General features: G+C 45.6%; 1 protein-coding gene across 1 annotated transcript; it reads right to left on the reverse strand.

The window, feature by feature from the left end:
• Positions 1–10012: 10012 nt before the first annotated feature.
• On the reverse strand, positions 10013–34849 carry CBX4 (chromobox 4). The gene is made up of 5 exons (XM_078654041.1): positions 34598–34849; positions 33938–33981; positions 33053–33118; positions 21584–21650; positions 10013–12898 (listed from the first exon to the last, which is right to left on the reverse strand). Exons 1-5 carry the CDS (start codon positions 34664–34666, stop codon positions 11552–11554), a joined length of 1593 nt encoding a protein of 530 aa, XP_078510167.1. The 5' UTR covers positions 34667–34849; the 3' UTR covers positions 10013–11551.
• Between the last annotated feature and the right edge of the window lie 37240 nt (positions 34850–72089).

Below are 72089 nucleotides of genomic sequence, written 5' to 3' on the forward strand. Positions count from 1 at the left end.
TGCAGGCATTCAGATGCAGAGCTAGATAGAAGGGTACAAAGAGTTATGGCCATTCTTGAAACAGGTGGGTAGACCTAGGCATGGTTTGTGCAGATAAGCAAAGGGGATATGTAAATAGGCCACAGAACAAAGTGAACTGGGAGGTATTACAAGCAAAAAGCGCATTCACGACCACCAATGGGAATAAATGACCAACTAGGAAGATCAACAGTTGTTCACTCACACACTGCAAAAACCACTTATTCACTTTGAGATCAAAACCCAAAATAATAGACTCAGTTCCAGTATGGTACTTACAGCTAACGAATAGCAAGGCAGGGGCCGGCATCGGACACACCGCATCTATGGCGGTCGTGCCGAACCCCGATGACGCCACAGGAAGGCAGGCCCGTCGTGTGCAGCAGTGATGCTTTGGACGCGCCTCACTCTCGATTGGTCCACCAGCGTGTGCCCCGGAAGTGATAGTGATCACTTCCGGAGCGCGCGTCGGCCAAATGCAGGGGGCCGGTTAGAACCGGCTCCTGGCTGAGTAACGCCAATAAAAGGCTGGGGGAGCGGCGGAAACGGCCTCTTGGTCCGCCGCCTACACGACAAGATCTGTAGCAGCCTCGCTAAGAGGCTGCACTTAATTTAGCTTTTTTTTTTATTGCTGGTAGCTTTTTCGGGAGTTTGTGGTCACCAGGAATGATCCAGCGGGAGCGGAGTGCAGTTACCAGGCAGAAGCATAGGGTTTAATCCGCGCTGCGGCGGTATCTGGGTCGGGTCGTCAGGTAGCTGTGTTTGTGGTCGTCAGGGGGGACACGGTGGGAGCGGAGTGCGGTTACCCGGCATCGGAGTATCGGGGCTAATCCGCTCTGTGGAGGTACAGCTGAGTGGGGCTGTGTAGCGGTTGTTCGGAGTTTGCAGACTAGCCCCAATTTGTTCCCCAGGTGTAGCGGGGAAGCAGGGATAGTTTTTTGGCAATTTATGTGGGAGGCATTAAGGTATAGCCATCGGCTGTAGCAAAGGGCATAACCTGGCAGGAGTGCAGGGGGAGGCTGCCTCGTTGGGTGACTGTGGTGGGAGTTTGTTAATGGCTGGCCTTTGATTATCGGGGACATTACAATCGGTTGGGTGCCTTCGGCAGGAAAAAGGGGCTTACCAGGTGGAAGCACTACCTCATTGGGTGGCAGTGTCGGGTGAGTGCTGTTAGACTGGAGTATAGAAGCCATCTCAGCCTTGTTAGGAGGCTTCACCAGACTTTCTCCTATTGTCTTGCAGGGTGGAGCCTTGGCAGGAATAAGGGCCATTGCGATTTAAAGTGGCAGAAACAGCGGGAGGGGGCAGTAGCACCAGCATTGGGTGGCCAGGTGCAGCGTAGGCAGCTGCCTCTGTCGCAGCAGGCATAGAAGGTTCCTCAGCCTCGCTTGGAGGCTTCACTTGATCTCCTTTTGTATTTTTTAGGGCAGCAGTCAGCAGGTGAGGCAGCACCAAACAGGAACATCTCTCCCTTGGATGGTCGCTGACAGGAACAGCTGGTGTACTGGGGCTAGTTATCGATCAATGGCTTTTTCTGGGGACACCAGCACTAGGGCGGCCTTGGAAGGGGACACGGACAGGCTGCATTCCAGCGCTTCCGGGAGCCACGCGGGTTTGAGAATCTCACCTGACCCACTGGATTAGCTGGTGGGCGTGGCTCTGGTTGCGTGGGTGCTCGTGGCCGGTTGTGTACCCCCTACGATTTGGAAGGTAAGGGTCAGGGCAGTGTCCCAGGCTTCGGTTTGCTGTGGGGTGTGTTAGTGTAGTCTGCTCCAAAGGTGCCTTAGGCTCGTGCGGAGGCACAGTTAATTTGGGGTAGTTGGTCATCCCAGCACAGGTGTTTTTTGTCTGTGTTAGGTGTAATGGCACACAAGGCAAAGTGGAGCGAGCAGCGCTCTTGCATGGAGAGTTTGATGTAAACAATGATGCATAAAATGGTGGATAAGGAGGATAGATTGAAGAAGGTTGATGAAATGTGGCAGGCCATTGCGGATTTTAAGATATAAAGTGGACGGGTACGAGGAGGTTCCAGCCAGGCCAAGACAGACCGATGTTGCTCCCAAGGCAGCATTCCCTCCCCTCCCCAAGAAGAGTAGATCTTAGAAAGGAGGGGCACTGGGGGGGAGGGTGAGGGAGCGAATGGACCCATTGAGCCAGTGGCCCCTGTGCCAGTCTCACGGGCATTCAGGGCAGTGGAGAAGCCAGGGCCATCGGGGGGAAGTATTCCACCAGGCAGTGGAGGGGTGATACTCCAACATGTATAGGAGGGCAACCAGGAGCTGCAGTGGGTAGCCCGCAGCCCCCAGTTGCTCCGTGTCTGGCAGCGGGGAGGATTTGCTTGGTAAAGCCAAGCAGATAGTGGCTCAGTTGGACGGGGCATTGGGAGATGAGCCAGGCGAAGGGCAGGGTCCCACAACTCCTGTCACTCCAGTGGGTGGGGCAATACCTACTGGGGCCAGCAAAAAATTTCCAGCAGGCAGCAAAGGCGTGGACCCAGCGAAGGAGAAGCCAGCAGAGCCAGCAGGGCAGCCGCATCAGGTAAGCGGCTGACATTGCCTGTGTTAGGGGTGGGGGGAGCGCGCACCCCCAGGGAAAAGCTGGCAAGACAGGTCACGCAAGAAGTGAAAGATTTTTTTTTAGAAGGGCAGTTATATCAATATGTTCTCTTTGTTGCTTGATGAAAATGAAAGGGAGGTGAAAAAAAAGGATTGGATGCTCCCGAGGGAGTGGGCAAGTGAATTGCAGAAGTGTAGGATTGAGGAATCTTTGATTAATTGGGTGAGGGGCTTCTCAGTCTGCATGGAAGAACGATTCCCAGGTTTGGCGGCAGAAATGGCATGCTACCAGAGCAGGATCACTGGGGCACATGACAAGTATGTTGGGGTAGGATGGGAGGAATATGATAAACATTTCAGAAGAGCTAAGGCTTCTGTCCTGCCTCACATGGGATCAAATCGATATGATTTCATGGCTAGACCAATTTGGTGTTTCACACAAGACAGTGCCAAGAGCCAGTCGTTTCGGTCATTTCCCTCTGCTAGTTCCAGCAGTGGGGGAGGTAAAAAAGGGGCGTGTTGGGATTTTTACAGGCGTACATGGACCACGTGTAAGTTCAAGCACTCAAGCTCTTTCTGTGGCAATATATTACACCCGAATCCAAGTGTTTTAACCCGTTGGCTGCTGCCGTCGGCCATTGGCCGACGGCAGCACTAGCTCACTGGTGCTGCCGTCGGCCAATGGCCGACGCGACCGCGCCCGTTTTTTAAAACGGACGCACTGCCGCAAAAAAGCAGAAGCAGCCAACGGGTTAATAAATCAAATGATAAAGGAAGAAAGAAGCAGGACTGATGTTATTTCTCTGACTAAAGCACGTTTGCCCATAATAACAGATGCATTGATCCCATGGTTAAATAGGTATAATTGTCCTTAATATGCCAAGTTGTTACTAGAAGGATTCAGTTATGGTTTTAGGATTCCTGCTCCAGATTATGTAGGGTTACCAGAGTACAAGAACCAGCTCTCAGTGAGGGCCAACCCTGGGGTGGCTGCAGCAAAAATAGAGAAGGAGCTGCGCCTGGGCAGTTGCAGGCCTTTTCGACAGCGTCCCAGTAAAAAATGTTGTCTGTTCTCCTCTGGAGGTGGTCCCTAAAAAATAATCTGGGGAGTTTAGGTTGATTCATAACCTTTCTGCACCTAGGGGGCAGTCCTTGAATGATGCTATACATGATGAGATGTGCACTGTCAAGTACTCATCCTTGGATCAGGCTGTTGAGATGCTCAGGGGTTTGGGCCCTGGCGCGTTGCTGGCAAAGTCAGACATCGAGTCAGCGTTCCGTTTGTTGCCTGGCCATCCTTTAGATTTTCCTCTTCTGTGTTCCCAATTCCAAGGCAAGTTATACATTGATAATGCATGCCTATGGGTTGCTCGGTCTCCTGTGCGTACTTTGAGAAATTCAGTTCATTTTTGGAATGGGTTTTTAGACAGGTCACGGGCACCAGCATGCCTTGCACTACCTTGATGACTTCCTTTTTCTCCGGGCACCAGGCTCCCAGGAGTGTGGGGGGCACTGCACGAGTTTTGCACGCTCATGCAGAATTTTGGGGTCCCATTGGCTCAAGGGAAGATGGTCGGGCCATCCACAATGATTGAGTTCTTGGGCATAGAGTTGGATTAGGCTCAGGGTTGCTCTCGGCTACCCAAGGAGAAGATTGCTAAGTTCAGATCAGCATTGCAGCAGTGCTTGGCAAAAGAAAAGGTTACCCTGCATCAGCTGCAGCAGACGGTGGGTCAGTTGAACTTTGCATTGCGTGTCATCCCTATGGCACGTTATTCTCTCGAACAATCTCACAAGCCATGTCTGGTCTCAAAGAGAAACACCATCACACCAGGCTGTCTGGCGAGGTTAAGCAGGACATGCGGATTTGGATGGAATTCCTGAATGACTTCAACTGCACAAAAATATGGCGCTGTCCGTTCACATCTTCTGCAGAAATAGGTTTAATGACTGACTCTGCGGGTAGTGAAAGATTTGGAGCTATACTGGGTACTGAGTGGGTGGCACAGCGGTGGCCGGCATGGTGGGTGCAAAACGGTTTGACAGGCAACATTGGGTTTTTAGGGTTGTTCCCCATCTTTGTGGCATTGTCGGTGTGGCCTGAGCAATTAAGGAACCAATCCTTGGTTTTCTGATCAGACATGACAGAAGTGGAACACATCAATCAGCAAGCAGCAAGGTGTAAGATGATCCTTCGTCTGTTGAAATAAATAATTTTGTTATGCATGAAACTAAATATGCTATTTAGGGCTAAGCATGTCCCAGGGGTGTTGAATCATGCTTCTGATGCACTCTCTGGCTTCAAGATGCAGGTATTCAGGGCACATTTCCCAGCAGCGGCAGAGAACACGACACCCTTCCCAGAACGACTTTGGCAGATTGGTGCCCCCAACTACCGGACCTCATGGCAGCTAGCCTAGCACCCAGGACCAGGAGGGCATACGAAGGGGCGTTTTGGGCATTCTGTAATTTTTGGGGGGAAGAAATGGGAGGAGAGGTGGCATGGCAAGGAGGCTGTTCTCTCTTATTCGGGAGCATTGAAAGAGGAGGGGCGCTCAGTGGCAGCAGCAAGATGGCATGTAGCAGCGATCTCTTTTTTCACGCAAGCACGGGGCAGAGGGGACCCTACTAATATTTTCAGTCAGGAAAGCCTTGAAGGGGTGGCAGCGCCTCCAAGGGTTGCAACCAGGCCCAAGGCGGCCTATAGAGGTTAAGATCCTGGCATCAATACTTGGGCTCTTAACCAGGTTTGCAACACAGAGACAGAAGTTCTTGTTCAGTGCCGCTTTTTCACTGGCATTCTACGGCGCCTTTAGGATTGGGGAACTGGTGTCAAAAAAGAAACAAGATAAGCAGGGTGGATTGCAGTTTAGTCAGGTCAGGATCCTAGGCGACTCCTTGGGCATATCAATCCAGAGATCTAAGACTGATCAGGAGGCCCGCGGGGAAGGGGTGGTGCGTCGGGCATAGGGGAACCTTTGCTGGCCTATTACCAATCTAGAGGCTTTTCTGAAGCACAGGCCCAGGGGTACAGGGTGGCCATTGTTAATTCATGCTGATGGTACCCCACTCATGAGGTTTAAATTTCAAAGAGTCATGGATATGGCAGTGCAGAAGGCTGGCCTGGATCCCAGCCGTTTTGGTACACATTCATTCAGGATAGGGGCTGCCACTGAGGTAGCAGCAAGAGGCTTCAACAAGAACGAGGTGCAGGAGTGGCAGGTGGTCCTATAGTTGCTATAAGCACTATGTGCTGCTGCATATGGTATAAGAATTGCACAGACGGTTTTCTGATGCTGGGTTCTTTTTCTGTTCATTTTATAGTTTCTCAAGCCGGTCACACAGGGGGGAAACTGGCGGCAGAGATGCAGCAATCTGGATCGACGCGAGAACGGGTACACACGCAGGACCAGGGAACAAACGTTGTGTGGGTTATTGGTCATTCATATGCGAGACACTTAAGTACATTTTTTTTCCTGGCAATTATGAGACAAGAGTAAGGCAGGCCGGTTTTAACTTATCATTCCATGGGCAGGGTGGACTGCAATTTGACCATTTCAGGGGACTGGTGTTAGATCTGATAGAGAGGGAAAGGACTCACCCCAGGGTTATTATCCTTCACTTGGGAGGGAACGATCGGGTACATCTGGGTAGAAGGGGCCTGGTGGAAACACTGATCACTGAAGTGGGTTGGTTGGCACGGCTATGTCCAGAGTCCATCCTAGTTTGGTCACAGATGGTCCAGAGATTCCAATAGCATGGGGGGGGGGGGGGGGGGGGGGAGTCTGTGAGAGCTTTGAACCACTCGGTGACAAGGATTAACAACAAAATGGAAAGGTTGTTCAGGGCTCCACATTTAGAGACGATTGCCCATGGGTGCATCGGGGGGAGCCGTGTTTCTTAAAAGACGGCGTCCATTTGTCCAAACTAGGTAACAAAATCTTTATGGAAAACCTTCTGGCTTGGTTAGTTGGGTTCAGAGACAGGACATGACCTTTCATGGAGCATTGTGGGGGGTAGGGGGTTGATAGTTGGGCAACTATGCAGGCCTGTGGCAGTAAGGCCATGATTGGTGAGCTTTAAATGTAAGGTCCTTAGAGGGCGGCGCCATTCTTGAATGGGGTCGCCCAAGGGGGAGGGAGAAGTGGTCTCTCATGGAAATCCAGGGGCAGTTACAGCCGGTTGGCTGGAAGGGTACGGGGGAGGGGAGCTACGCTTTCCAGTAGGCTGGTTGGCCACCCCACATGTGCACAAGGGCGCAAGTAAACTGCGCATAATTGCAAGGGCCCCTTATGGATATAATCTGCAGGGTGTAGGGGATGCTCGGGGGAGAAGAACCATCCCAGTGAATGTGCCCCTCCTGCGCATGCGCACTCCGGTTGATCTGCGGGCATAGTCTGATCAAGATCTGGCGCCAGTCATTGACCTTGCCGTAGGCTCAAAATAGGGATACACAGAAAAATAAACGTTATTTGATTAAGGAATGTCCATGTATTAGAGATATGTTAAGGTTAGCAATATGACATGTACCTATCAATTTAATCAATATAATACAATGGACTTTCTGCGTATCGTGTTTATTATGTATATAAAAATGTTTTGATTATTAGTTTGTAAAAAATACGGCCGGGGTTTTAACGACCCCTACTCCAAAAGAAAAAACCCTTGTGATAAATGATTTGCCCCCTTAGGGGTCAATGGGAGGCGGGTAATTTTATGGCACCAGTAAAAGGGGCCATGCGGTTGTAGTCTTAGGAAGAGGGGGTCTAGGCCGTACCTGGCCATAGTGCATTTATAAAGCACAGGTTTACCAAAAATGGTATCTTGCCACTGAAAGAACAGATGTTCACTGTTACCAAACTCAATGATAGCAATTTAATCGATCTCCAATGGAAGAAGGGGCAAGTGGACCCTCTAAGATTGAAACCGGTTACCATGAGATCATACACAGACCCCTGCCTGCCGTGAATGCATTTGCCACCAGACCAAGCCACTAGTCTCATTCCATTATTATGACTACATTGGATAAATTCCTAGCAGTGGATTACAACCATGGGTACCAAGTATTTTCCAGAAATATCAGATGAGGCAGAATCTCGAATTGGTTTTAACCGCATGCGTGCGGGCGGAATTCCGCCCGTACGCTGGGTTTTGCGAAACCGCACTTTACGTGACGAGCTGGGCTCGTCATGAGCGTGCGAGGAGGCTACGCCATGACGAGCCCAGCTCGTCATGAGCGTCGAAGGGGTTAAGATACATGGGGTCAAGAAAGAACACGTCTTTGTCCTTTGCCAGAATGTTAGCTCAAGTTCGAACACTGATATGTTTCTTATCATAATCCTTTGTAGCATCATTAAAAAAAATACAGACTGACGAACAAAACAATATCTAGTAACCGTCTGAATCTCTTTCGTAATTCTGTTGCTTTGGTTAATCTGATAGAGACTTCTAGCTGCCGATTCCTTACCTTTGAACTTCCCAGGTGTCAGGTAAGCAATCTGCAGCTAGACAGATTCTCTACCAGATAATGCGTTACCAAAGGCAACTAACTTGTTGTTTAGCGATTTCCAGACTTCTAGCAAGGCTGTTAAGTGATTTTCAATGAGATTTGTTTGCAGTATTCATATACCTCTGCATACAGCTTGCAAGGTTACAAAGCGCTCGGATTTGCATTAGGGTCTTTGCTTCCCATCAGAGCACAAGACTGAAGGTGTATTTGACCTACATTTCAGTTTTACCAGTTCCCAGGGGTTTGAGGACACATGGGCGTTATACTGAGTGTGGGGGCAAATGCAGCTGTGAATGCAGTAATTACCATCTTTTGGGAGGGTAGAATCATATGTAGAACCCGTTGCTGATTTTGATCAGCGTGTTTATCATGGTGTGTGCAGCTTGCTCAGTTGCACCCATAAGCGCCAAGATCTGTGGGGTATAGGGACTTGGGCTCCAGAAATATTTCAGCTCCGACTTTGCATTAGGATCGTGTGTGCTGAAGGGGCAGGGAGCAGGGTGAGGGAGGGCAGTGAATAAGCTGAGTGGCCAAGGTGCAGTGTGCGAGTGGAAAAGGTCAGAACCTAAATAGGGTAGTGGGTGAGCAGAGGTTGTAAGAGTTTTTAAGCACAGTGGGCAGTATATGTGCAAGGGCGTGCACACGGTGTGTGAGCAGCAGCAGGGAGTGTAGTGTGAGACCTGAGACGTTAAGGCGCTAAGGGAGCAGGCTGCTGGAAGGAGCGTGTGAGCACAAGGGACAAGATGCACACAAAGCAGTCCGAACAAAACGGACAGGGAGCAGAAAAGGCCGAGCGCATGCAGAAGGGACAGGGTCCTGAGGGGGCAGCATGTAGAGAAGGAGCAGAGAGTGCGGTGTGAGGAAGAGGGACAGTGAGCAGAGATGTCACTGTCTGAGTTGAGAAGATCGAAGACAGAGGGGGAAAATTGTGTGACAGGCAGGGAGCACAAAGGATGCGGTTTGAGCAGAAGTGGCAGAGACTTCTGTGTCTGGGCAAGACTGCAGCGAGGGCAGAGTGTAAGCAAGAAGAATGGGCAGGTAGCCGAGAGGGGTGTGTGTGAACAGAGTGTGAGCAAAGTGAGCAGGATGCAAAGGGAGCAGTGTGTGAGTAGAGGGGGCAGGGTGCAGAGGGGGCGTGCATAAGGTGGAAGGCAGGGGCAGTGAATGTGCAGAAGGGTCACAGAAGAGGGAAGCAGTATGTGAGAATAAGGGGCAGGGTCTGACGGCTATGTGAGAGAAGACAGCATTATCGGAATAAGAAACGTTATTTTGCAATGGAATTAACGGCACTGCAAATGCTGCAATAAATCAAACTGCATATATCTTTTATAAGTGTAGGTTGCTACACTCATGGGTCAACTTTGGAGCTAAAGAGCTGTCTGGTCTCTCGAGTCACAGATACAGGTACATGTGAGCTCGTACGTATGTATGCATGAATAGAACACCCATATACGAGAAAGTCTTTAAAATGGGGTATACACAACGTTCAGAAAGATAGGCGTGGTTACACACAAACACCAATCACAAGGACCGACCGCCATTTCCCATTCAACACACCCATCACAACAGCTGACAAAGTCATTTACAGGCCTGTGCTCTGCCCGCAGGGTGACAAGGTCACATACCAACCAAACCAGTAAACGAGGCAAGATGGTAAAACGAGAGCGTTGATCAAGCGGGTACCAAAAGAGACGAAGACAGTTACATTTAGATGCAGGTGAGACGAGGTAAGGTTTCACTAACACTACGATTGACAACATGTGCTTTTGTAGAGCTGTACAGAAGCTATCTCCGAATGCACCGAACCCAGACTAGAAGCAGTCACATCAATGCACCCAGATATAAAGAAAGTGAGGAATCGATAGAGAAACGGCAAAGCATGGCGATTCGCTTCTGCCACATTTAAAACAAGCTCGACACCCACACAAAGTAATCGTTCCAAATATTCTGTATTTGTAAGGAAGGCTCTTCATGTATTTACATTATATTAACAAATTCACTCACAGCTCTCACAGAGATTATTTCATAATCTTTGAAATGATTGCATCGTACAGTATTTTGTTTTCATGATAAAGCGCATGTTGACGTGATCTGTTTGGAAAATTAGCTGTGAAACAGCTCTAATTGGCCAAGTCAGACGCCAAACTCATTTAAAACGTTTCAGGTCCATTCTATATTTACATTCAAGCCGTTAACTGGAAGCTTATATTTTAAAAGGGTTCTATAGCAGCATTTCCTAATAGAAGCTATTTTCACCTATAGAGACCTTTTTTTTTGCACATAGAAACGACATCCATCAGTATCAAAATATATATATATATATATTTATATATATATGTACCAAGTAAATGACATTACAGCTCATGAAATAATGGTGTGGATTGCAGATTCATATATGACACAGTGACATCATATGAAACAAAACCATTGCATGATAGAAAAAAGGAAAATAAAAGTGACTGGGGAAAATGCAGGTGCCTCAGCTAGAGCAAGTATTTGAAAAACCTAGACAAGTTATATCTTTTGTATAAATACCTACATATAAATAGAGGAATATGGTGATCGTATGTTGATCACACTTTTCTAGGTCACCACGGAAACAAACAGGGTCAGACCACCACTTGACAAGTTTGCAATGTTAAAATATAGAACACCATAATCTTATTTCGATAAGTGCTTCGTTTACGGCTCCTTCGATGGCAGTCATGAAGGGTGTTTGCCTGAATTCGGAACGTAGCCTCACAGAACAAAACAGAGAGAGTGTGGTGCCTGGGGGTGGGGACATTTGTGGCATGACTCCCTATACTTCCCCATCATAGCATAAGAGGAAGAATAAGGCTACAGGCTCAGACAGGTCAGACATAGGTTGGTGCCTATCGTTTCACAAGAGCACTCACACAGGTCAGATATAGGTTGGCGCCTATTGTTTCACAAGAGCGCAGCAACATGGTGGCACACTGACAACTGACACCAGTAGGCATGGAGAGAAGGTACTCTCTCTGAAACCGAGCAGAGACTGAGAGAGGACCAGTCATTTGACCCACTTAGAGCAGGATAGCCAGTGACTCAATCCTCGCAAACAGAATCAAACCAGTCACAAAACCCCCAATTAGTACTATAGAGTGAACCAGCCAGTCCAACCTCCAGGATGTATTTCCAAAGGAAATGCAGGAATTATTATTGCAACTTTCCTAATAGGTAGACATCCCAAAACCTCAACATGTCCTGCGGGACAATGTGGAACGGAACATTCTGGGTTACACCCCTTAACAATATAGTCAATTGGGGCTCACTAGACAAGAATATCCTGGGTATGGTCTATTAGTCCATTCACAGCAGGTGCTACCTACACAAGGACTACCTCAAGCTCTCTCAGTGCTTCCACTGGACTCTGGAGTTCTGTTCTTCACAGGTCTGACCTTTGTAGTTGCCTTTTGGAACCTGAAACCTCCATCAATGTACTGCCACCTTACACAGTTATGTACTCTTTAAAAGTGACAGTCAGGCAGTTTGCTGTGACATCCGTAATAATAATGTTCCCAAAAAAAGGCTTAAATGAGGGTGTGGGCTCATTTGGCTCTATCCGCATTTCCACTGGCTCTGGCAGCTTTTCTGCTTGGGCCTCCACTTTCTCCTGCTTCCGCTCATCATTACGCCTGGACTTCACACATGTTAAGTCTATGGGCTCGTCCAGATCAGAGTCCAAGAGGATGATGTCTGGTGGCTGGTGAGCCACCTGCATATTCACAGGACCCTGAGCTGAGCTGTCCAGGCTGCTAGGTGCACTGAAGCTCCGGCAGGGAAGCAGCCTCTTACATACTTCGCTTTCTACTTCAGTCTCAGAGAGGCAACGCTTTCTGGAAATGGAGTACTGGCAACCTGTGTCCTTGGGCACAGAAATCCCATTTAAGGTGGTTGTTGAGGAAGGCAAGGGCACTGAATGTCGTTTGGTTGTCAACTGAAGCGGCTGGTCTGAAATTGGCTCTGTGGTAGTGCATGTCTGTTTGAGCCGTTCTAATTGAGATGCACCCCTATCAGCATCTTCTGAGACCTGCCCTTTGGAGTCACTTATTCTGATCCTTTCTTCGACTCGTTTCTTCCAATGCTCTGGCTTTTCTGCAGGCTTCTGCACAGTCCTCTCGCCAGAAGGTTTCTCCAGACCATCACCATTCACTGTTGGGCCATTTAATTCATGGCTGTCATCTGAGGACTTGATTTTCACTGCCTGCATCCCATTGTCCATATATTTGCTCATGACTATCACAATTCGGCCATTTTTGTTTTTGTTCTTCACTATTTTCATTTTGCCCCCAATGCCATTGGTAGTCACCACCTCCTTTTTGGGTACACTGATTCCATTTGGTAGTCCTTTCTTCTCACTGCCATTAAGCTGGCTGCTAGCAGTGCTTTTTGCATCCACAGAAAGGTCCTTTGCCTGTGGCGAGTACGTTTTACCAGCAGCCTGCCCCCACTTATCCACATGGCTGGCCGATTGATTTCTTTTGTGGTCAGTTGGGGGCTGAGACACAGGTTCTTTTATAGTGGGATACTGAACATCATACATTTTTGGGTCCGGCTGATAGTGGTGGTGCTTCTTGCTGTTCAGCTGGTAGTAGTATTTTCGCTTACTATTTGAGTGATGCTTGACCGAGTGGTCCTTGCCGTTGGGTTGGTATTGATGGTGCTTCTTACTGTTCAGCTCATACTGGTGCGACTGGCTTTTGTTTGTGGAATTCAGCTCAATGTTCGGCCGGTTGTCCAGAGAAGAGTCCTGCAAGCCCGTCAAGACGTTGGAGCGCCGTGCAAAGGAGGGCACCTAGGAAGAGTAGAAAAACAAAAGCACAGATTACTTACTTGTCTTGTAGATGCATTAATGCTGTAATAGCTAAAACCGTAAACTTGACAAATATTGTCAATACTGAAATCTCTCTGGTAGTTGGCAGCCCACCCAAGACCCGATCCGCATTAATGGAAAGTGATGAGGCCCTCAGAAACTTGATGGAAAATTCAGACATGTTGTGTCAATATATTAACAGTTTACTCCTAATTTTCATAACCAATCAGTAACAGGGGAAGGCTTGTCTACTACGTAGCTCCTACAAACTACGACCTCTCATAGTTATGCACCCTCTTTGACTGGCATTATTTATACTTTCTATACTATAAACTATTGAGAAAAGTACAATGTGCAGGTCGAATATATCGACTGTAAACTCTAGACCATGGGACTTAAAAACTGTGCTCACTTGAACTTGGGGAGGTGGAGGCGCATAAGACTAATTAACGGGACCATGCTGAACGCAATGCTGTGTTTCAGTGAAGAAAAACATAGGCAGTGAGCCACTCTGTAATGGGCAATCAGTGACACCATCTGTCACTAATGTTCTGACTGAGAATAGATGTCAATGGATGGCAGAGAGGGCTCCAAATAAACCCTAAAGTCCTTCCCCCAAATTTCTGAAAAATGATAACACTGGATACGTTTACTCTACGGGGAGAGCAGATGGACCACGGCATGTAGTCGTTTGCATTTTTAGACGGGAAAACTTATCATACCTGCAATATTTGGATGATTAAATATGCTTAGCGCTCCCAATGTGTTGGGAAAATTTAAATAGAAAGTACCACTGTAGGGCAGGGCGATGAATAGTTTTAAACGAGGGGGTGTCATTAAAAAAACTTGAACACTACTGCTGTACTACTACTTTCTGTACCTATCAACTCACACGCCCTTCCACAATACTGCTCTGCTGTAAACTGTACCCCTAATAGGACTTTTGGATACATTTACTTGTCCAAGCCACACAGAGCCTTGTTTATAAGCGCGTTAGACAGCTTAGCGGGCTAATGCACCCACAGGCATCGTGCATGTTGGCACGGTTTACTCGGCTCTACGTCTGGCTAAACGCCCCAGTTCATATTTGCCTCCATCACCTAACATCAAAGGTGCCCGTTAAAACCTAGCAGAGGGTTAAACTGTTCCATGCACTCCCCCAGCTCCCAGCGCTGAGCCGTGTAACCTGAAACCCGTCTCTGCTTTGTAAACAGAGAGCAGCTGACGCAGCACGGCACGACGCACCGCCACGCAGGGGTAGGAGACTCGCAGTTTAACTCTGCGCGCGCCCTCGGACTGCAATTACAAACGCTAATCAATGAGTAAGGAGGACAACTTGAAGGCTGGATGATTCATACAGATAGCCCCCACTTAAAGGGACCCTTTTTTTCTGCTAGGACTAGGCAAGCCTCCAGTGCAGCTCCGTGATCTAGAGAGCCCAGAGCGGCCTCGACCAACATTTGCTGCCAAATCAGGACAGAAGCTCAAGGCCTTCCACACTTGGGTTTAAAAAAAAGCTTTATGCTGTGGTGCATCTGTAAGCAGGCTACTGGTAAGAAGGCTCCAATTAAAACCCTTCTTTCTATGAGGATAGTAGCCCCTGCCAACCACAGGCGATCCTGTGATATGGGTAAGCTTTATGCCATGCCTTGGATTCATGACGTGAGACCACGTGAAGCAGCGCACACATGACGAAACATGCAAAATATACGTCGGTGCTACACAGCTATTAGGACAGGATACTCAAAGGCCAAGAGTCATATAGTTACTCTGCTAACAACACGGAAGTGCACTACAGTTCACAGGAATGTTGGCCTTTACATTTTCTATCTTTAAACCAAAGAAATCAAGAAATCACCAAGAGTGCAGTGTCACCAATGGGACAAATTAAAAAAAACCTGCTGTGAAATATTTTTAACAAACAAAATTACCGCCTATGTATTTCTTTTTAAATTCAATGTGTATTATGGTGCAGTTACATTGACAAATAGGAACACTTTTATTAAAAACAGGTTAAATATATAACACATGGTTGTAGCAGCTATCTACAAAGAGCTTCAAACAAAAGATACTAGACACAGGGGTTTGGTAGTCTGTGGTGAAAGAACAGAACATGTTCAATTATTCAGTGGGATGGATTTTAAAGGAGATTTTTTTTTCCTGTGGTAAGAAGCACAAGTCTGTATAAGTGATATTTCCACCATTGCGCTATCATAGCATTGGGCGGCTCAGTTTCCAGCTGCCCACCCCAGCATCATAGCGTTCCCAAGAACAGGACATTCCTTTACAGCACAAACATATCACACCAGTTCTTAACAGAGAAAACGATCTCAAACACCAACATTAACCTTGGAGTCCTTACATCCACACACAAACTCACTCTCTCCTGCAACAAAAACACATTTTGAGGTACCAAAATAACTATAAAATGGACAATCAAGCTGACCGGACCATAAACTTTAAGGAACTCTTTTAGTTTCTCACGTTTTATGCTCTTAAATGCTTAATTCCTTTCAACAGGTTTCACCCTTTTGGGCTGACAGAAGATCTGAGTGTTTTTTAGTACAATGTCTGAAGTCTACATTCTCTTCTAACAATGTAACTATCCCAGTTACCCTACGGAGTATCCACTCACATGTGCCAAAGCTTTCGATAATACATCTTGAGCATTCAACCCAGCTGCATAACACCCGCTAACTATTAATTGTCTTGCTCGTTCAAGCCAGTGAACGGAGGATGAAAATATGCCATAGATAATTGCTGGATAATCCTGTGACCCAAAAAGTCCAAAATCTCTAGTGAACAAAACTAAACACAATTTGTTTTGGTAATCCTTCACGCATAACATCTTATCCAAGAACTTCAGAGCTTGGGCTGTCACTTCTAATAAACAACACCTCAATCCATTATGAACAATAGCCTACCAAACCAATAACATATTATGCACCTCTTTCTAAAACCATAAAATCATATTATACCAAATGATAAGTTACCCAAACCTTTCTAGGAATCTCTGGATGCCTTTATGGTGTAGCGTGTACTTTTCTCGTCACTCAGATCAAAAGCATGACCAATTTCTAGCTGCTGCTGAACTTCATCATCCTTGCTTGGCCACCAAAATGTGTGACAAATGATATTAGACAGACCAGTCCTTCACTAATGTGAACTAGAGCTATAAGTTAATACCAGAGACTAGAAGGTAGAAGGAATCTTTCTTGTACTTATCTGTCCAGATAATTAGTGGTTTAGAGAAAAACTGTTTCCAAGTCTATTGAGTTAGTTCGAACACATGCCACAAGTCCACTCCAACCTAATGGATTTGTAAGATTTTTTGGAAACCACATCCCGCTGACGTTCGAACTGACGTTTTCTTTGCAAGCACATTACTATGCTTGTTAATGGCAGCAACCCATATATCACATTGTACGTCAACTTTGGTAACATCTCAAGCTACTAACAAATGAGAAAGTCTGGAAGCAAATTACTGCACTTCAACAAATCCACCAATCACTGACCTACTTCGGTGTGGTACCTTTGTGAGATTGAACCACTGTTTTTTGTCTGGCAGAGAGACACAAGAAATTCCCCTCAGAAACACCCTTGATTACTAAGGCCACCACGAAAAAGCCAGAGCCTATCTCTAGAATGGAGTACCTACATTCAGAGCGATACACAGTTTAGGAGACATGGCCTAACCTACTATATCAACCCACTCCGTACCCTAGAAAAATGTAAAGATCTGCTTAGCTTTTATGGAACAAATGCTGATTATCTAAGGGGCAATAATTAACTTTGGGAGTGTGATTTTAGGCATTTGTTATCTAAATGCATTACCGTGCGTAGAAATTAATGAGATTCTAATAAGGAAATCAGAACGTGTCTAATTCTCTGCCCATTTCATAAAATCCAAAATTCTCAGAAATTGTGTCATTTAAGCACATTATTGAAATTAATAATTCAGGGGTGTGGCATCAACTCTTCTTTCTCAAATAAAGGTTTTTAAATACTGACTTTTGAGAAAACAATTATCCAAATTGAGCTTGCTGAGGATTTAAAAGATTGGGCAGTGCGAATTCAGAAATTTAAGAAATACACCAGATATTGGACTTCCCTATAAATGCTAGCATTAGGAAGGTATTGAATGGAACAGGCTGCACGTGAACAAGGGGAGGAGCTGGAAGATGTTAGAGCTAAAGGTAATAGATTTGACTGAAGAAGGGAGGAGTCAGTAGAGTCATCCATACCAGATTCCTTACTGGCAGACTGTGGCAGGCACTCTCAGAACTCTGAGGTCATACTGCTGAACATGGGGTGACAGTACACACTTTTCACCATGAAGTGAAAGGACAAGCTATATATTTTCTGGATTGCTCGTGCCTTTTTGATACCACAGACCATGAACTTTAGAGTGAATCATGCAGCTCATGCATCCAAAGTGACATGCAGTCTTGCATTTCAGATATTTTAGAATTCTGAAAATATGAATTCTGGTTAAACTATTTACAGAGACGTTTATTCGTGAATAGGATGAAACTGACACAAATGCAACTGACACAAACGGGCGACACAAGGGAGGTTTCTCGTTTGGAAGGTATGGCTGGTTATTGGGTACACTCTATACATAAATTATCTGAATGAGCAATGATATGGTTTGGATTAGAATGAAGGAATGAGGAGAGCTCTGTACAGCAAAGCTTTGAGTAGTAATAGTCTGCATGAACATTCATCCGAGGAGAATTGATTGACATGGGTTCATGGGAAGTGGTAAAGAATGTGCAATTCTACCAATAGGAGTTGGAGGACGACAATACTGTAACCTCCGAGTTGCATTGCAATAGGATATTCCCTTTAACTTTTTACACGTGTATTGCAGCCCTTCATGTGTTGTATGAATATATATCAGATTATTTGCATTTTAGGAGGCATGCAAGTCGCACTTCAGAAGGCTTATTAAAAGCTATACCAATTACTTTTGCAAACATTTACACATAACTTCCAGATTTGTTTCATTAGACATCAAACCAAACATCAACTGCTAAATCAAAATGTATCTCAATCTGCCTATCCCATCATTATACAAAATAAGCAATTATTACAGGATTGCTTGAAGTTAGAAAAAAACAAGAAGACCGTTGTTGTCAACTGTATTGCCCGGAGAGTGGCATTATAATCCTAGCTTTTCCACTATTAGATCAAAGCTAAGTGTGGGCAAACCACTTTCTCCCGCTGTTCCATGGTCTGTAAATTAATGTTTATAAAATCATGCATGCACTTTCTAAAGTGCTAAGCAAACATCAGGAGTGTGCAAAGTTCTAATTAGGTTAGCATTGTTTCACCCAGGTAAGGGTTACTAGCCTTATTCACGGAGTTGTCCTCTTTTCCTAATATTACGTACCTCCATGGTATTCGCTTGAGAGATGGTGTCGATAACTCCTAAGTACTTTGTACGGGAATGCTTACTTTGCTTAGCTGTTTCTCGTGAGTGACAACACGAATTACACTTGCCTACAAAAAAATGGTTGTGCAAGCCCCACTTTGCAATCCCTGTGTAGTTTTTAGAGTTTCAGAAAAATACTATGTTTGCGAGAAAAAGAAAATACTAGTTTGCATACCCGTATTTTATTTATTTAGGCAATTTTTAAAGCGCGCAAATACCCTTGGGTGTCTCGGCGCTGTAGATACAGAACTCTCATGGGGGGTGAGGGGTATGGAGGTTTAGGCAGGGAACAACCAGGTCTTTAGTTTCTTTCTAAAATTCAGAAGAGTCGGAGCACACTTGATATGTAGAGGGAGCGTATTCCACAAAATGGCTGTTGCCACTGAGAAGCGTTTGTCGCCCCAGTTGGCCCTTCTTGTACGGGGGACCATGAGTAAATGTGCTGAGGATGACCGCAAGGTTCTTGTGTGTTCAAGCGGTCGGAAGGCTCTTCTTAAAAATAGGGGTCCATGATCATGGATAGCCTTGTATGCTATGCATAGAGCTTTAAATTTGATACGGCTCCTCACCGGTAGCCAGTGCAGCTGTCGGATGTAGGGGGAGACCGATGCAAACCTAGGGATGGATAGCAGTGTCCTTGCTGCTGCATTCTGCACTGTTTGCAATTTATTGAGGACCTTTTGTTGTGCATTGAGAAACAGTGCGTTGCAGTAGTCAGTCTTGGAGAATACCCGTACTAGGGGCCTTGGCTTAGGGAGTTAAGAACCTGTTGTTGATGGCTAAAGCTTCTTTGTCAAGGCTTATATGAAAAGCGGTTATTGTACTACACAGGCTCCAGGAGGTAAGGCAGGTGTAACTCCAGCAGATGATAGAAGTAAAACCCACCTTTTCAGACTTTCCAGGGCAGCCATTCCTTTAAGCCAAGATGTGCATTGAAGCAACTGTGTTCTCAGAGCTGCACCACGTGGATATACTTCTGAATTACACCTCCCCCCCCCCCTTTCAGGATAGTCATTCCCACGGTCCAATAAAGAAATGATGTACCACCCTGGGCTGTTCCAGTACCCACCTGAGGTCAGGGATAGCAGCCATTCCGCGCGACAGAGGCTTTCCTTACACACGTAAATCATTCATGGCTAATATCCGAGCCCCCCCAGGAGCAGGTGCCCGGGGCAGACAGCTGCTTGCAACGGGAAAGGCTTCACCAGCGCAAGGGATGCCACTGATACATGAACAGATCTGTCAATAATACATGAGGGCGTGTATTTATCCAGGCAGGGCGGTCTCAGGAGGGGCAGGCCCAGCCATCCTCAGCGCCATGATACACCCTGCTGGCGGGGCCAATCAGAACACGCAGTGTCAGAGCACTGCACTGAAAAACAGAAGGGGGAAGTCAGTCATATGGGAGGTTTCACCTGACATGAGACCGACTGCCACAGCCCGCTACCCTGTCAGAACCCCACCCTCTGGTAAATCGCACTAGGTCTTTACAGCCCCCACCCTCCCCCTCCACTTCCCGGGGTGGCTGAAGCAGCCTTCCTGGCTCTGAAAGCATTCAAATGCTCCGTTCACAGAAATAATCCATCCGAGGGAGCAGGGCTTCCACGGACTCGTTCTCCGAGCAGTCTGGCGAGCTGTTCTGCTGAGTTCAGATGTCTGGCATGCCCAGGCAGCTCTCGGAGACAGATTCAATTTGCGCAGGGACGACATCAGCCACGGCTGTAGTCACGAGACTAGCCAGGCAGATTGCTGGTCACCGACTCCAGGGTCGGCCGGTGTCCGGGAATGGTTGGATACGCAAGGAGGAGTGGGGGCAGGGAAAAGCATCTCACTCTGAGGAACAAGGTCCACTCTTTCCCTCCGAGTCGAGAACGGCTCCTTCCCACACAGCAGCCTGTTTACACTAGGACACACTGCGGGGCTGGGCAGAGACAGGCCCGGCACTGTTCGACGTGAAACAAGATCTGCCGAAGTCACCGTGACAAAGCGCGGGATCGGCCTGGCACGGACATTTAAAGCTGCAGAGCCCCCGCTAACACACCCGCTGGACCGCTTCAATAACATCTACGGTGCACTACAAGTCAAGAGCACAACTCAGAGCGCACTCCCTCAAAGCAGTCTCTGGGATATGCTTCACCTTCACGTTATTCTATTTGCATTGATGCTGACAAGATATGTGGGAAAACCATGCGAAACATCTAGGTTTGCCGATGTGACTAGGCCAGTCATAGGTCAGCCCCACTAGCCTTTGATATACCATTGTTCCTGGCACTTCCCCAGACCTATCGGCCTATCCGAGGCAGGTGAGCCATAGAGGCGGATTGTTTTCTTCCAGTCAGGCTGGCCTTTTAAAAGTTTGTACCTAAATTCATAGAAAACTGACAAACCAAATTACCAAAAACCAGGATAAAAGAAAAACAAACTAAAGGCAATGGAATATGATCAACATAAAAAAAACAACATAAAAGCAGTTAAAAAGAGCTAATTACTAAAAACATTTTTAAAAAATATATGTTAAATGGAAAAATGTCTGGGTACCATTGAGAATCTCGATAAAGAACATGGATTTAATATCAATGGTGGAAAAAATATGTAACTAATCGTATGGAAGGGAGACACAAAAGTGTGAGGAGGGAGCATGGGAGAGGATGAAAAACGAAGGTGTTTAAAGAGGGTTTCCACTCACCTCTAGAAAATAAACTGGGTAGGGATGGAAAAAGGAGATTACGAGAGACAGAATATGGAGGGGGCCGTGGGCAGTAGGAAGGCGATTGGGAACGCAGAACCCTGGTGAGGACAACTCTTTAAACACACAACAGGAGACCACCCAGTACCAGGATTTGGGAGAGAGGTGAAAAAAAAACTTGGCAGAAAAACCAAGAGACAAAACACTTAAAAACAAGTAAATGTCAATTTCAAAAAAGAAAATATACATAATGGGTGTCTACAAAATGGCAAATACCATTCCTTTAGAAATTGTCAATTAACAGCTCTGATGAAATAGCTTCCCAGAACCGATATTCTAGGAATTCATTTTTCTATAAAATCCCACACAACCAAGCAAGGCTATACTGACTCACCCAGCCTACCCTCCTTGCAGAGGTAGGCGAGCCAGAAACCCGGCTGTCGCTTCCACAGCTCTACTGGCCCCTGGAGTGTGCTTTGCAACACCATAAGAGACACCACATATGTACAACAGGGTGTTAGAGGAAGATATGTCACAGTCTCACCTGCACCAGCACCGGCTTGGCTTTGGGCCCTCGCTTCTTGCACCCCAACAGCTGATCCTGCCGCTCCCTGCAGAAAGAAAGAAAAAATCAATAACAAATGCAATTAAGACAACCTTTCCAACACCGCAGCAAAGCCTTAAACCACCTTTAACAATCCATCTAACACATCAGCGGCCTATGAAGGGGGGCTCCGAGGGGATGGGGGGGGGGGGGGAGGAGGGGGTGCAGCTAACCGCACAGCAAATACACTCCAACAACACATCACTGCTAGATTAGGACAGGACTCTTCCAGCAGCAGTAATGAAAGGGGGCAGGAGGGCTGAGAGCCGTCAGCAACCAGAGATGGGTTTATTTATCTGAATTCTACATCCGAAAAAACGTCGATAATGGGGTTTATACACGGGTTGCCGTGGGGGAAAAAAGGTTTTTATCTGGCGGTTTTGTGTAATATCAACAAATATACGAATCAAACTTATTTGAGAATCTCAAAGCTATATCACTCACACAGAATCAAGAAAATGTTTCTTTAATTCGGGGCAGCTTCTACCAATCCTCCAAGACTGCTCCCAGCACTGGAAAAAGACCGAGGCGTATCTTGGTGGTGGACGTATGCGTGACCTGCGCGCCAAGGGGCAGCTTGTCCAATGCCAGGAAGAGAGGCCAGACCCATCCACAGGGGAAAAGCGCCCTATTGGGCAAATGCCTAATCAATCCCAAATACAAGGAGAGCCTCCATCAGCTCCGCCAACATGCTAATGACCTCATTACGATTCACATAACGAGTCGTTGCCTGAAACAGCACCACCTCAGCCCAGAGAGGGGGAGGGGGCGCCGATCTATTTATTCAGCAGCAAAATTAGCTTCCACGTACAGAGGGGGTTGGAACGGGCGAGCGCTGCTCAGATCATCGTCCAAAGAACAGCCGGAAATTGACTGCCATTTAGAAAGCCACACCGGGTTTAAACCGATCTCAAGGGCCCGGACGAATGCAAGAAGCGATTGTTCAACAATTACAGATATATCTCGTCAGCGACACTAGTGTCGGATACAGTAAAATGGTTAGAAAACCTTACACCCTACCGAATACCAAAAGCCTCACTCGTCGGACTATCTCACTCTATCTATACCCAGTGGTTTAATGGGAAATGACACGGTGGAAACGCTGCTAGAACTCTAAAAGTCCATTTTGACCCGGGCTGAGCAGGGTGGCCCTGGGGTAATGGCCCCTCTCTCCGCCTGGCCCTTTCACACCTCTGCCTCGAGCACGCTCATGGATATAACCCACGGAAGGTCCAGTTCTATCACTCTCTCCCTCTGGAAAAACACACAGGGAAAAGAGCCAGGTATTTCACGGGCCTTGTGGTTAAACCCTCAATTTTCGGAATTTGCTACGGGTATCGGCCCCCAATCAGGGATTCCAGCCTTCGGGTACTCTCGCACCAGAATCTACCAGCCTTGTAAGATGGACCATAATGTGACGATTAGGAGAGCAAAGTTCAGCTAAAACATGGCGACTGCATGGTTACAGGTCTTTGGTGCACACAACGATGCTGAGTGTATGCAGTGTGGTGGGAGGGTAGGTGAGTAGATACGAGAAGATAAGATCAGCTCCTTCCTGCTGTACAGGAGAGTGAGCATTGGGTAGAGGGAGAGGTGGGTTTCCTTCAATGGAAGTTAATGCATCAAAATTACAAGGGTAGCATAGTGACTTCACTCACCTCGATACCACAGTAGTACCGTCACAATTATGCCAGCCAAGATGGCGCCAGAAAAAATATCTCACTAGGTATCTGATACTGATGATACCAAAGGAATCAATTACTCAAGTGGGAAAACTACTGTAAGTGAGATATAAAACAACAACAAAAGTTGAAAATGTAATTTGATCCCCCGTCGAGCCCATAGAAAGTGTTGCATCATATACCCAGCTACAGTTCACATGCCAACAAGTACAAACGCATGTGCCCAAATATAGTCTCACATCATGCTCAAAGCTCTAAAGCGCCGGCACATCCATTATATTCCCTGGCACAGGCAACTCATCTCGGGTACACAGCCAAATGTCCAGGGCAACCATGCTATGATTAGGTGTGGTCACAGATATCCAGTACTGCACCATAATGCACTGATACATTCTTATATGCATCTGAAATACCCATTAGTTGTACATAATGAAAAGCAATTACCTAGAACACTCAGTGCAGCCTCATGCACAGGTATAGCCAGTGGTGTAGCAAGGGTGCCATGATCCCAATACAAGCAAAGAAACTGCCCTCCCCTTTCTTGGGTAGTTAAAGAAATAGCCGAAAGTATGGTGCAGTTGTGCGGTGGGCCCCTCATATCCCTAGACATGGTGCCACGGCACTTACTGCACAAATAAGAGTGATGTCCTTGGGCTTAGCCTCAATTGCCCAGAGCAGCATCACAAAGTGCAGCCTCATAATGCACAATTCAGTCTCTAAAGGTACAAAAATAGCATCAAACATCCAACAAACTGTCAGAACATGAAAGTTTAGGCTTAAACAAAAAGGACAGCCTCAGAACACTTGGAGATAACCTTAAGCATACTCGAACCTGGTTCCCTGTTCCAAAGTCCGCCACTCTGGCACATAGGCCACATCTCCATCTCATCTCCGTTTTTGGGAGTGTTTCTAACAGTATGGCTGCACCCTCATGGTTGGCGGAAGGGTATACCAAACTTTGGGGCGATTTACTCCGACACAAAATAACTTATTTTAAGCTTAACGGGATTGGGAGCAGTGGATTTTGGTTGGGTTAAGGTGCGGCAGTGCTGCCCCTCCTCCTTATGGACTCTTTGGTCGAAAGGTTTAGGAGAGCAGGGGCAACTGAAAAAGTCTACATCTCCCTCTAGGACAAACAGGGTTTGTTCTTTTGTCACCCAGTTGCACCCGAGGATCAGTTCTGCTTCTAGGAAGCAGGGTTAGCAGAGGTCAGGTCCGAAGTGGGACACCATAGCCATAGCATGACCAGATCCCAGTGGTATAACCGTAACCTTTCTCCACGGTCCGGGATGGACCCAAAGCCACTGTTAACACATGGGTTTCTTTTTGGTACTATAGTCTTGTCGCCCTCAAGAGTGCCTCACATCTGCCGAACAAGCCAGTGTCGGGGTACAAGGGGTGAATAGAAACCAGGCTGGTTACCTCTGCTTTCAGTGGGACAAGTCTTCAAGACTTCTGAAGGCCGACTGGTTGCCCTATTACAGGCCTGATAAGGGCCTATTCCTTGCCGGTCGGTTGCACACTGACGGACAGAGGTGAGATGGGGGAAATCAGGTGTAGACATTGTGAGCTGCTTGAAGAGACTTGAACACATTTTTTGCGGGTGCTGGGCAGAGGAGAATCTGGCTAGTAGTAGAAGAGCCTCGGTTAGCAGAATTAGGTTAGCATAACCAAGAGTTTGGGTCAAAGCAATGAGCTAAACTCACTTGACATAGATTCTCAAATTACTGCTTGGAAGAAGGCCAGGATAGAGGACTCTGGCCAGAAGCCAAATGCATTGTGGTATGTGCATGATGTTCCTTTTCAGCCAGTTAAGAAGACAAACAAAGCAGCCAGAAAGAAAAGTTATAGTGAAATCGCACCATACATATCAAGGAAGTCTGTGCGCCGAGACACCATGAAAAGTTTACTTTTCAGCAGTGAGTCTGGTAAGTGAAGAGGACATTCTTCATAGTGAAAGGATTTCCAACTCAGCATTGGCAGCAATGATGTGGGGTTGTTAGATTTCATTGCAAGGGCACTGATGGAAAAACCTGCAACCATGGCTGCTGATCTTGGCGGCACCATGCACATCTCATTAGCAGCAGCATGTTCTCACAGCACAGACAGGGCAACAGCACTCTGCCACTGCAGATATCAAATTTGTTGGCGACTGTTGTAAACTTCATCCCCCCTACAGTAAGTTATATTGAAGCAAATCCTAGCACCTAAGATTCAAGTTAGGAAATATCTCTTCCTCAAATAGAGCTTTGCAGACTTGTGTATTGGCTCAGCTTACTTGGCCATTTCCTTCGCAATGGCCTAATGACACCTCTTCCAGTGGGCATACTTAATGGCTCAACAAAGTCAGCGACTGCCCATACTCCTGCCTTAACTACAGCAATCGGTCCCTCCAGCGATACAGAGCTTGGATCACAAGGGCTTAATGCAGATGCCAGTCATAGAAGAGGAAGGATGTGTTCTGGCTCAACTGTAGAAGGAGCAGGGCAAGTAGAGGATTATTTGAAATCAGACAGTTGTGGCTCCCATGACAATTTGACGCAAAGCAAGACAAAAAGCATTAACAAAGTAAACAAGTTTGACATTTGCACTCGAGCACTTACAAAAGTGACTAAAAAATGCATGTTGCACCGCAAAACAAACAAAAAGCATCCTTTTTTCCTATAAAACGCATGGATGAGAATTAATTTAAAGCCTAATGTGAGAGTATACTTTTCAGATGTAAAATAGCCTCTCTTGCATTATATTGGAAGGTGAAGCATAAAGAACCAACAGTGGGCCGATCCAAGATGTGATTGACAATGTTGCAAGGCAATGGCTGAAGGTTGCTGAACCAAAGAAGAAAGACTGCATAGAAAACATTTTCATTACACTTTAAACCTAAAAAAAAGTAGGGATCAGAAGAACTAGATGAGAGCCAATTAATAGAAAGGTCGACGTCTATTCTATCCAAGTGACTCTGAAGCCTAAAGAGAAGCTCTGGAAGGGCCCTTTGTGAGATCTTCCTTTTAGTAAGGGCAAAGTAGAGGAGGGTGGTATCACCAGACTCCAAATGGTCTGCAGAATACAAGACAGGAAGTGGAGGACAATATTACTAAATAGCTGCTTGCTTTCCATGTGCATAAGACAACTTTGAACTGGTCGTACAGCTTTTCTATTACTCAAACAATTTTTTTAAAGGCACAGCACAATTATGGGGCACATCATGGCTCAATTATGATAATGATTTTAGATAGGCATCATGTGGGATAACACAGTAGGCACAATATAGTTGGACTGTTTCAGGACTCCCACAGATAGCATTGCCTGGCCTCCCACCCACTCTGCAGGCACCTGCAAAATCAGATACACTTGTTCTTCAATGGCCTTGCCATCATCCAGAATCTCACTGTTCAAAGAAGTCGAAAGAACAAGGAGCCAATGAACTAGTGCCACTGAATATGGCAATGTGCCATCCACTGTAAAGATCGAATTTTTCGTTATCATGGCTTAATCGATACTTAGATCACAGGACCCAGAAGGAATTATATTATAGGTGTTCTGAAGGTTTCAGGATTCCAGCTATCAGCATGTAGGGTAGCAGTAGCTGTAAGAACAGTTACCTGTGTCCACTAACCCAGGAATGTCAAGAACAAATACTCGAGAAACAGATGGGTTAATGGAATATAGCGGGACCCTTCAGAAAACCCCTCTATGGATGGGTTTGTTTGTTTACAGTTTGGGTGGGAGGAAAAAAAAGAACCATAGAAGTTAGGATTGATTTAAAAACTATTGTTGCCGAAAGGCACATTTGTTAATTATGTAATTGACCCACACCGTATATAGTATGTACTAATTTTTGGTTCAAGCCATAGAGAAATTGAAAGTTGGATCAGGGCACACCATTACCAAAGACTAACACTGAACCAGCCCTAAGATTAGCTCTGGGTGCTTTCAGGTGATTTCTACTTGCACGTTTTTCAGAGAGTCCGCTCTACTATGACAAATGTATCATGATGGGTTATGCAATATCTTGCACATACTCTGAAGAGTTCAGTACATTCATTGAATGCAGTGTTTAGCCACTACATGGGTTTAAACAATGCCATTAATTAGTCTGACTCCTCCCTTCTCATAGATGCCCAGACGTCTCACAAGTGCACAGTAGCATTACATAACTTCATTCAACTTAAGGGAAAGACTAGCGAGTACCAGTAGCGAGTGAGAAGGCTTTTGATCCCTCCACATCTATTGTCTATTTAGGGATTGGCACTGATTCCTAGTCTGTCATGTGAGATTACCACAAGGAGAGCCTCATTACAGCCTGCTAGTCTGCTGCTGAAGGCTTTACCGGTTGTTAAAGGCCCCGAATCAGAGCTATAGGCCAGAACCCCAGGCGAGAGGCCTACAACCAGTATAGCCCGAGGCAGAAGGGCTATTAGAACATTCCACCCAATACGGGTTGAATGTTCTAAATTAAAAGGGGAGACACAGAAAAGAAACATTGAAATGTTGGAGTTTCAGGCTTATACCAGCCATTACAAAGCCCGGAGCTACTTCATTGTCTTCAGTGGAGTTCTCAGTTGTCTACTTATTCTTACATTCCATTGAAATGTGCAATGTGGCGGAGCACCTTTTTAGTAATGCAAAAGAACTGAGTTGTATTACACCATTATCGTTTATCAAACGTTTTCTCTTTTGCAATGTTAGTGATCTGCATCAATCCAAATAACTTTTTGCGTTCCCGATAAAGGTGACAATCAAAGGGGCCGGTTTCAGTTCTAGTCAGGAGAAGATGTTGGGATGGTGGTCTTCAACATTATGTGTGCATTGAACTGCTATAATTTTCTTGAATGTGTTTCTAGCAACTTTGTCTGTGCTTTATTTTAGTGTGCCGTGGTTTCCATTTGTGTCTATGCGATGAGCCACTCATGTATGCCATATACTGCAGCAAGGTTCTGACAGTCTAAGATGACATAAGCTATGAAGCTCTCCGGTAACACATTCAAGTGGCTTGACAACTGAAATTTGTGGTTTGCATAGCTGTGCAAGACAGTCTCTAAATCAATATCTCTTGAGGTGCTCCAGTCGCCAAACAAATGTATCCATGGCGTCAACGATCTGGTGAAATGAGGTTGAAAAAGTTTATGTGAATCCTCTTAGTTAGGTAAACGGACATGAAGGTACTCGTAGCGTGCTCTGATACGATTTGCATGAGAAGGTAGGGAGCAAGCATACCAGCTAGGTTTATGAATGATTAGGTGAGGCGTCTTAATGCTTAGATGGTGAAGTTGTGCAGCAGACATATGCTGCATACGTTAACCAGAGGTGCAAACATGTTCTAACATTATGGAGTGCATTTATCAGGTTAGAGCACGGATGCGTTTGTGGAGTCTTTGCGTCCCCTTGCGAGGGTTACCAACCTGGTTGTCAGGGACATTCATGTGGCAGTACAGACTCTATAATGAACAACTGAAGAAAAAGTTCCTATTAAATACCGCTTATTAACACCGACTGGCTAGCTTTTTTATTCTACATCTACCCACAGTGGTTGAGTCGATGAGATTAAGACTTGGGCAGGGCATCATGAGAAGTGAACTCCATTACCTGGTGGGTGTGGCAGAGAAAGGATGGTTCGAGGGCTGGCTTGCCCTCTCATCGATTGCACACTGAACAGACACATGGGTGGCTTAGCCTTCGTGTGAATAGACAGAAGGAAATTTAATTTTAAGTTATAGTATTGCTGAGTTGGGGGTGGGGGCTACTTACTAGTGCTATGTAAAAAAGAAATGAAATTAAGTGATGAATTACAAGAATGTCAGATATATGAAAACCCTTGTTAATCCAACCACAATTAGGATCACCTCTATTTGGAGATGATGGGGAAGCGACACCAAATGCATGCCTGGTCTACAATGTAGTGTTTCTATGCAAAAGGAATAGCCCCTTCATAAACTGTTTGGAAAATAGAACAGTTAAAATGGAACAGCAAAACGTGCCAACCTGGCTATCTACAAACTATCTCTAGAGCAACTATATCATGATGCCCGGTGAGGATTTTGTGATCAGTATTTGCCACCTTAAAAGCGCAAAGGATAAGTGATGGTTGTTGTGGGCCTTGGATCAGGTTTGTAGGATGTGGAGTGTGGTAAGTGAATGGTTAGACCAAATTTGGGATTGGATTATTAGAATGTCTACAACGAGTACATGTGAACACTGGGTCAGTATGTATGCCCAGTGTGCTGCTTTTCAGCATACTGATTCACCACTAATCCTTTATGGGTTCCCGAGTAGCGTGCTACTCGCCAAAAAAAAGCTTAGACGCCTCATCAGGAGTAGTAAGTGCTATAAAAATGCAATTACAATACAATGTAAGGCTTCCATGCTCTCTGCTATGTTCAGTCATGTTATGCTTTTGGATGTCGACACACAGGTTGCCGTGCCCCAACAACAGCATTTCTCAAGCCAGGGCCAGTAGGTACATTATCAATATGATGATCTCATCCCAAAAATGACTTCCCCAGGAACTGTCCAGTGACTGCTTCGACCAAGATACTCATCTTCGTTCCCAAAATGCTCTTAATGAATTTGCAGCCCAGAGAGAAATTGATTTATAGTGGTGATTTAGTGACCGACAATCTAAGTTTTGTCAGACCTCAGATCTGACATTTCTTCTTCCAAAATACAGTTGAATGTTATCGATGGGTTTACTGTTGAGGAAATAGGACACACCACATTCAGTAAATGTTGTGTTTGAAGCACTCCCAGGACAACAATTCTAACCAGAGTTTGGAATCATCAGCATACTGATAAAGTCCGTTGTGGATAAGCAAAGTGCCCCAGAGTTTAGTATACATGTCGAGGTGGATCGCTAAAGTACCCCACAGTTAAGGGAGCGCAAATAGACATGTACCCCCAGTGACTAGGCTTACAAAGACACCATGCCCACTTGCAGGGAGGCTGGCTGAGTTCTACGGCACAGCGTCAAGCTTGATAGATAGATGTGTGACTGAGTAAGTAGATCCACGCGTTCCTGTAGTTGCACATTGAGGAGCAAAACGATTGCAGAAAGCAAACATTTACTACAGTAGTGCATGAAACATGTCAACCCACTGACCACTCTCACTTTTAACCCCACGTTTTGGGTGGCAGCAGGTCTAATTTCCCTGGCCAGCCATGACTCTCCTAGTCAGTTTTTAACCAGCTAAGAAAGTATCTTTGGACACTCATGGCTGTTTTTCACTTTCACTCCTAGTCTACTCACTACATATCCGCTCCAACCCCCCCCCCCCCCCCCATCTTCTAGGGCCTGTAGGCAAATCAACATAAAAGACCTCCGGCAAAGAGTCCCCCTGTGGGGCCTGTTGGGCATTGCAGCGCCGGCCCAACGAGGATCTGCCCTATGATGAAGCATGACACCTCTCGGGTGCGTGAGGGCCCTTGCTCCTTATTGGAGGTATCCCCTTCCTATCTTCCTTCTCTCACCTGGAATCTCCACACCCTTTGACCTTCCAGACCCCCTCCATAAGAACTGCATATCTTGGGTTTCTCCACATTTCTTAATAACATCTTATGTCTGCACACAGTACCTCATTCTTAAAATGTGTCATTCTGTATGCCTCGGTTTCATGCTGTCAAACTAGCAAACATTAAGGGTTGAGCAAGCCCGCTCAGGATTATAACATGTGACCGCAGGCAATACACAGATCTCTGCAGCAGAAACTGAACTAAGAGAGCAACGAGGCGGCGTCTAGCCACACTGGTTAAGAGACTACAGATGTACAATAACACCCATGCACCATTCGCAGATTTAGCTGGACCACCTCCTTTCGAAAGAGTGGGTTGAGGAATCACAAATATTACGTCCATGCAGTGGATGCCCAGCCTGAAATGGTATGGTACTGTCAAGAGAAAATCACCTCAGTGCACACACACCTCTCTCTACAGGTGCCCGTCATTGTGCTGTTACACTTCTGCCAAAGAGTGCAGAAGTAGAGTTTCTCCTATAGGAAAGGGGGCATTTCCAGACAGGCCCCTGACGATGTTGAAAAATACAGTAGGGCTGGGGTCAGACCCAGCTACCCCACAGACAGCTCCGTCTATCCCCAGCAGGCCAGACTGCATGTGTTCCTTTAATTTCCCACGAATTCATGGCGCATTCTTCGAAAGCAAGGCCTGAATGCCGGTTTGCAACAGACCGCTCCCAAATGATTCGGCCACTGGGGTTAAAAGAGTATATAACTTCTGAGATGCTATCTGCTGGCAGGATTTTTTCGGATAATACGTTTTGCAAATGTGATATACAAATATCATAAGAACCAGTGAGCAGTGCAAGCAAATGCACAGATAGCTGGGGCCATTCGGGCTCATGAATGCGCAGGAGTATGACACCGGTGGACTCTTATCGCAGCCGGGCTGCTCTGTCATCCTATGGGGAGGAGTACAGGCTTTGATGCTGCAAACTGGATATGCAAGTCCATGGTGCCGGGCACGGGTGAACCAGCTGGCTTGCTGCAGGGTGATGCGCTTGGGTCATGCAAGTTGGAGAGGTTATTTCATGCCGAGTTTGCCGACTACCTCTGACGATATACATACAGACCCGCCGGACTGTACAATGTGCACAGGCTCGGGTGGCATTGGTGCCGGTCTCAGGCTGGTCCATTGCATGACAATACCTCCAGTGGTCTATACCATGGTGAAAGGCACATGAGATCCCTTGAGGGTGACAGCCTTTGGTAGAAAACATTGGCAGGTCTATTTATTATCACAATTTCTTTGGTGTTGCAGGGTGACTGGACAGTATACTCCAAAGCGGCAGGTGCATGATAAGAACGCTGGTTACGCTATCCAGGCTGTGAATGAGTTAATTCTTGTTAAGAGGAGCTGATGGCACAATCGCATGTGTAAGTCCAAAACGACAGAATCAACTGGTAAAGTCTGCCCGTGTTATTGCATGAGATCCGATGGTACAGACAGTCTGGATGTTTCCATGGTAACACGATCTGCAGTTGTGTTTACGTTCTGACAGACAGGCTGGATGGCTGCATGACGATGACGTTGTAGCCTCGAATGAGTTAACTCCACTCGTGACGCCGAACAGCACACGCAGAGTATTGCGCAACCCGACCCCAGCGCCGAGGCTTCTGCTGCAACGAGCAAAACAGGCAACTGCAAGGAGGCACGGTTACCAAAGCAACAAGGACATGCGGGAGCACGGGGCAGGCGTGCCCCCATACGGCCTGCGCCAATCCCGGTGCAGGACTGGCCTTCCTCCCCCAGAATGAACAGCGCACGGCCGGCCTACCCCTGAGCAGCAGGGGGCATTCTGCCCCAGCCCTCGCAGCACAGCTTCATCCTCCCCAACTACAGCAGGGCAGGCCCGGCCTGCTGCGCAAGGGGCTGCAGCCAGAATCCAGCAGAACAGGGCCGACTCGCCACCACAGCTAACATCGTCCACAGCGACAGGTCCCAGCTCGAAGACAACAAGCACCGTCTGGGCCGACGTTCACCAACCACCCGCACAGCACAGGACCATTCTGCAACCAACTCTGGACCAATGTACACAAATCACAAGGCAGTGTCGAGATGCAACCACCAGTCCCAGCGCCGACCATCTCAGCACACAGCCGACCTGCACCCGCCGGCAATAGTGCACAGAGCTACAGCCGGCCCCGCAGCTCGATATCATATACCCCAGCCCCCACACCCTGGCATAGCGCTTGGTAACAATGGAAGAGCTGCTGCTAACCTGTTCTGGAAGGCGATGAGGAGCCGGGGATCGAGGATGTTTTCTTCTGGTTCCCAAGTGTTGTACCTGTAATAGATAAAAGGAAATAAAATACGTGATTAAATCAAGAATTCATCTCAATACAAGAAGCAGCCCCCAATGCAACCCGAGCACTGTGCGCTCACACATGGCCCAGGAGCACCAGGGCTCTCCTCGAGTGAACCTACTCCTGCATCACGAGCAGACCACACCCCCTCTCCCGCTCATGTCATCTTATATAGGGGCCAACCCCCGAGGTGCTGCCACTAAATGATGGCGCAAAGTCCCACGCGACCTGCTGCGGAGTGTGCCCTCTGGCGGCAGGTTCGAGTGACAGCAAAGCTAAATTGAACAAGAAGCACTATTGTAATGTATGCATCACTTTACCCATCAGGTGTATTTACTTTGACAGTACCCTCCAGGATGTACAGTGTCGTGCTGTATGCAGCAGATTCCAAGGCGGTCCCTCATACCCACTCCCTTAAAATATACGTCTAAGCAAAGACGGGGAATGTCGCACCAGTCAAGATCAACTGAAAAGGAGGTTGCACCCACCGCTGTAGGAATGGGGGCGGTGGGCTTTCTACACGGAAACACCCGCGGGATCCCACGCAGTGTGATGCCTTAAGGATTACATGGTAGAGGATCCGTCTTACGGTTACTGCGCAGCCAATGCTGCGATATTCAAGCAGGGAAGCCATGTTCTCCTGATGTCCACTGCTCCTCCCCCATGTTACCACCTTGTCACGCCCCATTCTAAAAACATCAGTGGGTGCAGCTCTTCAGTACGCAGCCTATAAACCAAGTGCCTCGAAAGGCCGCAGAGGCGCCTCTAGATCCCAAGCTCAATGCTCAGGTCATACTTACTTGGGGGACCATCCTCTCCATTTCACCAGGTATTCCACTCTGCCCTGCAATGGGAAGCGATAATCGGTTAGTGATGCCTCCTGTGCACACGAACCTCCTCCATGCACTCGGCACTAGGCGTGCACTCAAGCCACCTCGCCCTCCATGCCCCGGGTCTTGTACCTTAACCTCAGTGTCGTTGGAACATGCGTGCACCCCAGAGTTTTCTGTCAACAGGCCAGAACGATCGCATCCCAAATCATCGACCTATCCTCTGAACACTTGAAAACCCTTGGGGCATCCCATGGAAACCCTCTGCAGCGCCTATGCTCAGCAGAACTTTCTCCCTGTCCTCGTTCTCGCTATGCAGGCTGGATCCCCCATGCATTGCACACACCCTCCTTCCCCCGAAAACAAGTCACTCTGCACACCACACCCCTTTCTGCGCCCTGTCGTTCTCCAGGTAGCCCACAAATAGGCTCTGGGACTAGGGAGGCAGTAAGTGCTGCATAGCGCCACGACTGGACAGGGCAGCTATTGCTGGTTCGTATTTTACTGTTTAAAATCAGCGTCATAACTCCGTTCGGGAACTTGGTACGGCGCCAATGACCTCCGTGCACCTGCCCCACCATCCCCCCGCCGATCACGCTCCACACCTAAAATAAACATCGGGAGACTCACCTTACGGACCCGCTTCTTTTCGATGCTTTCCACAGCAAAGACGTGCTCACCGGCCGCGGGCAGCTCCATTGCTGCGGAGCCCGCTGCCCGGCTGGAGTCGCTCGGGCCAAGGAATGTCGCCGCCGCTGTCCTCCTCCGCGTGCCGGTGGGGGGCAGCGCCTCGTGCAGCGTCTCTTGGCTCGCGCCCCCTCGGAGGCTGTAATCCGCTGCCTCCCGCCTGCCCGCCCGCCTGCCCGTCAGTCCAGCCCGCAGCCTCGAACCCGCCCGCTCCGGCTAGTCTGACGCTCGGTTGCAGTGCAGCTCAGGCAGACCCGACGCGTGACGTCAAAACACCGCCTACTTGTCACTCCGTGGCCTTGGCTGCAGCTGATTAGGCGCTGATCTGAGGGGGCGGGGACGGGCAGCGAGATGAGTGGTGAGGATGGAGCGTTGCTAAAGGAAGTCCGCCTGGGATGGAGGGAGAATGAAGGCTGTGGGAATGGGATAGACAGAACGAGAAAAATTTTGCAGATATGGAGAGGGGAAAATCAAAGAAAGAAAGGATGGCAACGAGATAGGAAAACAGGAAATGAGACAAGTACAGGGGGAAGTCAATTAAGTATGGCGAAAGGGCAAGGTAGAAAAGCAGAAAATCAAGAAGAAGAAGCTAAAAAGGGGAGTGTTAACTACATCTGGAAAAGAGAATAGCAAAATAGAATAACTGAAAAGTAGGCACGACGCGAGGAAAGAAGAGTCACTTTGTACACCACACAACTCTTTCTGCGACCCAGAAGCAAAACGAAGGAAGGAAACTGGGGAAAGAAAAAGCGTATCCATGAAAAGGGAAATCTGGAAAATGTAAGAGAAGACGTGAGAAAGTATGACGGGAGGGTCAAACAAAAAGGAGAAAGATAAAGACATGGGGGAAGAGAGATATAAGAGGAAAAGAAGGAAATGCATGGGGAAATTAAAGAACGGACGTGAGGAGCAAGAGTAAGAAAAGGAAAAGAAGGGAAGGGAAACAAAAAGAGGAGCGTAAGGAAACAGGAAATCGGGAATCTACTAATGAAAGAAACATGCCAGCGGAAGATAAGGAGGATGAAAAGTAAGAAACAGAACGACGGTGGAGATGTAGGAAAGAAGGAAGAGAAGGGGAAAGAACAGGAGGAATAGAAATAGTTATGCCTGGAAACTAAAAAGACAAAAGATGTAATGAAAGATGCAGCGAAAGATAAAATGCAGCTGAAAAGAGAGATATTGAATGAAAAAAGGAGTACATTAACTCAAAAGAAAGGATGCAACAGATGGGAAGAAAATGAGAAAAGCTGTAAACAAAATGTGATGTAAAGAAGGAAAGAAAGAAACAAATGAGAGAAAAGAGGAACGGGAGGCAAAGTGCTGTATTTGAGGCAAAAACAGAAAACGGTGATAGAGCAAAGGGATATTCGCAAAATAAAGGAATGTAAAAGTGCAAAAGGGAGAGACAGCTCTTCTGAAAAGGGGGTAAGAGAATAAAAAATAGATGCAAGGGCGATACGCACTTTAAATGATCATATAAGACATCTGGACAGGAGAGTTAACTAGGGGAAAGGGCAGGGACACGAGCGGCTTTGAAATGAGACGGGGCTAATGGGCACATTAGCAACATAGAAGGGATGTAAGAAGGTAGAATGAAAAAAATGAAGTGAAATTAGAGAAAAGGTGGAAAGAGGAAACATACGAGAAAGATAGAGGTGTGCTATCGGAATTAGAGGGGGTGCTTGAGGCGTGGAAAAGGAAGGAAGAACACGGAAACTGGAAAACAATAAGAAGAGCATTGACAGGTGGGGAGGTTGTGACTCAGAAAGGTGGGTGCCTTTTACAGAGCGGGAGAGGGCAAGGAAAAGTAGACGGGAGAGAGGCACGCGGGGAAAGAACCCGATAGAGCTGACATTGTGCATTCAGGAGAGCAGAGAAGGCCAAATAGGGAAGTGAGGGGAGGGGACAGGGAGGAACAGGACGGGAATGGGCAGAGCAGGCCCATAATAGGGAGAAAAACATGCGCAGAAAAAAACGGGCGGGGGAGGGTGAGACAGGCAGAATACGAAAGAAAGGGGGTGCGAGGCGGAAAATGTGCAATAGGGTAGATGGTCTCTTGTATCCTGGAGAAGATAGGGGTAGAAAAAGAGGAATAAGATACGGCTTGTAGTGAAGAGCAGGGCAGGCGGGAGACAGGGACGTGGAACTGGTGAGAGGAAAGGGGCAGTGTAGACCGCACAGAGGGCGGGGGAAGGGGGGATAAGCGAACACAGTGGCGAGGGAACGGGTTGCAGAGAAGGTGCTGAAGAGAGATAGAGAGAGAAGGGTGGTAGTGACCGGTGCGGGGGCTGGAGTGGGACTGGCGGTTAGGGAGGGGTAGGATTGAGGCAAGAGAAGCAGAGGGGTATAAGGGGGCGAGAGAGAAGGAGGGCTGCAGCCCTGGAAGATACAGCGAGGAGGAGATAAGAGAGACAGGCTGGGCGAGCGATACGGGAGGGAGGGGTGGATTGAGGCACAGTGTGCGGCGAGGCACGTGGCTACAGGGACACGAATAGACACGAGGGGGCAGGGTGGAGACAGGTGAGATATCAGGTTTGAGGCAAGTGGTTTAGAGAGGTGGTGGGCAGTGAGAGGGGTGGTTTTAGGGCTCAAGTGGGGAACTCTACTATGGTTTGTGCAAAGGATACCCCCATCGACCTCTTAGAACTACGTAAAGCCCGTCCTTCACGTACCCCAGAAGTGATCCCTCCAGTGACTTAGAACCTAACACTTTGTGGACATCTATCTATATAGCGCCTTATATACCCGGCCTCCCTCCATATGCAATTGAATATGTCAATGTACTACCTTACAGTGTGACATTCCTGGGGTTAGTGCAGTTATAGCGCATATTATTGTCTTGCACACTGTGAACAGGCATAGAGCGCTTTGGACAGAAAGACACTCCTGTCTCCGACTGCACACCTTAAACGATCTATGCGTCTGCTTGATACAGTACTGGTCACCTCACTGACAGTTGAAAGACGACGTGGGCCCGACTCCACCCCATTTAGTTTACTTCCGGAGCAGTTCATACCCTGCCTTGGTTTGGGACGAACACTATACTGTGGGGGCAGCCACAAAGCGAATGATACGTAACCTCAATCTCTCAATACTTCAGAAGATCACCTTCAGTTGGGTGCTTGTGGAAACCAGTGCAGTATCTGATACTACAAGTGACTGGCCTCTCTATGCCTTGGAGGGAAGCGATCTAATACTTCATGGCTCTTACTGTTTTTGTACATTATGAGCAGCTATACAGTCCGCGAACCCTGCATCACTGAAGCCATCAATGCTCCATTAATGGGATATTTGTACATGCTCTAGTTACTTCTTACACAAAAAAATCATCTCGTATGCTGCTAAAGCGATCTTATGCACTGCTTTAGCCTGCCATATGTTTATCCCTCCGGGCATAAAATACCCTGGACCTCACTATCATACGGCCCTGTAGAGATGCATGCAAGCTTAGCCTGTAACCAGCACCGTGACGTTATTTTTACCTTGCACACAACTACACGGCGTCACGTGCAAGCCGTTTTAAATAGCTCGCACGTGATAGCAATTAATCAACCGGTAATTAAAGCGGCATAGAGTGGAACAGTGCCTTGTATTATATAAGTTTTTAGCCGTAGAGCAGTAGTTTCCAGTAAAGGGCGACACAATGTGGTCTGTGTGTGTGAATGGTGGGAGATGGGGGGGGGGGGGGGGGGTGATGCCTGACTACCACATCTACGTTTCATTTTCTGATTATTATTGTTTGTTATTCTGTGTTTTCATTCAGGGAGGGCGTAATGCAAAATGACCCCCCCCCCTCTGCCAAATGTGATGTGGGGCCTCTATTCATTGGCGTTTGGCAGACTGACCCCCCCGCCCCCCTCCAGTGTTTGGGGGACCCTGAAGGGCTGCAACCCCACCCCCCCAAACAAATGTCTGAAGCTAGCCGGGGTGTGTGCTTCTTTCCACGCACGTGTTTAGTGTGTTTTGTGACTTCCTTTGGGGGTGACCATCAAAAAGTGCCTTTGAGGTGTCTTCCTCGTGTGCGCACGTTAGGTGGTGCGTATTCTGGGGTTCAGTGTTGCTATATTTCCTGTTTATTCCGGGCTCATCACCCTCCGATTGGGTCTTGGCCACTGCTGCCAGGGATCCTCCACGCTGCTGCGCGAGGGAGGGAGGGGTGTCCTTTATAAGGCGGAGTGTGGGGGTTAAACCCCTCTGCTCCCCTCTGTGCCGCGATTGAACCTGCCCCAAGACTCCAGTCCCATCGGGGCTCAGGTGGGGGGACAAAGAGGCGCGCGGGAGCGCTCCGCCGGCGGAGCGGGGCGCGAGCGCGGCCGCGGGATCTCGCGATGCCTGCGCCGCTCCATATATGGGATCGAAACTGCGGATTGTGCAACCCTTGGCGGAGGCCTCGAGCCCGGCCACAAACGAGCGGTTTATCCGAGAACCGCCTCCAGCCGGAGCGCCGTATCATTCCCCCAACAGATACACGTCTCGTGTTCTGAGGGAAACTGACACCCGGGTAGGGGGAGGCGGGGTGTCCTTTTTAGGAAAGAGAAGGCGTTTATTGTTACCCCACAGCCCCACCCCCCAAAAAGTCGATTTATTGTCACATCCGTAACTCGGAGGCATCTCTGTGAAGGTGAAAGCAGGGAGGGGCCCAGGGCTTCCTCACAAGTGTTTATTAACATTGAAATAACATCTCTGTGGACGGTTGTGGCCGATGCCTGACCCCTAACCAGTAAGAAGGTGCAATAACGTGCAAACAAAACACACTGGCATTGCCGAAGGAGGGGGAGATGTCACTTTACAAAGTCCAAAACATAAAGTGTTGAAACGTTGTCTTGGGGGGTGGGGGTGGGGAGATACCGAGCTGTTTGAGCCGTGAAATGCCGACTACAGAGACCCGCTGCATAGTTTACATAAGTCGATTCATAGATGAGGTCGCTTTCCGACAGGGTCTTGTACCTCAAAGCACGCCCTAGAGCAGGTATTAAGGCACCCAAGATTTACTGGTGCCTTCACTGTTTATTAGTAAACGCCCCACTGAAATACCAACACATCACGAGTAGTTACAACTGTGGAGAAATGGCTACATATCAGGTTAAACGCGTACACACAATACATTTACATGTACCGGTTAGCACATGAGTGCGTTTGTTGTGCTGTAGGCAGCTTCTGGGCGCACACTGTGGGACGAGTAGGTAAGGATCGGCCTCCTTGCTCAGTGGATTAATGCAACCTTTTTATTTGTCTGTGTTAGACCGTATGGACAGACATCTCGGCGGTTCTACTCAGTATGTTATCCTTCATACGTCGATAAACTGAGTACCATTAAGTTGGGTAACACTAAACAAGACACTCGGCGCCAACGTACCTGTGGAGAACGCTGCTTAACACGTTTTTGTTATGTGTGCTGCTGCTCGTGTTTTTTGTTTTTTTTAGCAAGCGGCGTGTGTTCACTTCTCTAGAACTCTCTAACCACGCACTGATTATGTATTCGTAGTTGTGTTGGAGGCTTGCTCACGCCATAGAACCGCTGAGCTGGGCGCCGGGGAAGTAACCTTCTAACACACAGCGGGTCTTTCCCAAACTGTGGCTATTTCAGGCACTATCGTTTCATCAAAAAGCGAAGCTGACTAAGAGTCTCCATGCGACTTTTGGGATTTCAGTGCGTTGTAAACGCTCACGTTAGCAGATGGAGACGTATTTGGCGCACATCGCTTTTTTTTACAACATCCACTAAACAATCACAGTCCGAGGTCATTCTGTAAGAAAGAACACTTTTGTCTGGAAAACATGTAACACGTTTCTCTCGCCTGGCAGCACGGTGTCCCAGGGGCTTCAAAGAAAAAAACGTTGCACGCTCATAATGCAGACGGTGCGAACATGTGCGGCGGAGGTCTTAAAGTACCTCAGAGGAAAGGAAGGAGCGACACTACTCTGCCTCCGCGGTGAGAGGCACCGTAAAAGCCAAACACTGCGATATGACATTACATTCCGCGACAGATGACATGGCCTTACATACCCTCGTCTGCCCTGTCATGTCTTTCGAAGTCACGTGACAATGTAAATGCGAACGCTTTTATGAGTGCGTGCTTTCTGCGACTGTGTTTACACATGTGCAAAATAGACACGCACAAACAATGACCACAGAGATAAGCATACATCGCAGACTGCAAGCATATGTGTGCCAGTTCTTTTGTGCTGCTGCGTGCATTTCGTTTTTTCGTTGCCCACGTTAGTGTCTGGTAATCAGTGGGTGTGCACGCATGTTTGGGCAAATAGAATGCAGCGAAATAACCTTTTGATGATTATTATTTACGTTGTTAAACCTACACAGTGGTGTATACTGGTGTGTCTGTCTGGAAGAGTAGGGTGACTTTGCCCCATCCGCCCCGACGTAAAACCTAGATTTGCCTAACCCCCATGCCCTCTCCTCTCAGCTGGATGGGCATGTCACAGAAGCTCTCTAAACAGAAGTCCCGCCTCCTGCCAGCTCTATCGGCTGCAGTAATTAGCGTGTTCAGTGTAATTATAAACGCGAGCTATATGCAAATCATTATGCAAATACACTGATTTACAGAGTATTAGGGGAGGCAGCTTTCGCAGAGTGCTTTGTGTGTACGATTTGTGTGTTACTGGTAATGCGTTGCCGCTGCCTGAGTGTTCACACTGCCAGGAAACATGTAGGCATTGCTGGTGGACAGTGGGTGTTGGACTTGCACACAGTCAGGATACCTGCATGCACAGGGTGTGCAAACACGAGGGCGCATACGTTCATGATACTGGCACAAACTAGCTTTCTGCTTGTGCGTTAACACCTCTCCAGCCCTCTGTGCATACTCTGTGTCTAACTGGGTGCACAGCATGAGACATGCGCACACTGTGTGGTACCTACCATTGCCGGTGCACACTGCTTGATTTGTACATGTTCAGGATACCTGCATGCACTGGGTTTGCAAATGTGAGAATGCATACAGTCACAACTGGCACAAGCTAGGTTTGCGTTTGTGAGTTGAGTTAGCACCTATCTAGCCCTGAGCATGCTGTGTGTCTATGAGGCATGCGCACACTGGGTGTGTGTCTGTAAGCGTGTACTGGCTGAGCATGCGCACTATGTGCCCGAGTGTGAACAGAGCCAGATCTGGTCATAGTAGGTGTGCATATACAGTCAAAAAACTTATCAACAGCAGAAGTGTGACAGTGAGTGTGCATTGACTCAGCTCTGTTCATATTAGGTATGTGCCTGAGTGTGCGCCACCCCGACACTGCACTGTTTAGAAGCATACACACAGCCACAAGTGTTTCATAATAGGTGGTTCACGTGGGTGCACACTGCTGATATACTTACAAGCACTAGGTGCTGTATTACACCATGCCTGCATTACGAGTTTGTCTCTGATTTTTCACTACCCTGCCTCTACACATAATGTGTGTGTCTGATCGTGCACACAGCCAGTGGGACAGGGGGTTAGCACTGCACATGCCTATATTTTACAGCAGAGGAGGTGACCATCCAAGTCACTCTTTGGAAACCCATTTCATGATTCTAGTGTACATTTGTGGAAGTGGAGTGATCCCACTTAAAGGCTTCTTGGTCCTCTTAATAATTCTTAATGTTCTGCATTGTGTTCAGCTTCGCACTATGGCACAGAAGTGAGCCAGCAGTGCCTAGCGTAAGATTTGTACTCGCCGTACATCCTCCAGTACACACTCCTATGTTTAGACAGCAGCACAGACATCAGACATGTAAGATGCGTGATTCAGGGTAAACCCCACAGTACAAATAGGTACTTCAGGCAATATACCACTATACCGATTGCCTGTGCCTGACTGCATTGGCGTTTTTCATGCAAAAATTGATTTACTCTGCTACTTGTGTCACAAGATCTCTTGCACAAACCTTTAGTAAATCTGGGCCTTGCTGTATCTCTAAGAGTATCTATTGACCCGTCCCTGCTCCCTTTGAATGTGTGAATTCTGCAGTGCTCCATCTCCACACACTGGGTGCGTGTCTGAGTGTGCATCATGATGGCATATGAACATGTTTGGAGCATGATTGCCTAGTCTTCTGTTTTTTAGGGGCATCGAGTGGCTGTGTTGCAGAGAGGTGCCAAACTCCTAGTTCATTCTAATAGCTCAGATAGCTTGATTGATTTAGACAGAACAGTGCCAACATCACCTGAGACACTTGTTGTGACAAGTAGTATCTGATCCTTTCTTGGACACTCTATTGGGATATGGAGCTTAATGTATAGCGGTTTTTGTGGTCCCAAAGCCTGTGATTTTCAATATCACAGGATTTGCAACCACAAAATACCTTTTTACTATCTACAGAAGCTCTATTACCAGTTGGAAAAGTATTACCGATTCGTAAAAGGCCTTTGGGAACCGTGTCAGAATCGTGAATAGGAAAGGGTGTGAAATCGATGCCCTCTTCCTATTTGTGATATGGAGAGTAATATGTCAATGGTTTGTAACTGCAAATTGCAGTCAAATCATTAGTCACATGGAACAGTTCAATGGGGGTGATATTTGATTTGCAAAGGGGAGGGTGTCCCTGTAGGGCAGCTTCCCCTTTGGGATTCATTACAGCGGCCTAGGTCCTATCATGGACAAGGAACACTCTAGCATAGTAAGTGCCAGCACCTCTGTATTTGCATTTTAAGGATTCTGTAAGACACTACAAAGAACTCTCGAAGACTCCTTTTTCTTTCAATCCAACTGGCACACACCGCTTATAAATTAAATGTAAACTACAGATCAACCTCACTCTACAGAACACCAAGAAAAACAATCCACCATAAACAATGGCACACACTGTTCTGGTTCAAAGGGCTCCTAAATTGAAGTGCTACAGTAACATAGTAATGATAGAAAGTACTAGGCATACAGTAAGAACATCATATATTATAGAGTATTATTTGGCTCTAATGGGGCTTTTAGTGTCATATAGCGCATTGACCCCGGTTTCCTGGCCAACGGTAGTGGACACTTACTTTACCCTCCTGCGCCTTCTTCTGAAGTTTCTGTATCTTTTGTCTGTGGCTGCCAGACAACAATTGATCCAAGCCCTGACCATATCTCGCCTTGATTATGGGAAGTGCCTTTACCTAGGCATGCCTAGGTATCTGACGGACAGGCTTTAGCTTGTCCAGAACGCTGCAGCCCGAACTATCTTCAAGCTCCCCGGGGATGCTCATGTGTCCCGTCTGTTGAGGAGTCTCCATTGGCTTCCAGTAAGGAAAATAATTATCTTTAAGATACTACTTGTGACTCAGAAAGCCTTAAACCGAATGGGCCCTGGCTACCTAAAAAACAGGATCTTGTTCCATGCCCCTCTGAGAAATCTCTGCTCCTCTAATCTTTTCCTGGCCAGTACTCACGTATCAAAAAGACTAGGTCAGGAGGAAAGTCCCTCTCCTTCCTAGGCCCGTCATATTGGAACAAACTGCCTCTGACTCTTAGAAGTATTAAGTCATCACTCGTATTTCGGAAGAAGCTGAAAACATGGCTTTTCTCCTGCCCATAATCCCCTCTTACTTCCATCGCTACTTTCTGACATTTTAGCTCCAGGTCACTTCTTGGCGTAGCAGCTGCGCTTTACAAATACCCCGACATAGACATAGACACAAGGGTCTAAATTCATTAGACCCCTGTTTCTTCAGGTCACCCTGTTTACCAAAATGAATGAACACTTATTCACAGTTTCTGATTTAAATAGTGTGTCCTAAATGTCATTTACAAAAATATTGTCATAGTAGGTGGTGATTTTCTGCTATTAACTTCAATGAGGAGATACTTTATCGACAACATTTAGAGCACAATATTTACGTCAGACGATATTCTTCTGACAAAGATATTCAGGTATCACACCCACCAGGGTATTGGTGCTTTGGAAGTGACATTACATGCGGCTTCACTCTCAATGTTATGTTATGCAGCTTTGTAGGGTGAACTATCATCTGAGAGGGTATCCTGGTGCTGAGCAGGTAGGAATGTAGCCAAACCTAGGGCCTATTGGTGCTATTTGAAAAGCCAGGCCTTCAGCTTCTTGTGGAAGGCTCCTATGTGTAGCGGCAGGTCATTTCATGCTTTAGGAGTGATGTGGCAGAAAGTTCGACCGCCTTATCTGTTTTTCGTATACGTGGGGTATCTGCAAGTACGAGTCCAGACGAGAGGAAGTGTCTGGAGGATTTATAAAGGCAGATGCAATTATTGAAGTATGGCGGGCCTGTCATCTGTAATGCCTTGAATGTGTGTGTGAGGAGATTGAATTGTGCTTGTTTGGGAATGAGTAGCCAGTGGCACTCCTTCAGGTGTGGTGTGATGTGAGTGTAGAGAAGGAGGTTGGGGGTGATTCTAGATACCGAAATCTGAATGGTCTGCAGCCTTCTGAAGACATTCTTTGTTGATCCCGTCATAGAAAGTGTCACTATACTCCAGTTTGCTTGTGACCAAGGCATGCGTGATAGTTTTCCGGGTGCCGATTTGGAGCCACTTGAAAATCTTCCTCAGCATATTTAGGGTATGAAAGTATGAGGCAGTTATGGCATTGATTTCGGTAGTCATATCGAGTTTGCTGTCTATGATGACTAGGGGTAGACGCGCTACGCAAAGCTCTCCAAAAAGGTAAAAAATCTCCACGAGCATGCAGAGTTCGGCGAACACGCGGAATTGCTTGTCCGCCCGTTCGCGAAGCTTTTTTCAGAATGCTGTTTTTGTGCTCGGGGGGAGGGGGATATCTTGCGAACATGCATTTAGAAAATGCGAACAAGCAAAAAATTCCGCAAAGTTGTGAATCGTCGAATTTTTGGCAATTCCGAGTTGTCTGTGGAACGTGAAATTACCCAAATTCCGCAAGCGTAACGGGATTTACCACCCAGGCCTAATGATGACCCCGTGGTTCTTGACGTGGATGTTGGTCCTAGCTCTGTTGGCCACCAGGCAGTAATGTGCTCTTCCGGAAGATCACAATTTCGGTCTTGTTTAGAGCTCAATGACATCACATGGTGTGCCTTCTGTCCAACTCTTAGCCACTCTATAGCTTCTTAACTGCTGCTGAGCAGCTAGTGGGAACAGAACACAGCTCCTAGAGCCTTGATTACTTTATGTACCTGCCACTGTCTTTTTGACCCCTGAGTCCAAGGGTATCGGGTTAGTACAGATTTAGCAGTGCATACCTGGGGTACCCCTAAGGGCCACCTGAGGCAACATTCTGGACAAGAATTGTAATGATTAAAAACAATTCCCCCTACCACCATCTTTTTAATAGAAAATACTACCGACGGTTAATGACTAACATCTACATATAATGTTTTAGATTGTGCCTTGCTTGCGAATTACAACTGTGTCTAGGAGTTTTCCCCTAGTGTAAGTCTGAGGTCTGTAATTCTGCTCTTTTATGTAAAGGTAAACACAAATAATAGAAACATAATTTTCTGTCTGCTTTTTAATTTTTGTTTTGGATTTCTAGAGGAATATTACAGTTTTTTAAATACGATTCTGTTTCTCACATTTACTCATTCCCAGTTTTAGTATTTCTATATAGTACATTTATTTATAAGACATACATGTTGTAGAAATACATACAATAAAACAGTACAATAGGCATTTTCATTCATTAAAATGATTTTCCAGTTATTATTCAATAAAAGTGACAACAATGTTTTCCTCCATGGATATACTTGGGGCGCAATATTCCAGACATACCGAAAGTGCACAGCTTTAAAGTTGTTAAATTACTTCCTATAATGTTGCACAGAGGTATGGAGAGGAATATGTGTTCTGTTACCGATGAATCAGCCATTTCCTTTTTCTGTTTTATCAGTAGTGTTTGGTTCACTTTGGCACAATGATTTCCTTGTTGATGCAAATTTAGCATTGAATTGTGTAAACGTAAGAGCGCTCCCAACTCTCGGTGTGTGAGTGTGTGCGCACACATAGCTTGGAGGCCTGCACAGAAGGGATGTGTGACTGTGAGTGGGCAAACTGGCAGGAAACATAGACACACTGAATGCCACTGAGTGTACGCACAGCCTGGAGTTCTACATGCACTGGACTGGCGTTGTGTCTGTGAAGTTGACATAGCCGCCAGACCTGTGCATCCTAGGAATGTATGGATCAGTGTGGTCGCAGTCAGTGGGCCTGTGTACACTGGACATGTCTATATGTTTGCACTCAGTCAGATAACCTGTAAACACCCTAGCCACAATGCAATGTGGATGGACATTTTCCTTATGGTTCGCACGCATCATCCTTGTCAAATCAATTTAAGTTTTGACTTTACGTTTTAAATGCCTAATATTTATTTGTGCCTGCCTTTTTTATTTCTCCAGTGTCGTACGCCCTCATTGTCAGTTTTTACGACAATTACGAAACATTCTAGCTCGGACACTCTTTAGTTCAGGTTCATCATTTTTCCCCATCTTTGTATAAAGAACAGGACGTATTCTAATTTATAAAACAGTTGGAACAATGACTAGTGTCCTAACAAAAATCAAATTACGGTACATTGTGCATAGTTGTGGTGGATGACTTTGATGCAGACAAAAACGTAAAAATGTCAGAAGGTACAACATTTTACTTCAGGCAGGACTCCCTGTAGGCCATTGCGGTGACCTTAGAGGTTGATCTGTCAGTTCATTCAAAGAGGAACAAGGGGCGGATTTGTTTAGCATGAGCGCAGAGCAGGTGATCAAGAAGTATCATTTTCATAAGCTCACCTTAAATATTCTGGAAGGATAAGGACAAAACTGTAACTATTCCAAAACATCTGGACTGCTTTGTGGCTAAAGACGAAGATATTGTCAATGGCCAGGTATCGTCGAGCCCCAGCCCCCTCCATGACGTGATCCGGATCACCAACCTACCCTCAATCATCCCCCTGGCGCTAGAGACAACACACAACATCAGTTTAACTTTTGGTTAGGGGACGTAAACACCCGGCAGTATTTATCAAGACAACAAACCACCAACATAAAAATGCACTCAATATCATTTTAAAAATTATACGCAGAAACACGATAAATAGGTTACATGATTATTTAAAATTTGGATGGATGTCTAACCTTAACATTGACTAATACATAGATGTTTCTAACCATATTTAGCCTTGTTTCTGCGTATCCAGCGTTGAGCATATGAGTGAGATCATGACTGGTCAACATGTGAGGCCCCCCCCCTCCTCCCCTAACGGGAGAGGCCCCACCCCGTGGAAGTAACGCCCTGTGAGGTTCCTAGAAGACTGGGTCGGAAGTAAATGCAAGGAGGCGACTTTGTAGGGTCTTATATTTATGCCTTATGAAAATTTAAATTAGTCCATAGAGAACTCTTCTAGGGTTACTTAAAGGTTTCTTCTCTTTCTCTTCCAGGTTTTTCCCAGCGTCTGTGAAGGTCTCCATAGATTCATGGAAAGGAAACACAAGAAGAAGTGTGGGAGGGGTAAGTATGAGTTTATACGTTTTTACCAGTGTTTCCCCACTCCAGTAGTGCTCACCTAAAGTGTCTTTTCTTATCCTACAGGCTTGAGTGCCTGTTTTGGTTTTCTCTTATCTCTTCCTTTCCCTATGCTATTTTCCTTTTGGGGTTAAGAACCCTGGAGCCAAGAATGGAAGAGGGCCCAAAGTTGACAGAGAGAAGTAAAAAAGAATCAATTGAAGAATTAAAGGTTCTAGTAAACAAAGTCTAATGAAAAGACTCTTTCTGTTTCTTTCCCTTAACTTTGTTCCTTTACGGGGGAAAGGGTGGGGAGGGGGGGTAAATGTACTTCGCCAGGATTTACCTTTTTTTTTTTTAATAAAAAAAAAATTTAATAAAGGAAAGCAACACTTAAAACATACAATGTAGCAATCACGTCACTCAGGGCTCAATATGGATTCGGTCAACCTGATACATCATATCTCAGGAAATATAGCATAATCTCTGCTAGTGCCTAGTTCGGATAACATTGAACAATCGAGTAAACAGGACAGTCAGAGCGTTGTACTGATTGAAGCAGGCAGGTTGCGCACGACACATGCAATCTAACTGCAGTCTCATGTCCTTCAAGTTTGGCGCTGTGTTCTGGACATACCCACCCGACCCTCCCAACTTCACTCCTCGACTTCATCTTCGTCTGGGTGGTGACTCCTCGTTATTTTTCTCTTCACCGCCCCCACCATTCATGCAGTGCCAAAAGAGGAAAAGAAAACAAAAAGCCCACTCTGTTCCCCACCCTCCTCCCGCTCAATCATTGTGTTTGCCACTCGCTATGCTTGGCCGCAACTCAACTGAGTAAGTATCCTCCAGGGCCAGCCACCACTCTTCGACTCTGGTACAGGCGTCACGCTTTTCTCCCTGGGACGGACGGTTGACGTCCGGCTCCCCGGCAATGTCTGTTGGTTTCTTGCACCTCTGCGGTGTTCCTGGTGATGCTCTCCTTCTCCTTTCTTTGTCCAGCGGTCCTGTTTCTTCTTCATCTTCAGTTGCGTTGTCCGCTTGTGGAAATGTGCCTTTTAATGAGCACACCGGTGCAGGGATCACACTTCTCTTCCACGGGTCAGTAGACCAACAAAATAGAGATCGGCACTGAAGCTGGAATTCAAATAACAAGTTTATTAATCACTCATGAGTGGGACCACGTCCTTACAACACCCTCAAGTGTTCCAAGAGGTAGTACATTGAATACACAGACCATGGTGCTTACATACAGAGTTTGTTGCAGAGTAAGCCTGTTTTTACAAATAGAAGGTACAAGCATACCCAAGAATCACTACCAACAAACATGGGCAGATGGGAGATCACTTAGTCAGCAAAGTGGGAGGGGGAACAGAACTGCTTACAGCAGCCACAAATAGTCAACAGTTACATCTTGGACCAGGTGCATTCCAGCAGCTACAGGCCTTTTCTCAGCATGTACATTGCTTTTACTCAGTACAGAAGGAGTTAACTAAATTTGATGACACAAGTAGAATAGAAAGGCAATCAACAGTGAAGACAAAAGAATTACATGGCTAACAAAATGGATGCCACAAACAAGATGGCTTCAGCTTATGCCAACGGAAATAATTTTCGATTACCACAGATGACCCTTTTAGCATATGCTGAAGATATGTTCTTATACTTTCGAAGGAATACGAAAAATATAATTTATGTAAATCTGCATCATTTCATTGATTTCTTGATCACTTGCTAATCGGGCATTTACATTCTTAGCATTTTGTTTAGTCGGTAAACACGAGGTGCAAGTAGAAACACTAAGGGAACAAAGCATCGGGCCACCTTGGATACATAGGCAACAACTGAAAACAATAGCAACAAATATACATAGAGCTGACAGTAATTTCCAGCCACACACAGTAAGCATGTTCCATAGCCATCCAGTCAAAGTCCATGTCCCTGAATCCTGGTGGATTTCAGTGGCTATTTTGTGCATCTTGGAAATTGCATCAAAAACAGAAGAGGCGTGGTCAGGGATGTAAATGCAACAGCTACTCCCGATGATGCGACATGCTCCACCACGGTCAGCCAGGATGAAATCGAGGACCATTCTATTTTGGAGCGTCACAATTCTTGCAATTTGTAGTTCTTCTGTGATATTTCCAAGCGCCATTGCTGTCTGATTTGTTACAGCCTCTACAACATGTGTCAAACGTCTGATTTTTCTGCATTTCAAGTCGCACCAACAAAGAAGAATAGTCCCAAGTTAAAGTCAATATACTGCTGCAGTACAGTATCAGTTTGATCCACCTCATCATTATTTATTGTCTTCTTGAATCGGCTCTTAGAAATGTCATTATACTGTTTATAGTCTTTATGCTAGGATGCAGGTGCCAAAAACACAGGTGGAAGCAAAAATCACACGTAGCAGCTACCTGACCACCCAATAGGTAGGTGATAATAACCTTTACTTCCGCAAGTGAAATAAGTATTATGTGAGGACAAAAAGCTGCTATTGTTCATTCCAATAATATTCAACACTAAAGTACAGTCACTTTTTCCCACAGGTTTACTGCCAATACTGCTCACACAGAGATCCACTCGAGCTCTAGTAACAGCAATATCAGCATGCCCATTTCCCTTGGTTGTTTGAGTGTTAGGGAAAACATAGTGCGCAGAGGAATTTCCTCGACGATACTCCTCCATTTTCCATACAGTTCCATTAGCTTGTGGATCTCCTTCCTCATCAGGGTAACAAACCTTATTCAACTGAGCGTTTAGTCTTCCTACATCAGCATAGGTAATGTTAGCAACTTCAGAAGCCCACAACAATGCAAACCAGGCTCTGCAGGAGCCATTATGTGAAAACGGCAAAGGAATAAAAGGCGTCCCTCCCTTTTTCTGATGAGCTGGAATCATTCCACATACCCAGCAGTTGATAACATTTGTAGCATTGTGTGCATGGTGCAACATCTGAATGAAAGTGTTATTGAGGTAGAACATTCTGTGCTTCTGCTCATGATAAGGAAGAGTGAAGTAATGGTGTTCAATGGGGATAGGAGTAGTAGCAGTCAGTAGATTTCGGACAGGGGCTTCTTCCTCTACAATCCATGTTATTGCAGCAACAATAACAACAGTCAAAGTGAATCCAGTAACAATCATTGTTCTTTTGCTACAAACTCTTGCAGCAGTTGGTTTCTTCTCTTTAGGCATATTCATTTCGTTGACAAACAACAAAACAGATGGTGCCCTAAGGTCCTGGGCAGAGGTTGATTTCTTCACTGAGGTTGAGACGAGCAGTCACTGAACGGCTACCCCCCTTTGTAGTCAGGCTTTAACCACCCAGGACAATGGCTCAAACAGTCTTTTTCAGCAACAAAGTGCCTTTCTTCCTAGGTCACAGCTGATTTCGGGATGTACCAGGAATCGTGTGGTCCTGTAAGACTTCCTCAGATCCTTCAGGTGACACAGCTTGTCCTTTCTTGGTGACCAAGATGTTGCAGTGATCTGCTAACGCAGCTGGGCTCAGGAGGCCTTGCAACACCTTCCGACAATGTGTCGCATGGAACCAGTTCTTCCGGTTTGTCACTCGAACTGTAGTCCTGGTAGCCAGCAGCACTTGCTCAGGGCCTAGCCATCTCGGTGCTAGGGAGCTGGCTCTCTGGTAGGACTTTATAACCACAAGGTCACTAGGGCGCAAGCAGTGGCCCTCACCTTGCAACCTGTCTGAAAGAGTCTCCCGAACCAGTTGATAAATAGAAGACAAACTGTCAATGAACTGAGACAAATAATCATTCATCAATAAATAGGGTACATCATGTATAGGGCGTGGCTTAGGAATTGCCCAAATATTCACTGTCCTTCCAAAAACCACCTCATAGGGTGTGAGGCCAGATTGTGTATGTGGTATCGATCTAATGCATGGGTACTCACAAACGTTCTCTCGGGGCCAACTTTACAGTGTGGCTTGTGTCCGAGGGCCGCACCGCAGGGGCGGGGTCAGTGGGGGAGGGGGCGGGGCTAGAGCAAGAAAAAAACTGTGACCATGAGGTTGAACACAGGTCCCCGGAGCGGACACCTTCGTTCACTGAACCACAAGACCCGGCATACACACATCTCTCTCTCTCTCTTTTTCCCTCTCTCAACCTCTCTCTCCCTCCATCTCTCCCTATTTCTCCCTCTGTCTCACTCAGACTTTCTCACTCCCTCTCACTCCCTCTCACTCCCTCTCTCTCTCTCCCTCCCTGACTCTCTCTCCCTCACTCACTCTGTCTCACTATCTCTCTGTCTCCCTCTCTCTCTCTCTCTCTCTCTCTCTCTCTCTCTCTCTCTGTCTCCCTCTCTCTATCTGTCTCCCTGTCTCTCTGTCTCCCCCTCTCTCTCTGTCTCCCTCCCTTTCTCTGTCTCCCTCTCTCTCCTTCCCTCTCTGTCTCCATCTCTCTCCTTCACTCTCCCTCTCTGTCGCCCTCCTCACTCTGTTGCCCTTCTCACTCTGTCGCCCTCCTCACTCTGTCGCCCCTTCACTCTGTCGCCCTCCTCACTCTGTCGCCCTCCCCCTCCCTTCTCCCTCCCTCTGTCTGTCACCCTCCTCCCTCCCTCTGTCTGTCACCATCCTTCCTCTGTTTGTCACCCTCATCCCTCCCTCTGTCTGTCACCCTCCTCCCTCACTCTGTCTGTCACCCTCCTCCCTCTGTCTGTCACCCTCTGTCTCCCTCCCTCTCCCTTTCTCTGTCTCCCTATCTCTTTCTCTGTCTCCCTCCCTCTCCCTCTCTTTGTCTCCCTCTGTTTCCCTCCCTCTCCCTCTCTTTGTCTCCCTCTGTCTGTCTCACTCTGTCTCCCTCCCTCTCCCTCTCTTTGTCTCCCTCTGTCTGTCTCCCTTTCTCTGTCTCCCTCTCTCTGCCTCCCTTTCCCTCCCTCTCCCTCTGTCTGCCTCCCGTTCCCTACCTCCTTTCCTTCCCTCCCTCGCTCTCCCTCTGTCTGCCTCCCTTTCCCTCTCTCGCTCTCCCTCTGTCTGCCTCCCTTTCCCTCCCTCCTTTCCCTCACTCCCTCTCTCTCCCTTTCCCTCCCTTTCCCTTCCTCCCTCGCTCTCCCTCTGTCTGCCTCCCTTTCCCTCCCTCCCTTGCTCTCCCCCTCTGCCTCCCTTTCCCTCCCTCGCTCTCCCTCTCCTCCCTTTCCCTCCCTCCCTCGCTCTCCCTCGCTCTCCCTCTGTCTGCCTCCCTCCCTCGCTCTCTCTCCCTCTCCCTCCCTTTCCTCCCTCGCACTCCCTCTCCCTCCCTTTCCCTTCCTCCCTCGCTCTCCCTCTGTCTGCCTCCCTTTCCCTCCCTCCTTCGCTCTCCCTCCCTTTCCCTCCCTCGCTCTCCCTCCCCCTCACTTTCCCTCCCTCCCTCGCTCTCCCTCTGTCTGCCTCCCATTGTCACTCTCCCTCCCTCCCTCTCCCTCCCTTTCCTCCCTCGCATTCCCTCCCCCTCCCTTTCCCCCTCCCTGTCTCCCTCCCTCCACCTCCCTCCCTGTCTCTCCCTGTCTGCCTTCCTTTCCCTCCCTCCTTTCCCTCCCTCCCTCTCCCTCTGTCTGCCTCCCTTTCCCTCCCTCCCTTGCTCTCCCTCTGTCTGCCTCCCTTTCCCTCCCTCCCTCTCCCTCTGTCTGCATCCCTTTCCCTCCCTCCCTCCCTCGCTCTCCCTTCCTCTCCCTCCCTTTCCCTCCCTCGCTCTCCCTCCCCTCCCTTTCCTACCCTCCCTCGTTCTCCCTGTCTTCCTCTATCCCTCCCTCCCTCCCTCCCTCGCTCTCCCTCTGTCTGTGTCTGCCTCCCTTTCCCTCCCTCGCTCTCCCTCTGTCTGCCTCCCTTTCCCTCCCTCCCTCGCTCTCCCTCCCTCTCCCTCCCTTTCCCTCCCTCGTTCTCCCTCCCTCTCCATCCTTTTCCTCCCTTTCCCTCCCCCTCCCTTTCCCTCCCTCCCCCTCCCTTTCCTTCCCTCCCTTGCTCTCCCTCTGTCTGCCTCCCTTTCCCTCCCTTTCCATCCCTCCCTCGCTCTCCCTCTGTCTGTGTCTGCCTCCCTTTCCCTCCCTTCCTCGCTCTCCCTCGGTCTGTGTCTGCCTCCCTTTCCCTCCCTCCCTCGCTCTCCCTGTCTGCCTCCCTTTCCCTCCCTCACTCTCCCTCCCTCTCCCTCCCTTTCCCTCCCTCCCTCTGTCTCCCTCCCTCTGCCACCCTCTTCACCTCACCCTGCCTGTGTGTGCCCGGGCTGAGACAGCTTCCGGGCATCCACACACACAGCCCCCGAGCACTTCACAGGTCTTTAAAAGACCATTTTTATGCTAATGAGGCTTTTGTATTTCATCTCTTAGCGCCCCTGCAGCTGCACTCTGACTACCACTGGAATGCCCGGGCCCCCACAGAGCAGCAGAGTGTCTCAGCGATGAGGCGTGCAGTGTTTGCTGACTCTTTAATATTTTTTTTTAAACAAGGGTAAAAATTGTCTGCAAGGTCCGCGGGCCGCCAGGGAAGGCTTGCCAGGCCACTGGCGGCCCGCGGGTAGTACTATGAGTACCCGTGATCTAATGAATAGCAATGCTAAAGGCAGTGCATCAGGCCATTTCAAAGATGTGGAAGCCCGTATCTTAGCCAATTTCAATTTGAGGGTAGAGTTGTAACGTTCCACTAGTCCTGCTGATTTTGGGTGAAAAGCAGCATGAAACTTCTGCTTAATTCCCAACTCTTTCATGAGATACTCAACAACTTGCCCAATAAAATGGGGTCCGTTGTCACTCCACAAAACTCGACAAATGCCAAATCAGCGAAAGAACGCCTTAAGGAACACCTCTGTAGTAAGAGCTGTATTATCTTTCGTAGCATATACCTCCACCCATTTACTAAAGGCACAAACCACTACCAGAACATACTTCAGATTATTACAGCATTCAGGCTGGATATAATCCATTTACAGAACCTCAAAAGGTGCAGTAGGTATTGCAAACCCTCCTGTTGGAGTTTGTGTTCCCTTTCCAAGATTATACTGGAGACAGATCAGAGAGGACTGGACTATTTTCTTAGCCGTACCAACAATATCTGGATGATCCCAAACTTGCATAAGTTGCTTTGCCATTGAGGATGCTACAACATGTGCTGGCCCATGTGCCATGTGAATCATAGGGTGTAAATAGGCTGCGGGTAATTTCCATGTTGTCATTTCTTTATTCCTCCAACAGCCCTCATCGTCCAATGCCCCCTCCTTGGACCATTGGTCTAATTCATCGACAGAGGCAGATTGTTACATGTCCAGCTCTTCTTGCCTGGCATCATGCCATTATTCAGGCTGTGATTTAACTTCATACATAGATGTGGTACTTCGCTGCATTGCGGTCTCCCGAGCTGTGTAATCCGCAAAGGCATTGCCTGCTCCTATTTTATCGGTCACTTTCTTGTGTGTGCTACATTTAACAACTGCCACTTTCTTAGGATAGGTCAAGGCAGTAAGGAGATTGTGTACTAATTCCCCATGCACTATTTGTGTCCCATGTGAAGTGAGAAATCCTCTTTCTTTCCAAAACTGGCCAAAGCTATGTACCATGCCAAAGGTGTATTGGCTATCAGTGTAAATGTTAACAAGAAAATCTGTACTAAGCTCACATGCTCTTGTCAGTGCTATCGACTCGGCTGACTTCTGTGGGATACGAGCTGTCTGAAGTGTTGTAATTGCATAAGCATCAGATGTAGTACCATCAGGCAACTTCAGGCAGGACCTATCAACCCACAATTCCCCATCAACGTTAGAAAGAGGTGTATCTTGTAGGGCAAGACCATCCTTTGTTTGTTCTTCAGTAAGGGATATACAGTCATGTAACTCTTGTGACTGAGAATGAGTAGCTGGAAGTGGCAATAACGTAGCAGGATTCAGAGTCAAACATCTTTTCAACATGATGTGAGGGGCCAAACGTGTCAATTCATTTCCTGTCAAACGGGCATTAGTCAGATGCTGTGTTTTTCTTTGATTTAGCAAGGCATCGACTGAATGAGGTACTAACACAAACAATCTATGTGCCAAGACTATTCCCTCACTCTGACGTATAGGCACAGCTGCTGCCGCCACCACTCGAAAACAACCAGGCAGCGCGCGGGCAACTGGATCAAGGACAGCTGAGAAATATGCACAAGGACCTTGTTTATCACCGTGTGTCTGTGTTAAAACTGAGAGAGCACAACCTTCCTTCTAGTGTACATAGAGTGAGAAAGTCTTAGTGTAGTCTGGAGTTGCTAATACTGGTGCCCGAACAAAGAGCTTGATGTAGCTATTGGAAGACATTCTGGCATTCAGTAGTCCATGGGAGAGGCATCGGTGTGTCTTTAGTCAAAAGGGCCAACAAGGGTTTAATAAAATACGAAAAGCTAGGGATCCACTGCCTACAAAAGAAAGTAAGGCCAATCAATGTACGGACGTCCTTCTGAGTACAGGGCACAGGAGTGTCTAAAATGGTCTGAATGCGATCTGGTGTGAGTGCATGTCCTTCCTTAGACAGAAGGTGACCTAAATAGGTAACCTGCTGTCTACAAAATTGCAAATTATTCCGAGAGACTTTGTGATGATGAGAGGCAAGAAATGATAACAAGGACAGTGTTCCTTCTTTACACTGTTCAGGGGTATCAGCAGCCAATAAGATGTCATCGACATATTGAATAAGAGACACCGCTTTCGGTGCAGAAAAAGAATGAAGCTGCCTTTTCAATGCCTGACTATAAATGCTAGGACTCTCTGTATGCCCTTGTGGAGCTCTACAGAATCTGTATGATCTATTATTCAAAGTGAAGACAAACAAATAACGGCTGTCATGGTGAATAGGTATTGAAACAATGCATTTTTTAAATCAATTACACTAAATGTAGTGGCAGTAGGAGGAACCATAGTAAGAAGTGTTGTGATGTCAGAGATTACCGGGTATTGGGGCACCACAATTTTGTTAACCTTTCGTAAATCAATAATTAATCTGTAAATTTTAGTATCAGTGTCTCTTTTCAAAATAGGAAGGATAGGGCTATCACAGGTTTTATAAGGTACTTCTTCCACAACCGCCACCTTGATCAAATCCTGAACATTGTGCATCAATGCTTCTTCGCCTTCCCGAGATATTTGATATTGGGGCAGTCGAGGCAATGAAGCACCTTCCTTCACTTGAATATGTACTGGTGGGATAACCACTTGTCCCACCTTCCTTCACTTGAATATGTACTGGTGGGATAACCATTTGTCCCACATCGATATCTGATGTAGCCCATAAAGTACTAGGTAAAGATGCCGTAGCAATATCTTCTTTAATGAGACAAGACCTCTCAACCATTGGATAGTTATCATTTAAGATAACATGCGACTCCTATACCTCTTTCGAAACCTCCCGGTCGTTCCCCCTTGTTTGTTCTTCAGCGAGCAGGACACCTTACTGGAGACCCTTATCTGGAGCACTGGCCGCAGGCGCATCGCCCTGGCAAAGTTACAGTTGCCTATTGACCAAGGAGGGCTGGCTGCGCCATCCTCTGAGGCTTTCTTTCTGGCCGCCAAATTACAATGGGTGTCCCGCTGGACAGCGGGTCGAGCGCAACAAGAGTTGACCACGGCATCTGGACAAGTGCAGACTCCCGCTGTCCACTGAATGCTACTACCGGGAGCTGCACCCACCCGACCAAGCCACTTCAATTGATGATGGCGCACGCCTGTCTTGCACGCATCTACAGAATGAATCGAAAGGTGCCCCTGTATTCCCCCCTTCTGTCGTTGGTAGGGCTACCTAAAGGTCGCGGGTACTACACGGAGACCATGCTGCGCATATGGACGGAGCACACCCTGACAGAGGTTGGGGCCCTCTATTTTGACGGACAACTGCAGACGTTTGAGGCGATCGTGATGGACTTTGAGCTTCAAGGGGGCAATTCTTGCTACATAGGCAACTGTTAAATAACTGTCGCAAACATTGGCACATGCTAGAGGACGAAACCCCGACACACCCGGTCCTTCGCGCGATCCTACAGATGGGCCTGGGGAGGCACCTAGTTACTTGGATATATAAAGCTAAACGTACCCTTCAGCAACCCTCACTTGCGTCCCTCAGGGAACAATAGGAAGACGACTTTTGCAGGCCTCCACATGATAGGGAATGGGTCAAAGCACTAGCGTACACCAAGAAAGTCTCCCGCAACTACCGCTTCAAAAACATACAATTATATATCCTTCATGGGGCATATCTCACTCCTGCAAAGCTTCAGAAGTACTTCCCTGATGGCGCCTTCGTATGCCCAAGATGTCGGGAACCCGCGGCCTCCTTCTTCCACATGCTGTGGGACTGTCCGTCCCTCCATAGTTACTGGTGCACCATCCATACTGCTCTTGGAACAGTCACGGGCCTCCGGGATCTAAACACGTGGGAAGCTAGTGCCCTTGGTATCGGTAGGCGGCGCAAGCACATGAAAGTCGAGATGCGCTTTGCCTCCCTAGTACTCCTTCTGGCCAAGCGATGCATAACAATGCACTGGGAGGCACCTGCCGATCCCCCTCTGGCAGCATGGGTGGCTGCAGTCAAGAAATGGGGTGCAGTGGAGGAAGGCATACTGCGCGAGGAGGAAGCCAGAGGAATTCGCAAAAACCCAATTTCCATGCCCTGGGCCATGCTACTTCACTCCTTTACGCATGAAATGGATGCAGCAGCTGAAACACAGTGGGAGGTAGTTCCCCCAGGCCCTCTTCAGCCCCAGGGGGTGATCGGGGGGAACGCAACGGGCTCAAGTACCTGCTGGGCCTGTCCGAATAGAAGTCATCGACTCACCCCCACATCCCCGCGTAGATGCCCCCTAGTGCTGCTTCCCTCCCCCTTCCCCGGCCACACTCGGCGCAAGTCCATCAAGATATCCCACAATAGTGCAGCTCTCATGCGTGCCCACATGTGTTAATCCAGCATATCTCAAAGACAATGAGAGTTACTCCTTTATAAACCCGAAGGGAATGGAGCATCAATATACGTTCAGTAAACACAAATTTATCCCTTAGATTGTCGCTATTGCAATTAGTAAAGCGATTTTGTGACCAAGGCCTGTCCGTGCCTATGTCTACTGCAGTAGAATGTTTAGTCTGTGGACATACAGAACAATTACCACAAGGATGATGACCAATCGCAGGTGGTAAGTCCCATAAGGTGCCCAACAATCTTTTGGGCGATTCTCTAGGGCGCGTATGTATCAGGCAATCCCTGATGCTGTTGGATCTCTTGAAGGCAAACAGAGGTAAAGCAATCTTATCACTACCATGATTCAGGATCCGCCAATGCTTCCTAATGATTTTCTGTAGAGTGTTACTTTTCGTACTGAAAGTACTCACAAGTGTGAGTCTATCAGTCAAAGTCTTAGGGACTGGTGGTTCTAGAAACGCCTCCCGATTGTTGTTGTGCGCCCGTTTTAGAGACCGTTTGATTAGTGATCTCGGATAATGTCGGTTTCTGGTTGATACAGGAACTACTCATAGTGCTCTGTCTAAAACATTGATTCCTAGGGCTCCCCTGTCTGGCGCAATGATAACATCGATAAGATTCGATGGGACACCTACATCTAGCCCACTGTCACAGCCACTTGCATTTAGTCTTGATAAATTCACAGCAGAATGTCCATTTTTGCTTTCCCCTAACACGCCGGATAATATTGTGGGTATCGATATGCTCAAATATTTTCGTGCTACAATACGTTATTCCCCAGAAGGTGTGCATGTTATCTTACATTTTTTTATTGGCATTTTTTCCTTTATTTTTGAAGTGGTACGTGATAGCACGATCACGACCCTACCTGGCGCACAGCTCTGACTTGGTAATATTTCCTCCTTTTCTGTGGTTATTCCAATTATTCCAAAAGTACAAGGTTTATTTTCAATTGTTGCATTTATTTTCAAAAACCAACTTTCATGAAAGATCAATCTTCTGCATTCAGATTCATTTCATTTTACTTTTTTGGCTTTTTTAGTTCATGTTTTGTATTTAACTTCATACAAGTATATGTATTTAAGGATTATCATTATGACCTTCAATTAAATCCTTTGTGTAATTCATTGGCCCGATGCATTTCGGGACCATTGTCCCTTCCTCAGGGGCCTCTGTAAAAGATTATGCATAAACATTAGTTCTCTCTTACCATTTTTTAACTGGTTAGTTGTTAACCTCTAAACATAAGCCACTATTATTTGAGTTCACCTAGCTCATTCGTTTACATTCTGTTGCTGAATGATTGTGCATCCGGGTTATATTTACAAAAACTGACATCAATATATATATGCTGGTGTTGACATTTTCAGTTGTATTTACAAGAACAGTCATCAATATATGGGTGCTGATAGCATCATTTAGTAATCACCTATTATATCACATCCTCGTAATTCTAAAGATTCTTAAATCTGCAATAATGCCTGTAATACATTTTGATCAAACATACAGAGTAGTTAAATGTTTTTAAGAACTCACCGAATTGGTAGAGCTTGAGAATGTAGTAATATATTTTGTGCATTAAACGAGCTTCATGCGGGTAAAATATCTGCGTGGAACATGAGGGGAAATTGTGTTAAAAAACTGTGGGAATGCTGAAACTTGTAGTGAACTAGCGCTACTTCACTGTGAGATTACCTGCTCTTCATGCGTGAAGCTTCAGCGTTTCTGAAAGGAAACGTGATCTTTGTGTAAATAAACGGCTAACGCGTGAGTGATGGAGTTCACTCTAGATTTAAACTATAAAGGCATGTTGTTAGTAGTGAGCTTACCGTAGGGAATAGTTACGCTCTCTCGTCTCTTTCAGCGCGGTCTGTTGCTCTGTGCTCAATACCGGAGATGAAAAGATTGCGTCGGGTTCCCGCTAATGTTTGCCCCAGCTGTGTGAGAGCTGCTGCTAGAGCTCAAAGGCGGACTAAAAACTATTGGTCAAAGTGTCGGCCATCTTACAGTGTCGGAATTCAAGTCTAGATGGACAGAGTGGTGCAATTCGAGTGAAAACGGGCATACGAGCGAATGCTCAATAAACTGAGTTATTTAACGTGCTGCCATGATATAGTGAAACTAAAAGAGCTCGGATGAAGTATATATGTGTTTGTTATGAAGATGACGGTTGCATTAAAAAATTGTACAGTATTTAGTGTTGATGTTAGAGTTCATTACAGCCTGTCATCATGCTAAAAAGCATACTGAGTATCAAAATGTTACAGCATTAGATTATTCACAGAAAGCATGCAAGGTCTAATTTGTCATTTAACCCTAGCGGTTCCATCATTTGGAATTTCTTAATTAGCATTACTTCTCTTTGAGATAACAATTTCCGACTGTCCATTCCTTCTCGTGATTCGATCTTTTCCACAGCCATGAATCGTACTTGAGATATATTATGGTTGTGGCTTATCCAATGAGCTGCCAAATTTGATTTAGTGTTTTTATTACGTATCATGCTCTTGTGCTTGCTGATTCTTATTTTCAGTTTTCTTTCGGTTTTACCAATGTACATGAGTCCACATGGACATTTGATACAGTAAAGTACAAAACTAGAGTTACAATCCGCTGTGAATTTCAAACTTATTTTCTCTCCCGTTCTCGGATGAGTCACAAAGTTTTGTTGTATCACATTGTTACAATGTACACAATTGTTGCATTTGCGCATTCCTTTGTAGTTGGTGTCACTCAGTTTCGTCCTTGCTTTCAAATATTCCTGCAAATTGCGACTTCTTGTGTACGCGAAGATTGGTTTGGATTGAAATAGATTTTTAAGATCCTCATCATTTTGTAGTAGTTCCCACCGTTTTGTAATTATCTTTCTGATATTGATTGCTCTGGTGGAGAATTTAGACACAAATACATTGCGGTTGATGCTGTTTGTTTTGCTTTTACTGATCAGTAAACCTTCTCGCTTTATTGAGTTTATTCGAGTCGCAGCCTGTTCTATGCATGAGTTTGGATAGCCCCGTTCCTTGAATTTTTTTCTCAATCTTTGTAGGTCCTCTTCATGGGCCGTCGGAGTTGAGCAGATTCTTTTGCTTCTCAACATTTGTGAAAAAGGGAGGTTGTCGATTAATCTAGGAGAATGAAAGCTTTGGTACAATAAAGTGTTATTTCTATCTGTTGGTTTTATGTACGTTTGGGTTGCTAGTTCCATGCTTTTTTTGGTTATTTTAACATCCAGAAATGTGATCTCTGTAGAGCTAATGGAATGTGTGAATTTGATTCTTGGATTTCTTTCGTTAAGTGCTGCTATGTTCTGTTCTAGAGCTGTTTGAGAGTTATTCCAGATTAGAAAAATATCATCAATGAATCTCTTGTAGAGAATGAGATGTTTTGACCATTGGACTTGAGATAGAATGTATGATTCCTCGAACTGTGCCATGAAAATGTTAGCAAAGGTTGGTGCTCCCCCAAATCCCATGCTTGTTCCACTTATTTGTAGGAAAAAATCATCCTGAAATCAAAAATAACTGTGTTGCAAGCAAAAAGTTAAAAGTTCTAATATTAGAACCTTGTTGGCTCCCAGATCATCCATTTGTAACAATGCCCATTCGGTGGCTTCAATTCCTTCTTTGAGGGGGATTGACGTATACAAAGCGGTCACATCAATTGTGCACATTATCCATTGTTGACTATCTGTCAAAAGTGCACAAGAACTTGTATAATCCCCCCTTCAGACCTATTGTGTCAGGAATAGAGTCTCTCTTTGAACCACTTGGAACCTACATAGACTTCTTTCTTCAGAAATTTGTCTTGAACTGGCCAACTAATGTCAAAGACACCACTGACTTTCTTAATCAATTGAATCAATTGGATCTAACAGATAGTCAACAATGGATAATGTGCACAATTGATGTGACCGCTTTGTATACGTCAATCCCCCTCAAAGAAGGAATTGAAGCCACCGAATGGGCATTGTTACAAATGGATGATCTGGGAGCCAACAAGGTTCTAATATTAGAACTTTTAACTTTTTGCTTGCAACACAGTTATTTTTGATTTCAGGATGATTTTTTCCTACAAATAAGTGGAACAAGCATGGGATTTTGGGGAGCACCAACCTTTGCTAACATTTTCATGGCACAGTTCGAGGAATCATACATTCTATCTCAAGTCCAATGGTCAAAACATCTCATTCTCTACAAGAGATTCATTGATGATATTTTTCTAATCTGGAATAACTCTCAAACAGCTCTAGAACAGAACATAGCAGCACTTAACGAAAGAAATCCAAGAATCAAATTCACACATTCCATTAGCTCTACAGAGATCACATTTCTGGATGTTAAAATAACCAAAAAAAGCATGGAACTAGCAACCCAAACGTACATAAAACCAACAGATAGAAATAACACTTTATTGTACCAAAGCTTTCATTCTCCTAGATTAATCGACAACCTCCCTTTTTCACAAATGTTGAGAAGCAAAAGAATCTGCTCAACTCCGACGGCCCATGAAGAGGACCTACAAAGATTGAGAAAAAAATTCAAGGAACGGGGCTATCCAAACTCATGCATAGAACAGGCTGCGACTCGAATAAACTCAATAAAGCGAGAAGGTTTACTGATCAGTAAAAGCAAAACAAACAGCATCAACCGCAATGTATTTGTGTCTAAATTCTCCACCAGAGCAATCAATATCAGAAAGATAATTACAAAACGGTGGGAACTACTACAAAATGATGAGGATCTTAAAAATCTATTTCAATCCAAACCAATCTTCGCGTACACAAGAAGTCGCAATTTGCAGGAATATTTGAAAGCAAGGACGAAACTGAGTGACACCAACTACAAAGGAATGCGCAAATGCAACAATTGTGTACATTGTAACAATGTGATACAACAAAACTTTGTGACTCATCCGAGAACGGGAGAGAAAATAAGTTTGAAATTCACAGCGGATTGTAACTCTAGTTTTGTACTTTACTGTATCAAATGTCCATGTGGACTCATGTACATTGGTAAAACCGAAAGAAAACTGAAAATAAGAATCAGCGAGCACAAGAGCATGATACGTAATAAAAACACTAAATCAAATTTGGCAGCTCATTGGATAAGCCACAACCATAATATATCTCAAGTACGATTCATGGCTGTGGAAAAGATCGAATCACGAGAAGGAATGGACAGTCGGAAATTGTTATCTCAAAGAGAAGTAATGCTAATTAAGAAATTCCAAACGATGGAACCGCTAGGGTTAAATGACAAATTAGACCTTGCATGCTTTCTGTGAATAATCTAATGCTGTAACATTTTGATACTCAGTATGCTTTTTAGCATGATGACAGGCTGTAATGAACTCTAACATCAACACTAAATACTGTACAATTTTTTAATGCAACCGTCATCTTCATAACAAACACATATATACTTCATCCGAGCTCTTTTAGTTTCACTATATCATGGCAGCACGTTAAATAACTCAGTTTATTGAGCATTCGCTCGTATGCCCGTTTTCACTCGAATTGCACCACTCTGTCCATCTAGACTTGAATTCCGACACTGTAAGATGGCCGACACTTTGACCAATAGTTTTTAGTCCGCCTTTGAGCTCTAGCAGCAGCTCTCACACAGCTGGGGCAAACATTAGCGGGAACCCGACGCAATCTTTTCATCTCCGGTATTGAGCACAGAGCAACAGACCGCGCTGAAAGAGACGAGAGAGCGTAACTATTCCCTACGGTAAGCTCACTACTAACAACATGCCTTTATAGTTTAAATCTAGAGTGAACTCCATCACTCACGCGTTAGCCGTTTATTTACACAAATATCACGTTTCCTTTCAGAAACGCTGAAGCTTCACGCATGAAGAGCAGGTAATCTCACGGTGAAGTAGCGCTAGTTCACTACAAGTTTCAGCATTCCCACAGTTTTTTAACACAATTTCCCCTCATGTTCCACGCAGATATTTTACCCGCATGAAGCTCGTTTAATGCACAAAATATATTACTACATTCTCAAGCTCTACCAATTCGGTGAGTTCTTAAAAACATTTAACTACTCTGTATGTTTGATCAAAATGTATTACAGGCATTATTGCAGATTTAAGAATCTTTAGAATTACGAGGATGTGATATAATAGGTGATTACTAAATGATGCTATCAGCACCCATATATTGATGACTGTTCTTGTAAATACAACTGAAAATGTCAACACCAGCCTATATATATTGATGTCAGTTTTTGTAAATATAACCCGGATGCACAATCATTCAGCAACAGAATGTAAACGAATGAGCTAGGTGAACTCAAATAATAGTGGCTTATGTTTAGAGGTTAACAACTAACCAGTTAAAAAATGGTAAGAGAGAACTAATGTTTATGCATAATCTTTTACAGAGGCCCCTGAGGAAGGGACAATGGTCCCGAAATGCATCGGGCCAATGAATTACACAAAGGATTTAATTGAAGGTCATAATGATAATCCTTAAATACATATACTTGTATGAAGTTAAATACAAAACATGAACTAAAAAAGCCAAAAAAGTAAAATGAAATGAATCTGAATGCAGAAGATTGATCTTTCATGAAAGTTGGTTTTTGAAAATAAATGCAACAATTGAAAATAAACCTTGTACTTTTGGAATAATTGGAATAACCACAGAAAAGGAGGAAATATTACCAAGTCAGAGCTGTGCGCCAGGTAGGGTCGTGATCGTGCTATCACGTACCACTTCAAAAATAATTGTTCAACTAAGGGACAGGCAGCCCTTAATTACCGAGCAGCACGCCACAGAAGGACTCACAGTCAATAAAACCACATAGAAAAGGTTTCTTTAAACAAATTGAATTAAAGGAGTGCCCACGGCCTACCTCAATTTAAATATTTTTTCCTTTATAACATACAGCATATCTTTCATGGTCGATGATTTCGACAAACAAATTGATTCTGCATGGGGACCATTTATCGCGGTTGAAGTTGATTATGCCAGTATCGTTCAGTTCAGTAAGTGACAATGTCCCTCACGAGTCTATGTCCGTATGCAGGGTACCCGCCCAGATGATGCATTCCAGGACACGTTAGGGGCGTGTGATGTAATGTCTCCCCATACGTGAGCTTGTGGGGGGATTTGGAACTTCTGCCTTATATAAACCATAAATGAACTTGGGATAATAAAACACATAAACTGGGATGCAATGTGTCATATGCTGGATTAAGTAAACACAAATTTATCCCTTTGGGTACGAAGACTTATATCATAAGGTCCTATCAACACACTTAGCCATGAATCATTCGATTTCAATCATACACCCTGATGCTCTACAGTGAAAATTTCACAAAAAGATTAGGTTATCAAAAAGTTAGTTGAAAAAAATATATATATGATTATATATATATATATATATATATATATATATATTGTTTATTAAAAAAGTTTAAAAACACATATTTGAATACAAAATTAAATGTACAACAAGTCAATAAACAAAATAGTAATACGACGAAACATACAGTGGTACAGGAGAAATCAAAGCAAAAGACAATAAAATCTGTCTTATGTTCAGTTAATTTATAAACAGTTGGTTCAACAAAAGGTTTGGCAACATTTCCTCATCTCCTCATGTATGTTGACCACTCTAAATTTAACTTGCAATAAGGCGTCAACGCGTTTCGGCGGTATTTGAATTATTTTAACCACCTTCCTCAGGACAATTTAATGTTACTTCTCCTTTTCAATCAGCATTACCTAATGCAAAAATAAAAATATTCATTGTTCTAATTATCCTAAAACGATGTAAAATTATTTATACAGTAAACATTTTTTATTTGTCCTATTATTGCACTATCAGCTATTATGAAAGGCTTGTCACATGGCTATTTGACATAATTCCAATATTCCCTACAGTACTTTATCTGCAATGTTGCATTATGTGCAAGATGTTACTATGTTGTCACTTTTCCTATTTCACTTAAGTGCCACACAATGAAAGCAGACTGTTATTCATCACAAGTAATTCGTATTATGGCGCCAAGAACTCAGCCTCTATTTACACTCCTAGTTATAGGCATTACTACATCACATATTTCAATGTTGTTCCCATTTTTCTATTCATTCCTCTTTTTTTATATGTACACCTATGTTTTTACGAAAGTTTCACCAAGCTCATCATGTCCATACATACAGATTCACACCATTCTCTCAAGTTAGTTACAGCGATAGTGTCTTTACACTCACCCATATTTTCGCACCTATGTGTCAAGAACTGGTCATGGGTTTTCTGGAACATACAAGGGTGGTCCTAATGGAACACATATGGGTGGGTGCAATGGACCCCAACCTTCCTCTTCCTCATCCTCCTCTTTTTTAGAAAATCGCCAGTCGAGAGGTGGGAAGGCAGACCGGAATCCCTACCAATACAGGAGACATTATCAGAGGAACCAACAGGACTACCAAAATGGGCAGAGGGGCAATTATCAACACAACCAGGCACCTCAGGAATATCTAAACACACAGAGTCAGAGATACAGACGGTAGACAACATAGATACAAGAAAATTTCCCATCATCAATCTCTCATCATATATCTTAAGCAAAGATGAATTGGCAGTTTTGGAAAGAGGTTTCACCTTTGCACCTACTGCTAATTGTAATAAATTTAATTTGGAAAAAGACTTGAAAGCTTTTTTTCGTAAAATTAGACTGAGGGATTTTTTTGAAAATAGGGATTACAATCCAGTTGAGAATGTATCAGGTTTACGTGATAAGTCTACCTTCACCCTAGCAATAACACAGGTGAATAGGAATATTGAAACTTTTGAAAAAGTGATAGAAACCAAAGTTAGACTGATCATTAACAAAGCATATCCAGATACAAACAACATGTCAAGAGATTTATGTAAGGCAATGATTGACCTCAAAAATAACTTGTCACTTACGATTAAACCAGCGGATAAAGGCGAGGGAGTGGTGGTGTTCGACACAGAAGACTATGACAGGAGGATACTGTCATTGTTGGATGTGAAAGAACATTACTCTAAAGTACCTTTTTCAAAACTAGAATCATTAAAAAGAGAAGTTTTACTGATAATCAATACAGCCCTACATGAAGGCTGGATCTGTGCAGCAGAACATAAATTCTTAAATAACATCAATGCCATAATCCCAGCCATTTATGGCCTTCCAAAGATTCATAAATGCTTAAACAATCCCCCCATGAGACCTATAGTGAGCTGCATTGGATCTTTGTTGGAACCATTGAGTGTCATGCTTGTCGGGTGCATGGAAGGGGTGAGCCGGCCGATACATAGATGAAGAAGCAGTTGCCTGTTCCAGATCGGTAATTCCCCTGTTCTTTCTTGCGTGATTGGCAATGGTTGGCAAATCCCCTACAGGAGTTTATTGCGCATGCGTCGTCGATGCGCATGCGCAGATGTATAGCGTTTCATGTTTTAAACCCGCCCTGAACCTGACGGAAACGCTTCGCGTTTAGCCAGAGTGGTTCTCTACTCGTTCCGGGTTGTGTTCTTTGGCGTCCGAGGAGCTAGCTGTTCGTGGCGGTTGGAGTCCGTCCCTTACGGTATTTACGGGTCCGTTCAGGTGTTGAATATTCTTTGGAAGCGGCTTGCTTCTAAGAGTCTTCCTTTGTTATAATTTCAGTCAAGTTTGTTTATCGCTGAGATAAAAGCGGTGATCAGTGGAGTTTTGTTTTTTGGTCCTTTGAGTTGTTATCAGGGGATTTTTGTACTGTCCTGTCGTTGGTGTGATATTACTCATAGATTGGAAGCACTGCTTGCTAATCACAGGGTTTTGGAGAATCTTTAAGGAGCGCTTACTGAAAATAGTGGTGAGTGTATTTCCTAACAGAGATACCCGGGTGTGGGGTAGTACAGGAGTCACATATTGTGTTACTTTTGTTATAGCTCATATTTATGCATCACCAATTCTATGAAGTCACAACACAGCGTTCCAGACATATTGGTTACCTTATTATTCTCCCCGATATTCCACAAGGTACAGTTTAGTTTATGATATTTAATATATCAGGGATAGATAGGGAGGGATAGTTTTCACGTATTCTTCTTATATTTCACTGCAGAGCCAGAACAAAAGAAGAGTATATTCTTTAAGTGGAAGAAGACCGGTGGAGAGTCATCCTTTTGTTTCCCTTCCTACCCTTGTTTTGTTCCCCTGTGTCCCCTTATTTACTTTTCGGGTGTTAGCGTTCATTCCTGACGCCCGGGAGGTGAAGGAGGGGAAATAGGGTGTTTAGCTTCGTGGATCCAGGACACTTCTGAGACAAATCAGGTGCGTGCATGACATTGAGCCAATACGCAGATACTTTCTTAAAACCATTAGTAACCCAACAAAGGTCCTATGTCCGAGACTCTGCCCACATTATCTCTATGATCGAGGGGACACCATATAACCCTGAAACCCAGATTTTGGTGACCCTCGATATAGAGGCATTGTATACGAACATACCGCAGGACGACACCATTAAGGTGATCAGTGACATTTTAGAAACAGCGGAGCTCAATGGAGCCAACAAAACCTTCATATCCCAGTGCATAAAACTAGTGCTTAAGAACAATATGTTTTTGTTCAAAAATGATCTTTTCATTCAACAGAAGGGGACCAGCATGGGAGCCACATGTGCCCCAAGCCTGGCATGCCTCTATGTGGCACATTTTGAAGAGAGGCATGTCTTCAATGAGGCGGCGCCATTCTTTGAAAACATCAGGATGTGGCGCCGCTTCATTGATGACATCTTCTTTATTTGGGAAGGCAATGAGGAAAATCTGAAGGAATTCTTGGAGTGGCTGAATCTGGGCGACAGTAACCTGAAATTTACAGCAGAATACGATGCCAATTCTGTACACTTTCTGGACATCAGGATTAAAAATGAGGAGGGGTCTTTGGAAGTAGAACTATACACTAAAGTAACGGACAAAAATACCCTCCTCCATTATAAATCATACCATCCAAGGTCCCAAAGAGATAATGTGCCATTTGGACAATTTCTCCGTCTTCTGAGAAATTGCACAAAAATGGAAGACTCCCTCAAACATGCCGAAATTTTGAAAGCAAAACTAAAAGATAGGGGCTACCCCAAGAAGTTGATTAAGAACTCTTGCAAACGTGCACGCTTTTATAACAGAGAAAGTATGTTGAACCCAGATCCTAATGAAAAAGCCACTAGAGATCCCATAGACTCCAAACTGGTGTTTGTCAGTCAGTTTTCAAACATCAGTAATAGACTAAAAAATGTGATTCACTCCAATTTGAGTATTCTTAATGATGGTAGGCAGGTAAAATTCCCAAACCTATATTTGCATTCAGACGGAATGACAATCTCCGCAACAACCTAGTTCATACATATAGGGAAGAAACTCAGGACAGCCAGTTAACCATTACTGGAGCTAAGGCCGTTGGAAATGCCAGGTGTGGAAATTGTTCAATCTGCGAAAATTGCTGTGTGGCAAAAACATTTACCCACAACGACTACACTATAACGTCCAAAACTCTGAATAACTGTAGGAGTAGCAATGTAGTTTACTTAATCCGCTGCCCATGCGGTTTGGCGTATGTGGGAGAGAAGAGCCGCGAACTGAGACTGCGTCTTCTTGAACATAGGTCAGCCCTCAAAACATGTAAACCCAATGCACCGATGGTTGACCATTATGGTAAACTTAAACATAAACACACTGACTTCATTTGGTTCATAGTTGAAAAAATCACATGCTCCAAAAGAGGTGGAAACATTGAGCTGAAGCGCAAAAACAGGGAGCAGTGGTATATTTCAACTTTGGATACTGTGAATAATGGATTGAACAGTAAAGAAGACTGGATGAGGAATGTAATATAATGACAGTTGTGGATAATAGACAAGAGACTAGGTGTTTTTGTTCTATTTGGGACTTAGAATCTTAAACAATACATAACAAAAGATTGATGGCTGTTCAACTTAGATGGATCACTAACAATAACGTTGTGATATGAATAGACTAAATCTCGCCAACTCGCCTCTGTATTTCATCTATTTAAAACGAGGAAGGGGTAGGTGTTTAATAATAGAACACAGCAAGTCGCTGGTATAGAACAATATAAAACAAGATGCCTGATATTGTTTTATGATAACATAAAATGAAAAGCTTAGTCGTAAAATATGTAAAACACTTCTTATTAACAAAATCGGCCCCGAAGTAAGGGTGTAGTGGTTTCTTTAAATTTTGGAAAAATGTGAGGTCCCTTGACAATGACGTCAATCCATGACGGCGAAATAAAGAGCCCGTTATCGGGTGATATTCCGTCTACAACCTAAAACGAAACCATATGAAACAGACGAGGCCGGACGGGGAAACAAAGTGCACCGAAGTGAAGGTAGGCATCACACCGCCGCTCACAATGAGATTAGGGTTTTGGGAAACTAAGCCTGTTTTAAACGCATTTTGAAAACAAAGGGGTCCTTTAAAATGAGTAAGGTTGTTGGGGAACCTGAAACGGTAAAAATTAAAAAAGCCCTTCACAAGTGCTGTTCAATAAACAACAGCTCAAAGTATTTCGAGTTTAAATAATAAAACTTTCCATACCGCCGCTCGCAATGCGATTAAGGCGCGGTAAATAAAGCTGATTCATACGCACTTCACAACAATGGGTTCCTCTAAAATGAAAAATGTCGTTTGGAAATGGCAAAATATAAAAATGCTTTTTCACAACCAGTTCGGTTTAACAAGTAATAGCTCAAAGTATATTGAGCTTAAATAACAAAACTTTTCGTCAAATGTTACGAAATTATTATTGTCATACCGGACTAACAGACGGTATACATCTTTTATTTTACCGCCATTACAGCAGTAAACCACCTATACCCGCGGCCAGAACCCATGTGAACCGAAAAGGAATCAAACCATTAAGGTGAGACAATAAAGACCCGGGGGTGAGGTTATTTACTACTAACAATGGTAGGAATAAGATTTTGGAAATACTTATCGCCATAAGGGGTAATCAACACATGTCTCCTTGGGTGCATTAGGAAGGACCCTTAAATCAAGAAGTGGCCCAGAATCCCAGTGGAAAGAAAAACAGTTCAGCATCCACAGATATGACA

This window comes from Lissotriton helveticus, chromosome 7, assembly GCF_964261635.1.
Source record: "Lissotriton helveticus chromosome 7, aLisHel1.1, whole genome shotgun sequence".
NCBI classification, from domain to species: Eukaryota; Metazoa; Chordata; class Amphibia; order Caudata; family Salamandridae; genus Lissotriton; species Lissotriton helveticus.

Coding starts and splice junctions, on each gene's coding strand:
- CBX4 (XM_078654041.1), bottom strand. CDS start 34,666: ATGGAGCTGCCCGCGGCCGGTGAGCACGTCTTTGCTGTGGAAAGCATC. Junction 33,982..34,597: donor AAAAGAAGCGGGTCCGTAAG/GTGAGTCTCCCG, acceptor TTCCCATTGCAG/GGCAGAGTGGAATACCTGGT. Junction 33,119..33,937: donor TGGAGAGGATGGTCCCCCAA/GTAAGTATGACC, acceptor TATCTATTACAG/GTACAACACTTGGGAACCAG.